Source organism: Protomyctophum bolini (genome assembly GCF_963924005.1).
Source record: "Protomyctophum bolini genome assembly, chromosome: 11".
NCBI classification, from domain to species: Eukaryota; Metazoa; Chordata; class Actinopteri; order Myctophiformes; family Myctophidae; genus Protomyctophum; species Protomyctophum bolini.
Genome location: NC_137872.1, coordinates 17,609,463 through 17,670,331, shown reverse-complemented (window position 1 = coordinate 17,670,331; position 60,869 = coordinate 17,609,463). Strand labels below are relative to the sequence as shown.

At 44.3% G+C, this 60,869-nt stretch overlaps 1 protein-coding gene across 1 annotated transcript; it reads left to right on the top strand.

The window, feature by feature from the left end:
* Positions 1 to 8,568: 8,568 nt before the first annotated feature.
* Positions 8,569 to 44,534, top strand: LOC308324148 (paralemmin-1-like). Its single transcript, XM_080776100.1, has 8 exons — positions 8,569 to 8,717; positions 30,423 to 30,476; positions 33,383 to 33,463; positions 37,639 to 37,769; positions 38,749 to 38,881; positions 40,154 to 40,184; positions 40,823 to 40,891; positions 42,612 to 44,534. The coding sequence occupies exons 2-8, from the start codon at positions 30,432 to 30,434 to the stop codon at positions 43,415 to 43,417; spliced, it is 1,296 nt and encodes a 431-aa protein (XP_080632226.1). The 5' UTR covers positions 8,569 to 8,717; positions 30,423 to 30,431; the 3' UTR covers positions 43,418 to 44,534.
* Positions 44,535 to 60,869: the final 16,335 nt, after the last annotated feature.

The window sequence follows — 60,869 nt, the reverse complement described above, 5'->3', positions numbered from 1 at the left end:
GTGCGTAAACGCGCGCGCGTGTATCTCTCTCTCTCTCTCTCTCTCTCTCTCTCTCTCTCTCTCTCTCTCTCTCTCTCTCTCTCTCTCTCTCTCTCTCTCTCTCTCGGTGGGAGTGCGTGTCAGATTGAGAGCTCATTTGTATTCAAAGCTTGATTCCCCCACTCTCCCTCCCTCCGAGTCTCTCTTTCTCTCTCTCTCTGTAGGCCTACATCCAACCTTCCTCTCTTTCTCTGTCTAACCTCTGTCTCTCTCTCTCGATCTCTCTCCATCCCCTCAGATTTGTTGTGTGTTCCCCTCCCCTCCTCTGTGTTTGTGCAGACAGAGGGAGAGAGAGAGAGGTAGAGGACACAGTCGAGAGGAGGAGGGGGCTACCTCAGAGGAGATGAAGGGGAGGGGGCATGTGTGAGAAGAAAGGTCTCTGCGTGTGTCTGTACTATATTTGTGGGGACCAAAACAGATTTTTCTGGTCACCAAGAGGGAACTATAGTCACTTTTATGTTTTTATAATTTAAACCCTAGTGATTGGGCCCTCCAAGGGTCTATTATTGGCCACCTCCTTCATTCCCCTCTACACCAAATTTCTTTGCCAAACATTGCCGATCTGCAATACTTATATTTTTGCAGAATGTCCGCCTTATGCTGCATTCACATGGAATCAGGCAAGCGGTATAGACCAAGACGGCAAACAGCCAAACCTACTGGACGGCACGGAACGGTAAAAAGATTTATATATTTTAACATTGATGTCTACCGTTTACCGTTTACCGTCCTGCTCCCGTCCACTAAAATGACTTCCGGTTTGCCGTCTACCGCTTGCCTGATTCCATGTGAATGCAGCATTATGCCCTTCTGTAGTGGGGTAACGTTAGGGTATCAATTGCATTTAGGGCTTATGTTTAGAGTTGGGCGTGGACAGGGCCGGTTCTAGGCATAGGCGAACTATAGGCGGTCGCCTAGGGCCTCAACCACTGAGGGGGCCTCGTCACAGGGAGAAGATTCTTTTTTTTCATGTATCCCTTACATGGGCTACTGGCCACATGTGGCCCCCACCTAGCTTCTTAATTTTGATCTCAAAGTGCACCAGATTGAAGCATTTTCATGGCAAATTTACAATTTTTATCCGGCGTGGCAAAGCAGGAGGGGGGGGGGGGGGGGGCTCTGTATAATATGTTGCCTAGGGCCTCAAAAGGCCTAGAACCGGCACTGATGGTCGGGGGGGTAGGACCAAGGGATTTGGGATTTGTTTATAAACATTTTGGTATTTGTTTATAAACATTTGTGATTTGTTTATAAACATTTGTGATTTATTTATAAACCTTTTGGGATTTGTTTATAAACATTTGGGATTTGTTTACAAACATTTGGGATTTGTTTATAAACATTTGGGATTTGTAAGTCTCATGGGGGGGGGTAGGACCACTACCAGTTGACCTGTAGTAAGTCTCATGGTCGGGGGGGTAGGACCAAGGGATTTGGGATTTGTTTATAAACATTTTGGTATTTGTTTATAAACATTTGTGATTTGTTTATAAACATTTGTGATTTGTTTATAAACATTTTGGGATTTGTTTATAAACATTTGGGATTTGTTTACAAACATTTGGGATTTGTTTATAAACATTTGGGATTTGTAAGTCTCATGGGGGGGATAGGACCACTACCAGTTGACCTGTAGTAAGTCTCATGGTCGGGGGGGTAGGACCAAGGGATTTGGGATTTGTTTATAAACATTTTGGGATTTGTTTATAAACATTTTGGTATTTGTTTATAAACATTTGGGATTTGTTTATAAACATTTGGGATTTGTTTATAAACATTTGGGATTTGTTTATAAACATATGTGGCCCCCACCTAGCTTCTTAATTTTGATCTCAAAGTGCACCAGATTGAAGCATTTTCATGGCAAATTTACATTTTTTATCCGGCGTGGCAAAGCAGGAGGGGGGGGGGCTCTGTATAATATGTTGCCTAGGGCCTCAAAAGGCCTAGAACCGGCACTGGGCGTGGATGTGATAGTTTAGGGTTAGGTTTAGGGTTAGCGGGGCCCGTTTGGCACTTGCCTACTTGAACGATGCGAGTTGGAAATGCATGCCCCAGCACCCAGTTATTATGTCTGTGTCCCTTTTATGCTCATATATGGAGTTCTTGTCAGGCATGCCCAAATATGAAATCTATGCATGTCAGAACAATCATTGTGATGCCAGAACAGGCCAGCATATACAGTACAGATGGAGATATAGCCTATAGGGTGATCAGGTCCAGAGCCCGGGCAGATGCTTTTGTGCTAGTTCTGGACAACGGGCTATCCGACGGACTCGACACCGGGCACTGTGGTGGTGTGGAACGCATGCATGGAATTTGAAGAGTTTCGTGGATTACAGACGTACGTTTATAGATAGATGATAGTAATCGTAGGGGATTCATTCATTCTAGGTTATATAAATGTCTTGATGAATTGAATTCAGAGAACCCCTCTCAGGGCTTTTTATGTAATCCTTTTAGCATTATTCTATAACTGTATCATATTATACAAATGCGTTTTTTACACGCGCACACCCGGTTCAGAACCACAAGAAAAACTGCATGCGTCGTCGGTGCAAACTAATTACCCCGCCTGCACTTACTGGTCGTCCTACGTCACTCACTTGCCCTGGTCCTCACACCAGCGCTATGTTTGCATCTCCAAGCTAAAATCCCTTCTCTTCTCCCGTACCGTGACATCTATCAGTCTGCCACCATCATTCGTGATGCCATTCTACAACTGTGACATGCGTGTAAACTTCCCCTTCGCTTTATCTTCGCCAAAACAACCCACACCCCCACTAAAGTCACCGCTCTCTGTGTTACCCCCATGTCATTCTCCTTCTGCTCCAGCTCCTACACAACAAAAAGTGCCTATACAAGTGTGTGTGTGTGTGTGTGTGTGTGTGTGTGTGTGTGCTTTTTCCACCACTGCTCTCTCCCAAGGTGCCATTCTCCCACCGCCACCCCTCTGACAGACAGCCAGAGAGGCAAAGGAGGGGAGAGAACTGGAGAAGAAGAGGCAGGTGTCAAGGATATGCGGGATGAGAAGAAAAGGAGAGGACATGGGTTTTGTTTTAGAGCATGTGTGTGCTGCCTGCTTCTCTGAATGACTTGGACAGCTGCAGTTCCCTCAGCAGTCTGGAGGAAGTATGTTTTTTGTATATTTTGATATATTTAAACATACGTAATTCATTTTAAACTTGTGTACAAATATATCCAAATGAACCTTTATGATTCAATTTGGTCCCATTTGTATTCTCTCAGATTTTCAATGAGCACTGCCACAAACTGAGGATGTTTACCGTATAGCCGCCTAGGGAGAGCCCAGAGGTTTTGAATGAATGAAGAGAGAAGAGATCAAATCAGTGGTTGACGCAACTGCCTGGCCAGCCAGAAGGAGTCTCCACCTTACCAAGCCCTGCATTAATATAGCATTACCTCAGGGAGGTCGCTATAGCCACGCTCATTTACATACAGCCAGAGGCCCTTCTATACAGTATCTGACCTACATGTGATGTTTTAAATACACCTACAGTACACCACGGTGGCACAGCAGGGTGTCAACTTTATGTATGACTGTTATGCAACCTTACACTTACACCCATCAAATGCGCTCTCCCTTAATAATTAATTGACTACAGCTGGACTTTAAAATGGAAAGCACACTGTACTCATTGTTAATTTAACTCCAAAATGGACAATTACGGGCTGTTTAGTTATGGTTGAGGATTTTACTGTGTACTAGGGTGGTTGCGTTGGTAGATGTTGGTCACCAAGTCAGGGCTGTGAATTTAGTTGCAAATAAGGTAAATGATAGCCCTTGGTGAGGACAGAGAAGCCTATTGGCATGTGTAACAAGTTAAAGAGGGTGCTTCACTTTAACTTGTTACACATGCCACCCTTTTGTCCAAAGGGAATTTTTGTCATCAAACAAAAATCATCACAAATTCAATGGTTCACCATCAACAACAGTATAGCAAAACAGAGAGGCCGTATATGCATTAGCAATACACATGACATAATGTACTAGCACACAGGCATTGACCATAATAATATGGAGGTCTTAACGAAGCCCTTTTTCCAATTTAACTAATTATAAATTAATAGTGAATTTATTAGTGAATTAAAAATGCGAAAATGCACCCAGGGCCACAAGGAGGGGGGGGGGGGGCAATATCTCAATACTAGGGATGTCCCGATCACGTTTTTTGGCTCCGGATCCGATTCCAATCATTTGAAAATGAAGTGATTTCCGATCACCCGATCCGATCGGCACTGAGTGTCAACCACGCCGGAGCCAGGCCAGGCGGCTCCTACAGCCCTCAGTGGGATTGTCACAGTGGAGGAGATGAGATACGAGCCTGGCATCGTGGAAATGAGAAATCTGCCCCTTATTAGGCCGTTACGATTTACAGCACGTTGGATGTACCCCGTTCCCCTGGGTCTACTCCGCTCTGCGCCGAGCTACCCTGCCCCACTGCATCTCTACCTCTCTCTCTCTCCCTCTCTCTCTCCATCCCCCTCTTTCTGACCTGCTGGCCCAAAGACCCCCCCTCCACATACCACTCCTCCCCCCAACTAGCTCTCTGACTGATGTGTAGAGAGAACTGAGGGAGAAGGAAGGGCAAGGTAAAGGAGGAGGGGAGGGGAGGGGAGGGGAAGGAAAGAAAGAAAGAAAGAAAGAAAGGTGGGGAGAAGGTGCAGCACAAATTATTGTAAATTTGTTACCACGGAAACGCAGTTTCAAAAAGCTCAGTACAGTATACAAAAGCTCACATGCACACACAATGACTCAATGGGATGTATATGGTGTGTGTGTGTGTGTGTGTGTGTGTGTGTGTGTGTGTGTGTGTGTGTGTGTGTGTGTGTGTGCTTGTATCTATGTCTACCTACGTACGTATATACCTATCTATCTATCTATAATGTGTGTGTGTGTGTGTGTGTGTGTGTGTGTATATATATATATTACACACACACACACACATACACACACACACAACTTACGTATGTCTGTTGGCAGATGGATGTACAGTATAGTGTTTGTGTGTACGCCACGTTACTGCATGTGTACTGCATGTATCCATGCGTGAACAGCACTCCAGCATGCTTAAGAAAGACATCTGGATGTTTATTCTTTACCTTTTTGCAGCATGCCGTTACACGACTCATTTCAATTATTCAACGGATCGATTTTGTGGCAGTTTGACGTTCCGGCGGGGTGGTCATGCGAGAGAGGCTCGGGCCCGATGTGATGAGCCCACATTATTGAACCGAGAGCTGCCAGCGCACATCCACTCATGACCATTTAAATGCAGTATAAGTGAGAGTGGGAGACACCCTCTTTCCTTAACAACGCGCACCATCTCATCCATGAACAAAATCCTGCCGAGGCAAAGCCCCCCACCTCCCCCTTCCTATAGGGAAAATGGAGCACAAGTGCATGCTGCACCGCCCCCATCATATAAAATATATACGTTGACCTTTATGCATACATGAATTAACAGTCACACACACACACACACACACACCACACAAAATACCTCCTCTTTGAACCCCCCCACCACACATACACACACACCACACATCCCCCAATCTCCCGACACGCAAAACACAAAAAATGCATGCCGTACACCCATATCATATCCTATCATACCCAATCCCCACCCCCCTCCACAGTACACATACACACACACACACACACACACACACACACACACACACACACACACACACACAGACACACACACGTCCCATGGCCCAACATGCACACACACACAGACTGGGTCTCCTGGATCATTATGCCAGGAGCTCCAGCTGTGGTCTATAGGGGCCAGCTCATTAATCAGCGCTTCAACAAAGGACTACATTCCTGCACTATACCACGTTCCTTTGTCTGCATTGCCCACGGAGCCTGCCTTGATTCTGCCTGCTAAAGACAACACAAAGCTATGATGTATGGCTATATGTGACTCAAAAGCAGTGAAAGAACATCAACAGAAATGTATCCTGTTTTAAATCTGAAATATCTGTGAATGTAAGGTAAGAGTTGCCCTCTTTGAAACAAAAGGTTCCTGGTTCGATCCCTGGCTTCATGTCGAAGTGTCCTTGAGCAAGACACTGAACCCCTAACTGCTCCTACTGAGCAGGTTGGTGCCTTGCATGGTTTCCTCCACCGTCACTGTGTATGAATGTGTGAAAGTGAAATGCAATGTAAAGTGCTTTGTAGTCACTGTATATGCATGCAGTCCAGAGTCCATAGCCTAGTATACACTCTGCAAGTGACACCAAACAAGAGTCAAAGGCCAAAGGCCTACTAGAGGCCCTTAGAGTAGCCCTTAGGTAGTGCTCTGCCTTACACCTAACCTAAAGTGGTTTAAACCAAACCACATTGCCATCTTGAACCTAAACATTAGGGTAGTAATTATTGTCAGAAGTGAAGGGCGCTCTTATCATCGTACATCATTATACATCATCTCATTCCGGCCAATCACAATTTGCGTCATGTCATTATGACATGACTTAAAATTCTCGATTCATTGTCAATGGGAATGTTTGTGTAGGACAAAGTTTGCGCACACACACCAAAAGCTATAGTTATACAGCATGCATAAATGTTTGTGTTAGGAATTTTGTCATCATGATGTAAAATGTCTATTTGCTCAGACACTATGACGTAAAATTCTCCATTCATTGTCAATGGGAATTTAATGTTTGTGTATAGGACAAAGTTTGTGGACAGACACTAAAAGCTGGATATAGGAGAGGCTAGCGCCCCTCAAAAATCCATAGACTTTGCTGCCACATGACGTCACAAGTGGGTGCCTATGTTCTTTTTTTTTGTCCATAGACTTGGCTGGTTATGGGGGCGCATGAATTAGACAAACATTAAAACTCCATAGACCTGGATGCCACATGATGTCATGTCTGAAAGCCAGCAGACGCCCCTCAAAAATATATGTAACAGAGAAGCGCTACATGAATAGTGATGTCCAGGGTAACATGCAATGCGAGGGTTTAGAGTTGTTTTCCTATATTAAGCACATGGTATAGAATAGATCCACGTGGTCTCACGCAGGCTGTACTATTTTGTCCCAGGTATGCGCCAAGGAATTCCTCTCCGCGGGGCAATAACATGCCATCACCATAACAGCATGCAGGCCGCAGCTCCGCAAATGTCAAAGGGGTGGGGCGGGGGAGAGGGCGGGGGTCTACAGCAGGTGCTATCCCCTTTTCACGGTGATTGGAAAATAAATTCCATCTCATGTGATTTGATTTCACGATCGGTGCGGGTTGGCTATTATCTCCCCCCCCCCTGCAGGCCACTATACAGAATCCAGTGGAGTGGTCCCTTGCTCATGTACTCATGGGGTCTGGGAGAGGGAGCCCCTCAGGCGTTGAGACAAATGATGCATGTTATTGTGAACACAGCAGATGGGGGTCCTCCTGAGGAGGCAGAGGATGAGGATGTATAGTAGAAGCCGTAGTAATGAGATGTAAATAGAAGCGACTCAGATCTTCCGAGGAGGTTGGAGGGGAGACGCTGCATAGATAACCTGAGTGACAGGTAGATAACCTGAGTGACAGGTAGATAACCTGAGTGACAGGTAGATAACCTGAGTGACAGGTAGATAACCTGAGTGACAGGTAGATAACCTGAGTGACAGGTAGCAAACCTGCGTGGAAATGGATGACATTTGTCAAATGAGCAGTGGTGCTGGTGCTGCTGCCTCACACAGAGATGGTTATTACAAACATAAGGGGCTCCATGTGGGTGGAATCATGGACCTGGCTAGCACAATGACAGGGTCATGGGTTGGAACAATGATTTATACTATAGGCAAAGGCAATCAATCACTATCTGTGACTACTTCTAGTAATTGGGTTAGTCCAAATGTCATCAAACTTGTCTTGTTATTTGATCTACCTGCCCTGCAACCCAAGGGGACCAGACTGATGTGGAAACCAATGACAGAGGCCTACAGTATATATCATATTATGCATATAGCTGTGGACTGACTGGGCTCTCCTGCCAAACTACTTTCCGTTATTTTAACTAGCCTACATGACATGTAGTAGGCCTAGTCCTATATGCAAATTCTGGACTTGTGGCTTATATAGCCTTTTAAATACGCCTTTTAGGCCAATCTTTAAACCAACGGTCACATTAACTATTTTAACCTGGCGTATCTATTTTGGGCATGTCAGGCTAAAAAAAGAAAAACAGAAAAGAAAACTCAATGCATCGACCTAGATCGGCTATTTACTCGCCTAGGACGATTATGAAACAGTGCGAACTGCGATGTGATTTGTAGCCTATTATTTATGGAAGGGATGGCGGGGACAGGGACACATGTGGACTGTGGGCATCTATAGGCTTTCAGCGCAGCGCAGAGTTCTGCTCTGGTCCTCCTAACTTCCACAACTCGTGTGGTCACTCCCACTCCCACTACGGAATGTGAACTTGGGCAATGTTGTCCCCCCCCCCCCCCCAACCTCCCACCCACCCACACACACACACACACACATACGGTCACACAAGCAGTGGAGCCAAGCGGGACATAACGTTACTAAATGTAGAGAAAACTGAATGTGACAGCAAACTTGTTCTTGCAGCCTCGCTCATTTGGCGAAGGCGAACGCCAATTAGTGCGCGCTGTGGAGTTTGCGGTTTCTGCGTCTTGAAGTTGTGAAAGGTAAGGGGCACGATGCATTATGAATGTATTCTCGCCCGAAAACTACTTTTCTTTACTGCACACGGTCGGGGACAGCCAGGGTGCAAATGCCCCACGTTCGGTCGTGCTGCAGTCCGGAGTCACACCTCCGCGACACCGGGGTACGGTCCGGGACGCAACTGGTCTGCGTGCATGATTCAATGAGTCGATATATTGAACTGAATATTGTAACTCTTATCTCCAGTAAGGCCATGCCAATTGCTTTATTCGTGTGATTGGAAGTCGTGCTTGTATTACTGCTTTTAACCCGACACTGTCGACACGTTATGTGTGGCGTTTTTAAAATAAAATACCAGCTTATAGTATAGCCAGGAGTGAAGTATAAACAAGGCGTTAGGATTTATAAGTCGTTTTTAGAATCCTCCTCCTCAGGAGCTTCTCAAGCCTAATAGCCTACATCCCAATTAACTTTTGTTAAGGGTTAAGGCTTATGATAGCCTATAGGCCTATATCTGATAGGCCTACTCTTTGTGCATCCAAAAGTAATGGGCAAAATGTTATTATAGGCCTAAAGCAGGACATACTTAGGCCTACATGATCCCTTTTCTTTTCTTTTCTAACAACAACAAAGTCAGATAATTCAGTGTTTATTACCCAGTTCACTGCAGATATCCTATTGGCTACTATACAGGCAATCTAGGGCAGTGGTTCCCAAACCTTTTCATGTCAAGGACCCCCAAATTGATACTATTTGGAAAATATATGGCAGGGACCGGGACCCCCATAAGACAAGATTTTGATAGCTCTAGCAGTGATTCGCAACCCGTTTAATTTCAAGGACCCCCAGTTTGACCTGCATTAGGCTACAGACCCCCATTTAATGGCATTTCTATCTCTGGGACCACAATTTATATTGTACAAATATTAAAATCAATGTTAATTTAACTCTGTATTTGTATGTACACTGTATTTGTACACTCTCAGAGTTACAGTCCCATAAGGGTCCATTTGGTTCCAAAGTAAACAGACCCCCTGGAACTCTCTCAAGGACCCCTGGGGGTCCCCGGACCCCACTTTGGGAACCACCGATCTAGGGTTTACCTCAAACAAATTGCAACAGAGAAACTCAACTTTTTTTTGTTTCATAAATATGTCAATAATAACATATCAAAAGTCCTAAGAAATTAGAGTAGGGAAACACAAAATAGGTTTCCCACATTGACACCCATGTTATACAGTGGTCTAAACATGTTAAACATGTTTTCTTGTCTAATTGCCACACGAAAGGTTAATTTCTCTCCACAATCAACCAGACACTGTGGTGGATGGTTTTAATTTTGCTACAAAGCAAACTTTTTAGTTTTGCTAGTAAATAAGTTTGTCTCATTAGTTTAAGTCTGTTTGTGTGTCTCTCATACACTATAAACAATATAGTCTATACAGGCTTATAGGCTATCAGCTGTTCTGTTCACACACACACATGTAGGCGCGTGTGCGCGAGTGCACGTGCGTGACGTGCCATGGTACCGAATAATAGATGATAGAATGTGGCTGGTGTTGCTGAAACCTCAGTAAACAACCTGCCATTCATGGGGTTGATTCAAGACTATGCATCATCCTACTGTAGTAGTAGTAGTAGTGGGCAGCTCATCAACAAGCAGCCCTGGTCAATGAGAGAAGATACAGAACTCTAAAGCGGCCCAAAACTGTCACATGGTGACAAATGGCCCTGGGACATTTCTGTCCGCCGGCCAAAAGCACAAGGATCCAATTTAGTCCCGCGTTTGCTGTTATTAAGTGTCGTGGCTGCATTCCAGCTACTGCCACAAACACCACCACTTTCAGCAGCGCTTATATCACCACCACAGTTACTACCATAGATGCCATGTCTGCTTATTATAAACGACTTTGCAGGCTTAGTGTTTCAGTTTCTGTATAGTCGCTTGTAAATATTGGTAGCTGTGTGTTGCTGTGTAGTTTGGTCTTGCTTCTGAAGTGTAGTACCTTATTTGGGCTTGGTTCCTAATGTCATTTAAACCAGTGGTTCTCAAACATTTTCAAAGGACCCCCCAAATGAATATGTATTTGTCTACCGACCATCTAAAAGTATTTTCTGCCAGGGACCCCCATACCAGATTTGTTGTTAAAATGTCTACCAGCTTGTAGATCTAGAATGTTTGTAGATCGGCTATTTTCAAATTGCCAATGTTTATGAAGATCCCATGTGGCCTACAGTATATACGGTAGTCACTTCTTTTGGGCTTGTGTCACTTCTGTTGGTCTAAGCACCCTTTATCTCTGCGGTCTGGCTGTTCCCATGCAACTCTATTCTCCAACGATAAAGCACTAATGTCTTCTGTTGAGTTTTAACTGTCTGCTGGGTGATAATCTAACCGTCTGTTGAGTGTTAATCTAACTGTCTGTTGAGTGTTAATCGAGAGTGCACAAATATGTGTCCATGTGGGACGAGAGAGAGAGTTATAGGGACAGGCAGGGAGGCAAAGCATTTCAAAATGTCTGTGACTCCAGTCCTACATGCCTCTGGCTTTGCCGACTCAAGTTTGCGCCCAACTATTAATTTTAGCGTTAAAGAAGACTTTTAACTGGATTGCATATTTCATTAATCTAAAAGCATTCAGCTTCAGTTGAGAATGGATGAGCCAGGACTTGGCAGTCGATTGCAGAGCTTTCATCTGGCACACCCGCAGGCTGTAGGCTACAAAAGCAGAGATTTTGGCAAAAGAATGGTTATTGGATCAATTTGGGGCCAAGTTTAGAATCCAATAGAGTGAAAAGGAACTTGCAGACTTCTCAGAACTAACAATGTAATGTAGAGGTCCAACACTCTGTTCTATATACGACAATAAAAGTCAAATAAAATGGATGTTGTATGGGTGGGTGACTGACACCATGGCCTTTGGACAGCTGGGCAGTCCTGCATAGCTAATAAAACACCCTGTTGTCAGTCCGAACACTACATGCAGTTTACAGTAATTATGTTGAGGGGATTATGAGGATATTTAAACTGTGTAATATACTGAGCTAAATAATATTTGTGAGGACGTGACTGTGTTAATTAATAACCAACCTTCAGTGAATATATCGGTGAAACAGGATTTCCAAAATACAGCTGATTTGGCAGTGTTTGCCTGTGTAATGGATTAGCCATGCCTGAAGCTCATGGTCCTAATATCTCCCCTGCCTGGCCAAGAGGGTGATTCCCTCTCTCCTATATATATGTTTGGGAGACCCACGGTTTAAACCTCGGGTGTTACAACGGTGCCATATTGTTGACCCGGATCGGGTGTCATTGGGGTAGTCTTGGGGGGCATTATTACATCTGCATAATCCATAGTTCACAACGATACCACTGCACTCTAACCATACGTCATCATGCTCAAAATGCATCTGTCATTTATTTATACAGAACATACAATATAGACAGCATATGCATACGATATAGGACACTTTGGGCCAAACCCTGCTGTACACACGGATGTTTACAGCAGTGGGTCTGGAGACCCCCAGGGGTCCTTGAGGGGATTCCACGGGTTCTGTCCCCAGACAAATTATTGACAGTCAGGAACCAAATGGACCCTGTCTTCGATTCTATAACTCAGAGAGCTACACATTATGCTAATTATCTGGGGAGTGGGGACCCCCCTAAAATAATTTGGGTAGCGACCACCAGTGGTCCTCGGTTCAGTCCCGGCTCTTCCAGGCTTTGTGTCCCTGTGTGTGTGTGTGTGTGTGTGTGTGTGTGTGTGTGTGTGCGTGTGCGTGTGCATGCGTGTGTATGTGTGCGTACATGGTGCACTGCTCTGAATAGAACACTTGACATCCGTAGTAATACTGTATAATAACTAGTTTTTCTGTTTTTATGAATTATGACTAAAATGTGTGATTAAAACTACATGGTATTTCATTCAAAAATACTATAAACTAAATAAAGATTTGCTGTCAAAATCAACACCACGCTGTATGCATGAGAGAGAAGGAGTGGAGGGAAGGGTGTAATATCATGCGCACAGTCTGCCAATGTTACGAGCCTCTAGATGGGCGCCAGAGGCCCTCAATAAGACACCCACATGCTGAGGTAAAGGGCCTCATTACGGAGAGCCTCACCGGGTGAGTGTCGGGCAGCGCTGGACGAAAGTACATTTACTCAAAGTACTGCATACTGAAGTGCTTCTCAAACATTTTCATCATGGTCTCATATGAAAATGCTTTGTGCCAGGGGACACGCCCAGAAGAGACATTTTGTGTTCAAAAATCTTTCAGTTCACAGAATTGTTCTGAAGTTTTCAAAAAATAGCAGATGTACAAGCTCACAACGCGTTGCATCATGGTGAATCGTGAGCCTGTATATCTGCTATGTTTGATTAGCCAATAAAATATGGATGAAGAAGGGGTCCTAATGAGTGTGATGCTGTATTGACACATTTTGCTGGTACCCCCCTGGAACCAAGGACCCCTGGGGGGTCCCCACTTTCACACTTTCAGAACTACTGCTGTACTCTTTGAGGTCAGAAATGGCACCCATCCCTAGTAGGCAGTGCTGGTATTACTACTTTTACTTTAAACAAATGGGAGAACTTCCCCCACCCCACCACTGGTGTTGTAGGAAGGGAGGCAGGAAGAAGAGGAGGGGAGGGGAGGTGGAGGCAGGAGGAAGAGGAGGGGTGGTGGAGGAGGAGGCAGGAGGAGAGAGAGAGAGAGAGAGAGAGAGAGAGAGAGATGAAGGGACATGACTCGTTTGGACTGCATCTGGAGTGAATCTTGAAGTGCCGTCCCGCTGTGCAAGGCTTTTCCGCGGCCCTGGTTCAAAGCATAGCTATCACACAGAGGAGAGGAGCTATCTCACAGGCATTGCAAGAATGCACGAATGCACATAATAAAAGCCTGACAGAGATATAGGTATGGCTCATATGTACTGTATCTGCAATTATTTGACTTTTTTGGATGACGGAAATGAGTATTTCTACATTGCACTATTGATACGTTTACGTAAAGAAATCTATTTATTTTTCCTACCACTGCTGAATGGCTGATGCCCTTTGTGTCCGGCAAAGATATTTCTTTTGAACACCAGACAGCTCAACTCGGTGGAACATGAGAGATGGGGGAAAGCTACTTGAGCAAGTTTGATTCACCATTTGTGTGTCGCGTGTGCCTCGGGCTGCCGCGGCCTCCGACAGCTGTTCTATGATACTGCAGGAATTCACTTGCTCTGCAAAATAGGCTATATATGCGGCCTGTGGATAATGCCTTTTAATTTGTAGATTGTATGGTTTTAACACAAAACCCTGTCCTCCAAATACACAGTACAATCCTCAATGTTAACTCAGAGAGTGTACGAATGGTGGAGCCATAAATGTCCAAATGTCCATTCCATTTGTACTCTGACCTGTACAATCTGTGTTATTTGCACAAAACAAACACGTACTTCTCTATGACCTCTTTTCAATCAAGCCCAGTTCGATTCCTGCATTACTTTTTTAATGCTTCAAAGACTGGCTGCCTAATAAAGAAATTGCATTAGACTCAGAGTGCAAAGACCTACAGTATGGCGGCCAGCGGGTCCATTTGTACACCTTACACACACATAGGGTTGTGGTTGTTTTTCCCTGCAATTTAATATTGTTGTTTGTGGTATGACTTCCACACAGAATGAATGCACAGCGATTTTCATAATGGTTTATTTTGTTAAGTTTGATTTGCTTTAAGTTTCCGATTTGCTCGGACTCAGTAAGGCGGTGCTTCTCAAAGTGGGGTCCGGGGAGCCCCAAGGGGTCCTTGGGGGGTACCAGGCAGGCGGTCTTTGCTTCTGGGGGTCCCTGGCACAACATATTTGGGGAGATAGGGACATGACAAGACAGCAAGTTTGAGAAGCTCTGTAGCGGTAATTTTATAAATAGATCTGATTTGTTTCATTCCAGGCTGTCGAATTAAAATCCTCCTGTTCACAACTTGGAGGCAAGGGATCAGGCATCGCCTCAATTATCACCTCCTTCCTCTCTCTGCACCTCTCCTCTCCCCACACCACCCTTCCTCTCCTCTCGGCTGTTGACGTGTTAGTTCCTGGTTGGTGGAAGCAGATTCTCTCTCTCTCTCTCTCTCTCTCTCTCTCTCTCTCTCTCTCTCTCGGTTGGATTTGCAGCTAATGGGGCCTTTGATATCCCCATTTCTGTTATTATTATTTTCTTATCAAATTGAACCTTGGGTTTGTACATCTTTCTGCGACTCCGCCTCCTTCCTTCACTCCGCTGTCCTGTTCCTTCTCTGTCTCACTAGAAAGGCTTGTGTCTGTCAGCAGGCTTCATGGTGACAGAGCAACATAATACAACGTATATTGGTGCCTGCAGGACACAATGAGCTGGTGAATCAGCTCTATGTCATGATGGACAGACACCATTAAACACATAACACCCCCCCCCCCCCCTAGCGTCATCACAGACAAAGGAATGATATGACCATGCTACCTAACCTCTCTCAGACACTCCCCTCTCTCAATCTCTCCCTCGCTCGAGTCCCTCCCTACCCCGCCCCCCTCTCAATTTTTACGTAGGAAAGGGAAGATAATGTAACATTTGTCTGGGAAACCATTTTGACCAAATGTATACCCACTTCCCATTACCACAGTGGACATGTCCCTGGTGACATGTCCACTGTGGGTTACGCTTCATTGCATCTACCCATTCATGTTTTAACACTGCAAAATCCTCATTTTTAATTGACGGTCCTCTCATGAGTTAAATGAACACAGAGAATTTGAATGAACTTGCATCCAAGTGCACGTGAATCCAGCCTAAGGAACAGACCGATATTTAAAGAAACCGTGCATAATATGCCATCTTTCTTTTCCTTTTTTTAATTACAGAATTTTGAAAACGCCAGTAAACTGAGAATATAGTGCTGAGCATCCTGTGCTGTGCTGTGCTGCTGCGTTCACTACCATTCATTGTCAATGGAAGCCAGCGGCATGAAGATGCAAAGATGCAGACTTCAGTCTGTCTGTCTGTCTGCCTGCATGCCTGTCAACATTGAGTCAACATTATGTTAAAGCCCTGGTTGGAGTTCACCACACATCATCCAGTGAAATGCTCTGGCACACTTACCCACTGACAGCAGTGCACTGAATGCCTACTGTATTTCATTACAGTCCTAACTGTTGGAACCCACAAATTACCCTGGGCGCCGTTCCACTGGCCATGAAATTAGCCTTTTTATTTCATAGTCAATGAAGTCTCTCTCCCTCTCCGAAAAGGTTTCACTTTGGGTCGCCACAAATTAGATGTTTGGCTCTAGCTTTGGCTGATGAAGTCACACATTTAAAACGACTCCCGATGGCGATCCAGAATAGCCTTGTAAATCCTGTTTTTTAAAGTGCGTCCTGGGAAGGATTTCATTGTTATTCGGTGCACCTGTCCACCCTGGCTTCAGCCAGTGAGCACATGGAGACGTTGAATAATAATAATAATATCTCAAACTTTTATATGCCTAGCGCTTTTCTGAGTATCCAAAGACACTTCACATGGGGGAGTGGAGGAAGCAACAAAAATGTAGGCTATTATTTAAAACTTTACAAATTGACGTTAAGTTTAAAAACGTGTTAGCTATAAGGAAAGCAATATTGAAGAGGTGGGTTTTGAGGGTGGTTTTGAAGGTTTGGCAGGTGGGGGCATCTCAGGCGTTTTAGGGAGTGCATTCCACAGGGTCGGGGCAGCAAAGGCAAAAGCTCTGGGACGTGGAGGAGGTTTGCATCACCAGACCTGAGGGAGCGGGAGGGGACATGATATTTGAGGAGATGGCAGAGGTCGGGGGGAGCCAGGTTGTTTAGTGCTTTGTAGGTGCTTAGTAGTGAAGCCTTGCTCTGTGGCACACCGTATATAATCCTTAAATACACCATGATTTTATCTGCAGTATGAGCACTGTTGCCATGTCCACTTAGATTACAAGCCACTTTGGGCTTCTTTTTTCTGTAAAGTTGCTTGTACATATTGAATGCATTTTTTGTGAAATGTAGTTACTTATTTAGCTTGCATGCTGCCAAATGTTTCAAGTATTATTTAAACCAGTCGTTTTCAAATATTTTCATGCCAAGCTTGCTGTGAGCGTGTAGATTTTAGAGGTTTAGAGTGCTCATCTGGCCTTGTCCCTTCTTTTGGGCTTGTTTTCCTAGACCTGTTGCTCGTTTCTCTCACACAATCATCTGGCAACACTGAGTATGAGAGCTCTCCCCCCTGTGCAGAGCTCATGACTGACCCACCCCAATGACGTACGTTTCTTCCCCAGTCAAGAAAGAGAGGCGAAGAAACAGATGTTGCAGCTGATGGGAGACCTAAAATACAAGGTGTCATTTAGCGATTATAATTTACTGCAGGATGTCATGCTAAATTCATTCTGATTATACACACACCGGTGTGTCGCGCACCGAAAATAACAGGTCTCGCAAAGTGTTGCATTGCAACATGTTGAGAGCTCGTTAGGATCTGCTATTTTCAGCTCGCCAAACCAGGGTGCAACAAAGTAAACCAGCTTTGATGACAATAAGTGGGAATGTTTAATCTCGTTGTGTTTGATGCTGTAGCTGTCAATTACTGTACATACTACTATCTGTGTGTGTGTGTGTGTGTGTGTGTGTGTGTGTGTGTGTGTGTGTGTGTGTAGTTGTGTGCCAATAATCAAGGTATTGATTTAAAGTGACATCGGCCTGCCTTTCCTCAAAGTCACATCATGGGCTCACGCAGCATGAGAAAGAAAAGGTTAGGTGAACAACAGGTGGTCTGGTGCACTGTGATTGTCACCTTATGGAACACCAGACAACCATGTTAAAGTGTCTCAAGTGGGACAGAGAGTTAATTAGGTGTTAATTGGCTGGTAAGGTCCAGGTCCCGGGAAAGGGGGACATTTCAGATGGGAAGGGTGGAAAAGCCCAAAGGATGTTTTATTTGTATTTTTAGTTACTTTATTTTAGTTACCTTCACTTGGTTCTAAACTTGTTTCTAATGGTTATTTCAATCTGTTCCTTCCTCCTCTACCAAGGCATCATGGGAGGAGAATGGAAGAGCTTAGTGAGAGGGAGCCACCGCAGCGTATAACAAATACTCCCGTTTATGTTTTTGGCACGGTGTTGCTGTGGCTGTGGGCAATGGCTGTGTGTGTGTGTGTGTGTGTGTGTGTGTGTGTGTGCCTAGTTATCATAGAAGAGAGTATATCTTATCTCCATGATTCAACCTTTTGTGTTTTGCTGTAAATGAACGCCCTAGTTGATCACACTGCAACGATGTCACACAAAGTATCAAAAGTAGCAGATCCACAAGCGTTTCAATCTGCTACTTATGATGCTTTTGAACTTGAATCATGAAAAGCAACGGTTTCGGACGAGACGAGATATGACAATCAGTGGAAGTCGAACCCTTTCAGAGATAATTTGTGTGACGCTGTTGCGAGGATCTATAGGGCAACGAACAAAAAAGAAACACAAAAAGTTAGAACATATATGTACGATATAGTACAAGGGGTTAAAAGCAGTGCGCAGTTGTCCGCACTAAAACACAACTTGACATACATGGTCTCAACGGTGTGTCGGAGTGTTGACCAGTCCACTGGGTCCAGTAGCGTGTGGACTCGTACCAAAAACTACTGTACAGTACATAGCTCTCTGGGCGGAGGAGGGAGGGAGAACTTAATGTGTGTGTGGCCTGTAACAGGTGTCGGGTTAAGTTAGGGGGGCGGAAAACAGCTGATTGAGAGGTGTAAAGGTCAGAAAGCTTAAAGTGGAGACCAGATTCACCTACTGAGCCTCTGACACGCACACACACATGCACACACACACACACACACACACACACACACAGAGGGGGATCAGCAGAGTGCGGTCAACCGATTGTGTGTGGACACTAACTTTAGTCAACTCGGGCAGTCATGGAAGAAGTACTCTTGATTATTTTCTTCTGTCTATCAACATGCCAACACGCCAACTCCTAAATCTTAATGCCAAATCCTAGCCCTAGCCCCCGACCTGAATAGTGTAAACTTAACCCTAGAAATATTCTGTAAACTTAAAACAGCCGTTTCTCTTGTGAGGACCAAGACAATGCAAATAAAAAGCACATGAACCCGTGGACTTTCGCCCTCTGCCGAGATTGACGTCAGACTTCGGTGCTCTACTGGCTCAGTGGCAAACGATGTTTTTATGAGCAGCTTGTAAATGAAAAAGCACATTCGTTTGATCACCGGGTCACTTGTAATTGAATGGGAAATGGCAGCACTCTGGTCTTTGCGGCATTTTGCGACGAATATTGTAAATACTTTGGACACGTTTGACAGGAACTATTGATTGTGATTGTTACTAGATCAGATCTGGAGCATCGGCTGCCTTCCTGCTGAGGCAGAGACTGACTGTGATCTGCAATGCTGCACAGCCGGATCCTTCCATCTGCACAGCCTCGCATATCGTTGCTGTCGGCCAGAAACCGCTCATCTCCATATTCTAACCTTTTGTGTTTTTTCGTAATTGCAAATTGCAGACAGGTGCTCTTTTATGGTGGTTTTAAAGGAGGGTAGGGACTCGGGAGCATGTATGTAGTTGTATTTTATTTTAACCTTTAACCAGGCAGTATGGCCTGGCAAGAGGCTTGTGTAAACGTGACATTAGCCTACATTAAGAATGACTACATGCATTCACTTGCGGTCTTGCTACAGTGTACACATAATTGCTTCTGCCTTCTTGTGCAATGTGCATGCAACCAAGTGTATACTCTACAGTACATCTGTCCATTGGGAGCAGCATGCCTCTTTGAGCTTTTAGAGACTATACTGCAACAAGACCACGGCCATGACCCATGATCTTGATGAGTGCATCTATTAACCATTTAGCCACTCATTATCGTTGTGCAGCTATTGGGCCAAGGTTCGTTTGCCACGCTAAGCACGATGGCACAGCAGAGGATGCATGCTGAGCACATGAACATGGACGCGGGATGATGAACATTAGTCATTGTATGTTAAGTGCAAATGAAATCAGTGGTTCTCAAACGTGTTTTGTGCCAACGGACCCCCAACTTCATATAGAAGAGAACACTTTCAAGATTTTTATGTATAAATCTGCAGTGGTTGGAGGTTGGTCTCCCTACTCGACTAGGACACCTACTGGTTGTCAAGTAGTACTGCATGAAGCTCATAAGCACAGTCCATCCCCTTGCCAGAGTGGTAGAAATGTAGGCCTACAATTTTCCACTAATAAAATATTGTACTTTTACTGTACTTTTTTATTATAAAAATGTACTAGTTACTTTGTACATTTTGATTACCCTATTGGCCTGATTATAAGACTATGTTTCTTTCCAATGAAGATATCCTAAAAAGACTATTTGACATTCAACCCTTTCTCCACAAATCATTTTATCGTCTTATAATCAGAGTCATCGTATTCGGCACAATATGGTATAATCACAAAACTAGATGGCAAATGTGAGTACTTCTTCCACCACTGGTACAGTAGATACACTCATGATCTCTTGGCCCAGGAATGGAAGGAATGACTTACTGTATGTAATGTATAGCAGGTGTTCTGAGTTATGCAGTGGTCGATGCTAGCATACAGTACATCAAGCTCTCCAGGAATTTGCCAAGATGTGAGAATGTATTGCACATTCAACATTCCCAGTACACAACCATCATTTCCCAGGGAGAAAAGGCCCCTCGCAGCCTGCAGTGTCTGCTATTTCACACAAATCATTGCATTTCACTGCAATAAATTGTCCTATATAATGAGATCAATCCACGCGGAATCATTCCATATTCAGCAGTGGTGGAAAGTAATTAAGTACATTTAGTACTGTCCTTAAATATAATTTTGAGGTATTTGTACTGTACTTGAGTATTTTCCAATTTCCAATACTTCTACTCCAATAAAATGCTTGTAGATCTGCTATTTTCAAAAGATTTTTATACATTTGAAAACATAAAATGGGACATTCTGTCCCATAGTACTTTACATTTGGTACTTTAAGTATGCCAAATACGTTTGTTGAATTCCAAAGTTTTACTTGTAACAGAGTAGTTCTATAATGCAGTATTGATAATTTTACTTAACTTTTACTTAACGTAAAAAAAAATAGTATCGTTTTTCCACTACTGATGTTCTGCCTCATGCTGCATAGAACAGAAAATGCCAAACATTCAGTATCATGTTTGGTCACAATATTTACAGTAAAACCTTGACATTACTGATCAATGCATTGATTAAAGGCCTGTCAATACATAATCCGTCAAATTATTTGAGATAATCACAATTATTTTGTCATAATCAATGTCCATGTTGAAAAATGTATGAAAAGTGCAAATGTGCAAAAAAGCTTGCAATGTGTCACTTTGTGACGTGTTATAGTTACTTATCCTACATGCCCTGTGCAATTTTTGATTGAGAAGCCTAAAAGGCAAACAGAAATGTAATTTGTATTCATAAGTTCCAAATATGCAAAAAAGAAACACAATTAAACCCATTAATCTCAATTATCTGTGTGACGGTTAATGGTCAACATCAAGTGTGTTGACAGCCCTACTCGGGCCATCTCTGCAGTGGACCTCCACTCAGACAGACTGTTGTCTCACTGACTGGACAGACAGACAGACAGACAGACAGACTGTTGTCTCACTGACTGGACAGACTGTTGTCTCACTGACTGGACAGACTGTTGTCTCACTGACTGGACAGACTGTTGTCTCACTGACTGGACAGACAGACTGTTGTCTCACTGACTGGACAGACTGTTGTCTCACTGACTGGACAGACTGTTGTCTCACTGACTGGACAGACTGTTGTCTCACTGACTGGACAGACAGACAGACTGTTGTCTCACCGACTGGACAGACTGTTGTCTCACCGACTGGACAGACTGTTGTCTCACCGACTGGACAGACAGACAGACAGACAGACAGACAGACAGACAGACAGACAGACAGACAGACAGTTGTCTCACTGACTGGACAGACTGTTGTCTCACTGACTGGACAGACTGTTGTCTCACTGACTGGACAGACAGACAGACAGACAGACAGACAGACAGACTGTTGTCTCACTGACTGGACAGACTGTTGTCTCACTGACTGGACAGACTTTTGTCTCACTGACTGGACAGACTGTTGTCTCACTGACTGGACAGACTGTTGTCTCGCTGACTGGACAGCGAGAGAGAGGCTCACTTCTGCCCTCGGCGCAAACCCTGACCAGAAGTGAAGCGTGCAGCGGAGTGCATGCACTGATGCACATCACGGAGCGAATGTGAGAGAGAGAGAGAGAGAGAGAGAGAGAGAGAGTGGCGAGTGGAAACAGAAAGTTATCTGGTCTGCATTTTGCAGCCAAGGCGTGTGGAGGCTAACCATTTAAGCCTGATTTATTATAGTTCGTTATACAACAGTATTGCGAGGTGAAAATAGCTGATCGACAATCTCAGCGCTCCACCTCGCCATGCGTTGTGTGATCGTAGATCAGAGTTCGTAGATCGTATAATGCAATGAGGGGTCAGGTGTCCAGGAGCCAGGTGTCCTTGAATAGGAATCAACACAAATCTTCTCTTCTGGGGGTCCCTCCCTGGCACAAACTATTATCAGGGGGGGAGAGGGTTGGTTCGGCTCTGCGGCCAAATATACATATCAATTCGTAAGTCGTCGACACCAAAATGTTTGATAAGCACTTCCATAATAGACGCCCTCTGCTGCTACTCAACATATCAGACTGTCTCATATCATCCACTGTCTCCTCCGCCTGCGTGTCGTCAATGTTACATCAGTCCAACTAGTCATACAGTGTCTGTTATCCTTTAACTAACTCCCACACGTACCATCCATCGTTGAGTGTGCACGACTGTGCGCGTGCATGATATCTGAGCTTCTATCCGAAGTAAGAGAGGGGGGCTGCGAGCATAAAAGGCTGGGAACCTCTGCTCTAATTAGCAACGAGGGCTAGAGAGAGAGAGAGAGAGAGAGAGAGAGAGAGAGCGCCACTCAGAGCAAAGAAACCAACAGAGCAAACACCGCCCGTCTGCAGCCGTCCTGTCAGTGCACATTTTGACGCTGATTCGAGCCAACGATAAGAGGCGAGGCCCGTTGACATCAGGCAACACGCAACGCCCCTGCAATCGCTGGCCCGAGACGTCATGTCTGCCCGAAATAAACCCCAGTGGACCCCTAGGAGGGAGACACTGAAGGGTGGAGGGGGAGAGAAATGCAGGCTGGATGTTAAGACAGAGAGCAATGCCGCTGCTAGGGTCCTGACGAGCTGCTAGGGTCCTGACCAAAATCAGAAAAAATCTTGCCATTAATAGCTAAGAACAGCTAAGGCATTGCCTGGGCTTCAGTAGTGCTGTGCTTTGTTTTTTGTTGCATCAAAGGTGGGAGTATTTTGTATTCTCTTTTATCTTCTGTATTTTCCATTCCATTTTATCGACATTCAAATTCCCAGCTCTCTTTAAAGTGCACTGTTGCACATTTTCGTTTTGTGTTCATTGTGTAAAGCATTTTTGGTTGCCCTTGTGAAAAGTTAAAAGATGAAGTTGCATTGCCTTTATGCAAAGGCAGCTGTAATATGTGTATGTTTGCTATATAGTAGACCCATCCACTTAAACCCTGCAGCATCGACCAGCTCACAATGCCTTGTAATCTTGTCTATCGGCTATTTTCAGAGAAAGCTTTCCCCACAATAACAGAACAGAAAATACACTAGTATAGAGCCCTGAGGGACTCCTTTCAACCATTTGTGTGTGTGTATGTGTTGCGTGCACACACGTGCATGTGTGGGTGTCTAGTCATGCCAAAGAAAGGCCACACACTGCTGTCCAGGCTCTCCACCAAACATTTGATGTGCACACACACACACACACACACACACACACACACACACACACACACACACACACACACACACACACACACACACACACACACACACACACACACACACACACACACACACACACACACACACACACACACACACACACACACACACACACACACACACACACACACACACACACACACACACACACACACACACACACACACACACACACACACACGTACGTTCTCCTCCCACTCTGCCACCTCAACATCCACTGTTGCTTATTGAGAAAACATATTTTGGAAGTCAGTGTGTGCCTGTGGCTTTCCAAAGAGAAATGCTTCAAATTCCACATGATGTTTGCTGTTTTAACTCTCTCTTATACTTATACAACACACTGAACCTCCAAAATGTACGCACACACACACACACACAGAATGTGACAGATGATAGTGTTGGGAGAGATGAGTCTCTTGCTCTTCTTGAAGAGAGAGCACCATGCCTTGAATATCTCCCGTTGCTGGCAGGGCTTATAGCGCTCCTGTCTCCCCTCAGTGTTCCCATAGCGCTCCTGTCTCCCCTCAGTGTTCCCATAGCGCTCCTGTCTCCCCTCAGTGTTCCCATTCTGAAACCCCCTCCTTGGATCCTACACTCAGTGTTTTCATCTGGAGCTCTGATTCACTCGTCCTAACGCTGCCTCTGGCTGCAGGAGTGAGCGAGGAGGAATGTCTAAAAACAAACGTAAATGCGACTCTTCCTGAACTGGTTGGCATCCTTCCAGACTGGCTGACCCTATACATACACTGTACTGTACAGTAAAAAATCCACTGTGGGGTGCTTGCATTAGCATGTGGGGTGATTGGCATTAGGACCTGAGGCCAATTCTACGAATGCCTTAATTTTTTCGTAGTTACTGAACTTTGTAGGTTCTCACACTTTTTCAAAGATACTGTAGCAGATGTACAAGCTCACAGTGCGGGTACACACACACACACACACACACACACACAGAGAGGCAGGCAGAAACATGTGGCATTGATGTACGTGCGTGTGGCGTGCGTGTGCGGTGCCTCCCAGCGCAGCCCCTCTGGGAGCTGTGCTGGGAGCAGGTCCACATAGCTGGGATTCCAAACCGAGTGCGATGGATTCCAGTAGGCCCCCCGAAACACTGGAGCCAGGGTCTGCGGTTCCCTGTGTGTGTGTGTGTGTGTGTGTGTGTGTGTGTGTGTGTGTGTGTGTGTACTGCATGTACTGTACACACACACACACACACAAAGGGGGGGTGGGGGGGTCAAACATCTGCTTCTTGGCTTCATGGACATACAGTATAACCAAAAAACTGCCAAATAATCCTTTCCTTCGTATGGCGATTTGAGTCGCAGTGTGCAGACTGCAGACAGACTAGGGTACAAGTAGCAAGCACACTGCATCAACATTAGGGTGGCCGTAACAACAGACTGGCTTCCATTAGGTCTGTCTGTGCATTGTCACTGAGGATACTCATACGTACATTGATGTGCTTTTCTTTTACATTTTGTGCTGTATAAACTGAACTGACAATGACCAGCAATTTCTCCCCCTGTCTCCGTCTGTCTTTGCCTGTGCCTCCGTCTCTGTCCATATATCTCTCTCTTTCTCTCTCTTGCTCACTGGCACGCGCGCACACACACACACACACACACACACACACACACACACACACGCCTCCCAGCACTGGTTGGGGCCGGAACAGTGAGCCGTGTGTTAAAAGGATGAGACATGAGGATAAAAGGCCACTTCCTGCCCCCGAGGAGAACATTAGACACACCACCCGTCCTGCCACTGATATACTGTAGGTCTGCCTGACTAGGCTACCTCTCTCTCTCTCTCTCTCTCTCTCTCCGTTTCTCCGTCTCTTCTCCCTCTGTGTCTCTCTCTATCTCCCTCATTATCATATCGTTGCAGCACTGTACTGTATATTCAGCTTTCTTACAGAGTAAAACATGTACAGTATGTGTTTTTGATATTTTGGGTGGAATTATTTTCTTATATCTTAAATATTTGTCATTATGTGGCCAAGAAGTGGAGCTCTCTCTCCACCTCTTGACCGCAGGGAGATCTGCGCCCGTCCTCTCTGGGTGGACCGTCCTCTCTGGGTGGACCTCTCTGGGTGGACATGACTGTCTAAGCTGGTCTGTGCCCGTCCTCTCTGGGTGGACATGACTGTCTAAGCTGGTCTGTGCCCACTGATTACGAACATGGTTAAGGTTTTGTTCTTGATTGATTGATAATTGTATTCACACACAGTATGTAAAATGGGTACCTTTCAACAAATGGTCAATACAAAAACTGCTACGAGGATAAAACCAACAAAAGCAGTAAGACTTGTTTACATCAGGGTCCTCCATTTTCAATTCATCACATCTGCACAATGCTCCTCATAATCTGAGCCAGAGAATCACAATGAGCTGGATTGGAGACTGCACACGCACACACACCCACACCCACACCCACACACACACACACACACACACACACACACTTTGGCAGCCTTTGTGGCTTCTGTTATCCAGACAAAGGCACATCCTGGATGGTTTGTCCTTGAACTTGAGCTTGTCCTCATGTGTCCCAAGTGACAACACTCACTAATGACTGTGCAGAGTGTCATGTTAGTGGAGCAGCCCACCGCTCCCCTGCCCCCCCGGACCCCCTACCACATCCCATTAACATCAAATTCACAAACACTGATTTCAAGACATCTAGTTATACAGGACTCACCACACGTGCAAATTTACATTCAGATAGTAGAATATGCATAGTAAAGAATAGAATAGACAAAACTAAAGGTGGTGTAAGTGATTTACAAGTGAAATATCATTGTTGAGTGTTAGTTCAGTAACAGGGGTCTCCCTATCTCCCCAGCTCTTTAGTAAAGAGAAAATACATTTTCAGGTTGGGTTGGGATAACAATCCACTCAGGAGAGAGAAGTAATTTTTCGATAAACGATAAACAGGGAACGGCTCTAATGACTGTCATAGCGCCACCTGACCACCAGAGGACGACTAAGATCACCCCTGCACTCCTGTACTACTTCAGCAAAGCAACAATTGAATTATGGTAGCTACTAAAAACTGTGTTTGATCAGGAAACTCAGTCTTGGAATTGTTGTTGACGTTGTTGATGTTATGGTTGTGAGAATGCTGAAATACCGGTAGTCAAGTTTGTGGTTTTCTTCATAAAGTAGAGTTTTGTGTTCCTTTGCTTAAATGTGCATATGTACTAAAGACGTCACCGCGGTATCCAGGTGTAAAGAACATACCGGTACATGTTAAACATATCTCTGTTGGGTGGAAACCTCGTGCATTATGTCCAAAACTGTTCAAATTCAAAAGTAGCAAGCTTGCGGATCTGCTTTTGATGCTTTTTTGTGACACTCGGCTGCAGTATGGTCAAGTTGGGCGTTAATTTATATAAATATGTTTTAAAGTTAGAATATGGAGATAAGAGGAATCTGCCCGACAGCGACGGTATAGTGTATGTTTGCACTTCAGCTAGTTGGCAGAATCCTGCACCATAGGGGTGACATGGCTACGTTACACTAAAGAGTTAATGGCAATTAACACAGTTAATTACTGTAGCACAGCTGAGACTGCAACCAGGCCATGGACTCATATGGAGCAGCTTGAGCTTGCCCAGTAGGAGGAGGACTAGGCCTACATACTTCTTCTTTGCATATGACTTTTTAAGCACATTTCTAAAATGTCAAGGTTTTTGAGAATAGCGAAAATAGCGGTCCTACAAGCTCTAGGCTACAATGCGCCACACCATGCTGTATACAGCTTGCAGATCTGCTATTTGTACTATTGGTTGTGCGGTTTAGTTCACGGCCCTAACCCTCATCTAAAAAGGTTTTGTGGTAGGGTCCACCAGAAGAGAGGATTTGGGTTAAATTTGCAACATTTTGGACTGGACTTTTTTGTTTTTGTCTAAGCTTAGTTATTATTATTATTATTATTATTATTTTATATTGTTTTAAAGGGAAAGAATGATGACGATAATAGTGGGGGGAGGGATGGGGTGAGGGAGAAAAAATGGTAAGTTCAAACTGTTTCTACCAATAAACATCTTCTATTTTTGAATAGCCAGCATATAAATATGGATAATGGGGTTAAAATTATTGTGATGCTGTATTAACACACTTTGTCGAGGATCCCTGGGGGTCCCCGGTCCCCATTTTGAGAACCACTGGCATAGTCTACATCGGCCATATGCGATATAGACCATACCACTTGGACAGCCTAACGAGATAGCTAATTAAACGATAAAAAATTGCACCATTGATTAAATACGCCAGGATTTCTTTCTTCGAAAAAAGCAAAAATAGGAGATCTAAAAATGTACTTGTACTTGTGTACTTTGCGAGCTTATGTATTTACTTATTTATTATTTTGTTATTCATTACTATTTTGTTAAATCAGGGCTTAAGTGGGTCACCTTAACAGGTCACTCTTAACATAACAGAATGTGCTTCAGTGCTCAGGGTACAGTACTGTACGTACTGTATGTTAAATGCCTCAGTACCACGAAGACTGTGTCTAACTTCAGCGTTACATGCAGAGTCTTATCTACACTGGAGGGCAGAGCTTTGCTGACCTCACGTCATGGGAACCAGATCGGAGCTTTTTCTTATAGCTAAAGAAGCGTACAAATTGTGTAGAGATAGTGGTTGGAGTTTTAAGGCCTATTATTGATGGGTGCGTTTTGTCAATGCAAGATATTTTATAATTATATATATCTTTTCATTCGTAAACATTCTGGCTGTTGAATTGCACAGGCTTTCATCGAATAAAACGCACTCTCAATTATGAGCTATGAGCTTGTCGATCGGCCATTTACTCTTATTTCTATATGTGATATATGTCATATTTTACAATTTGGCTATAGTGTTTACTTTGTTGATTACTTTTGACAAGGTAATGGCCTGGATAACCTACAGAGTACACTTTACTGCACGTTGGTTTGTATACTGTGAGAAAATATAGCCTAAAATAATTTGAGCTTGTACTGTAGATCGGCAATTTTTGCTACTTTTTTATTACACTGTAGTATGATGAAGTAGGGCATTCATTTACGAAATATACAGTAGTGACAGCTTGCACACTGCCACCTTAATATTTCTGCAATGAAACAAGATTTCGTCATGGTTTCAAATAATAAGTTGTCTAAGCCTATATTACATTAGCGTAATATTATTAATGCATTATTATATATGAAAACTATTGACTAGCACAATGAAATGGCCATGGGCCTAGGGGGTCAACCAGTGAGTCAGCGGAATGATCAGGGAATGATGACCTAGCCTGTAAGACGTTCCAAAGCCTGTAAGACGTTCCAAAAACTGGAAGTGGGCGTGATCCTGTTATGTTCACCAACAGTGGTGTGGAAAAGTGAAGCACTTCTACCTTGGCAAATAAGTTTAGGGATAAGGGTTAAGGGGTGGCGCAAGATATAGCCCTATTTCTACATTGTGGTACTGAATACTGATACTTTTACTCAAGTAAAGAAAAGTGAGTACTTCTTCCACCACTGTACTCTCTCTTGCCCACATCACGCATGCCATCTTGGCAAGGCGTCTTGGCACAGCGTTGTTGGCAAGCCCTCAGATGTTTGATGCATGACTTCGGGTGCATGTGAGCTCTTTAGTATCTCTGTAGTAACTAAGCCACAGCGTCTCTCTATCACTCCTCCCGCGAGTGCTTCTACTGCTCTGTCAATCAATAATAACTCTCCAAGGCCAGCCTCCAGGGGCCTGTGTGTGTACAGTTTGTATCTCTGTGGGAGGAAATCTTGGCTCTGTGGTGCAGCCGTTTGCAGGCAGCCTGTTTCCTTGCTGCCTCTGTCGTGTATACGCGTGTGTGCGTGACACTGCGTGTGTGTGTGTGTGTGAGAGAGAGAGAGAGAGAGAGAGAGAGAGAGAGAGAGAGAGGTGGGTGGTGTTTTGACGTCTAGGTAGGACACAGTATGCAACAGAGTGCAACAACTTGAAAGCATATGACACACTCCCTCTCTCTCTTCTACCCTGTTGAGTCACTGCTTATGTGATGTATAGACGCTTAGAGCACTGTTCCCGACCCAAACAATCATGGGTCTGGACTTGGGACCCATTTTTATGGGTCACGATGATCAAATGATGCCATAAATAATAACAAGTTAGTGAAAACAGCAGATCTAGAAGCTCACAACTTAGGGCAGTCAGCATACTGAAACTAGAGAGGGAGATACACAGACAACAGTGTGTGTAGATTGTGTCTGCTGAGATTGAAACTGAAAACACATTCAATTATAACCGTGAAATATGCACATTCCATCAGAAGGATAGCAGGTTAGTAATATAGCCTACAGAGCATAGTGGTTTGAACAATACAAGCATTTTTGTATAATTGTAACAGAACTGTGTGAAAAATGATCACGTTAATAGTTGGTTTTATACCTGCAGCCTATTTTAGTGGAGATGTAACACTCAATGTATTGACCAAACATATACACTGCTGAGGGATCAAGAGGGTAACTATGCCCCCCCTGTTCATTCATTTATGATTTATCCCTTAAGTGTCTGGTCAGACTGAATGCATTCTGCATTTACATGCATTTCCTATTGGGAAATATACTATGTTTGACACTGAATTCATGTTCGATAGTATTGCTTGCTAATTGTTAATCACATTAACACTTGTGTCCCTCTTTTTGGCAAGAAAAAAAGGGGATGAAAATAGCAGATCTATAAGCTCACAACGCTATCAGTCATACAATGAAGTATACAGTATAGTGCTCAAAGTGGTACAAAACAATGCTTAAATGTGCATTTACTTACATTATCAAACTATATTCTCTTTGTTTACAGACTGTCACCATGGACGATGTGGAGAAATACCACCAGAGACTACAGGCCATAGAGGTGAGTCCTTTCTTCAACTTCTCCACCTTATGGTTAGGTTAATGCAGCACCTTTTTTGTAATGAATAAAATTACTGTTTTCCAATCTGTATGGTAGAGTATTATGTTTATACAAGTCTTCTACTGAGACATTTAGATGTTTTTAGGTGAGACATGACCTTTGACATGATCCCGTTTCTGGTTTGACCCCATGCATGGTCAAGATTGAATTCATCCCCTGGACCAGCAGGCCGGCTGTATTAGCTCATTGGCAAAAATGTAAGGTTTTGTTTATTCATACTGTACTCACACATGGCAGTTTAGAAAACTGTGTGAATACAGTCTCCTAGAATAAAAAGAGTGGATTTAAACACAACCTAAACATAAATTTGGCGTCTTTGTCACTTTTGAATGCACATTGCTTTTTCGAGCTCTCTTGAACTTTTACCCAAGTTCGTCATCTGCCCCCCTAACACGCCATCAAGAGATTTACGTCAGAGTTTAGTTTTAGTTTTGTCTTCCTGGGCCCATCACCAGTGAGCTGTGAGAAGACAAGTAGCTAGTAGGGAGTGACCGGCGACCGCCCCCACGTTGTGGGAATTGAAAAAGCGACTGTATCAGAACCTGAACCGTGTCTAGTTATTATAAGTGCCTGGACGGTTAGCTCAACCGTCTGGTCAACTAGGCTGCCAAACCAGCCAGACACTCCCCATCTCTCTCCCCCTTTCCTGTCTATCTACTGTTAACCATCAATAAAAGGCATAAAAATCCCAAAAACAAATCTTGAAAAGAAAAGTTGCTTGCAAATCAATTGGACCTTTCTCAGTGTTCCTACATTTCCCATGATGCATGATGCATTATTACCGGTACATCAACCTACAAACAAAGACTGGTTTGGTAATGGTTGTAGTTTTTTACAATCACAGATTTGACCCCAGTGAGATCTCCAGGGTAAGGTTTATATTACAACTTCAACAGACACACAGGAGACTGTTCCGTTATTGTTGTGATTGGTACTGGTGGGGAAAGTACCTCAATCAGATCTACAAGCTCGTAGATCACTTATTTTCAAATAGGGTAAATAGCCATAGTATAGCCGATAGGGATAATAATACTACATACACCACTGGAGACTGGAACATGAGCCCTAATAGGCAGGGTTGGATGGCTCTGTTTTCATATAAAAAAAATACAATTGCAATGTGATGTGTTATGAGCTTGTAGATCAGCTATTTCTGAAATAAAATGGTAAAAGTGTTTAATAGGTCTTGGATCCTGCCTGTAGGTAATATTGGAAGTCATGATAGGTTCTCGTTAAAGGTCCCCATGCTCTATCTGTGTCTACTGTCTACCTACAGCAATGGTTCCCAAACGGAGGCTCCCCAAAAGATTGTTGTGGGGTCCCCAAGACTCCCCATATGAGATTAGCTTAATGTGCAACATCGTTTTCTGACTAAACTGTGAACAAACCAACATACTGTACAGCATACACTGTAGGTGTATACAGGTTATCTGCATTATTTACTATTTAACTAACAATATATCTGTGGAACCGAGGCAAACTAAATGTAATGGCTTCAATTCCAAGTGCTTGTCAGGGTGGGGGTCCCCAGATCAAATATGATTTTAATTTGTTTTATTTTTTGGGGGGGAGGGAGGGGGGGTGTGTGTGTGTGTGTGTGGGGGGCACTGAAAGGTTTTGGAACCCTTGACCTACAGTAGCGGCGACCTATCTGTTACTGTATATTTTATCAACCCTGTGCGTCTGTTTCCTGTCTCTCTATCTCACCGCTTTTCACTGAGAGGAAGTCCTTGACTTGAGGGACCAGTGACTGCCGAGGGGTGTTAACCAAATAGTTCTATTTAGAAGTGGGTGGAACCCGTCCTCCCACAGCTGTTCTGAGCTCATCTTGAAAACACTCGGCGTAGTCCGATGCAGTAACAGTTGGCCCACACAGCATCGGATCTCCTGTTGAGCTGAGTGACGTCGGACCCAACCGCTCCAATACTTTTAAAATAAAAACTAATTTTAAATATACAATCCAAAGCTCCACAAAGTTTGTGCTGTTGAAAGGTGTCTTATACGGAAAGGACTTTCCCGAGGGGTAAGTAGTGATATTGATGTGAAAGAGGTGAACATAGATCATGTGAAGTCAATCTATATTTGAGTAGAGTACAAGAGATACAAGATATGTTGTTATACAGTAGGAACAGTACATGTAGGCCACTGTATATTGTGTTGAGGAATGTTGTGTGAATTCAATAAGCTACTCTGCATCTCTCTCTGTAAATTATGTCAAAAAGGTTCTGCGGTGTAATGTCAAGTCAGAGAGATAAGCGGCCGCGGCGGGAGTGATTTGCTCACATGATAAACAGAGAACAGCCTGTGCCTTTCATGCATAGACTTTAAATGTGGGCTGCATGAAACGGATCAGGCAGATCCCAGAACGTAACGGTGATTAATGATTGAAATGCATAAAGTCACAAGTGTTACAGCGTGACTGAAGCCAAGGAGACAAGGGAGGATTTGACTGCGTGCGGGGGGGGGGGGGGGGGGGGGGGGGGTACAGTAAAGATAAAGTGGTGACAGTTTATCCCCTCCAAGATACCACTGCTGCGCTCTGACTGAACCTTCAACCCATTAAGACCCGATGCAGATTCTACAAATGTCTTCTAAATCCTTAGTTTTCTGTTTAGTTTCTATGTCAGTGGTTCTCACACTTTTTCATGCCAAATTATATGTAAACTGTATGCATGCAAACGGCCTCGTCTGACTTCAAAATGGACAGTTAATCGAACGACATTGTGAAAGACACAAAAGTGAAACCTTCTTTGGTTTCTCGGTTTCAAAACGCCTGCCTTCTTTAGTTCTGTTTGTTTCCCCGTCTCTCATTTCAAAGTTTTGTCCGTCCGTCTCTCACCATATAGGAGCGCCGTCGGCAGCTGGAAGAAGAGGAGAGACAGAAGAGAGAGGCTGAAGACGAAAGGTTGAAGTTGGCCCAGGAGAAGGTCTGTATTCTGTCCACACCACGGGTCAAAACCGTGTGTATTCTGTCCACACCACGGGTCAAAACCGTCTGTATTCTGTCCACACCACGGGTCAAAACCGTCTGTATTCTGTCCACACCACGGGTCAAAACCATAATTAGAAATCACAATGACTTCATTACTGCCTAATCGCTATTTATTTGAGATAATGGCAATAATTTCCATGCTGAGAAAGGTTTGTGCATTTTGAAACGTTAAAAAAACCTCTGTGGAAATAGCAGATCTACAAGCTCTAGATCGGCTATTTTCACTCATTTGTAGAGTAAAACTTTATGTCATACATTTCTTTCTGCCGGCTATAAGTTTTAGTCATACGTATCTGCCCCTGTGTAACTTTTTTCCCCACAAAGCCACACTGTCAATAATTTGTATGGTGATTGGCATGTCATAATGGTGACAGCCCTAGCAACTATGTGTGTTGTTGTATAGGATAGTGTCATAATGGTGACAGCCCTAGCAACTATGTGTGTTGTTGTATAGGATAGTGTCATAATGGTGACAGCCCTAGCAACTATGTGTGTTGTTGTATAGGATAGTGTCATAATGGTGACAGCCCTAGCAACTACCGGTATGTGTGTTGTTGTATAGGATAGTGTCATAATGGTGACAGCCCTAGCAACTATGTGTGTTGTTGTATAGGATAGTGTCATAATGGTGACAGCCCTAGCAACTATGTGTGTTGTTGTATAGGATAGTGTCATAATGGTGACAGCCCTAGCAACTATGTGTGTTGTTGTATAGGATAGTGTAGGTGCCAGAGGACAGTTTCCACTAACAGATGTAATGAAAAATAGATATCTGCACTTTCGGTTCCTCTGAGGCAGGAAACCAGAGCAACGTTTAACCTTCTCATCATTATAACAGATACACATGTATCATTAATCATGAAATAGTTTAGGGGGGGGGGGCCGACAGGCTTGTTCTGTTGTAATTGGTTAGAGAGGGGTGAGGGGTGGAGTCAGCTATAGGTACTCTGGGCAGCGCCAGTTCGCCAGTTCGCATCCCCGGACTGGCACGTTAAAAATTACCACCACTGAAGTGCCCTTGAGCAAGGCATTGAACCCTACCATGAAATGTTCTATGAGCAGGGTGTGGCTGTAAACAAGTCCTTGGCTTAGTCCACTTCCCTGGGTAAACAAAGAACGTTGCTTTGCTTTCTAAGTGGTTAGAGAGGGGTGAGGGGTGGAGTAGGCTATAGCTACTCTGTTCTAATTGGTTAGAGAGGGGTGAGGGGTGGAGTCAGCTATAGCTACTCTGTTCTAATTGGTTAGAGAGGGGTGAGGGGTGGAGTTAGCTATAGCTACTCTGTTCTAAAACTCAGAAAACTCTTAGGCCCTTATTTATCAACGTGGTGTACACCAAGATCACACACCAAATGGGTTTCCCGCCCAAAATGGGTTCAGTGGTTCCCAAATAGTGGGTTGGGATATTTAGAACATTTCAAAAGATTAAAAATAATAATAATAATTGTATACATTTTAAAACAAACACAAATAATAATTAAGAAGTAGTGAAAATAGCTGATAAGCTCGCGATGCGTTGTGCGTAAACGTCTAAATCTCTCTTTTGGGTCTCGAACCTGAGAAGTTTTGGAACCGGGTTAAATAACCTGGGTGGAGTCGCTGAGCCTTTTAACTCCATTTACTGCGATAGGTCTCTGTCTAGTGTTTACAGCTCAGCCCAGCTGTTCTCAATTACTGCATCCAGCCTGTTGTGTTCGTCAGTGATTAGAAATGTGTTACTTCACTCATTCCATGGTGCAGCCATAGAGTATAAAGAAGGATAGAGACTGAACTGGCACGAAGCCCCCCCCCGCCCCCCCGCTATTCATGTCAGTGGAAGTTGCTCAGTGGCGGTTTGAAGCACCCGGAAGAACCGTCTCAGAACGATGCGGAAGTGCAACCGAGCGCTCAATGTTAAAGCCCAGCTGCACAGGGTTTCCCGGTCATGAATCCACAGGTCTGGCTGTAGTCCCTCCTCTTACCACTAGGGCCCAGTGCTTCAACGTTGAAGAGCCTCACTGGGGCCTTGGGTGCAGCCAAGCCAAGCAGTTTTTAGACATACAAGGTTTCCACCCGACAGAGACGATCATGTGACACACCGGTTGGAGAGATGGAGATATGGGGGTGCAGCGAGAGATATGCCAAGAAGAAGGACAGATAGAAAAGAAAAGTTTTTCATACAGTCCAGTGGCTCAGCATTCTCTGTGGTCCCTTAAATGCCCCATTACCCTTTCTAGTCCTGTCCGGGGGGCACACACACTACCCTGAGACTACAGTACAAACAACCATCCATCTAGAAACCAAGCAGGCATTATATTTCCACAGTCCGTCGCCCACGCAAATGATGCGTAACACTACTATAAGCCTGAGGCATTTTATTCACCGTCAGGCTTTGTGCCAAATCACTCACCTGAATGTCACCTCTGCTCTAATATTCTGATTAGTCACAGATTGGCTCTCTGTGGAGAGAGAAGGGGGCGCCTGTACCTGGAAAACTGGCGTGTCAAGGATCACGCTAGTGGCGGGGCAGTGACACACGCACACACCGCAGAGTGTCTTGCCGCCTACTAATTGAATATTAGCGTCCAGTACAACCACAGTCTTCTACTGTTGGTCACTGGGAGCTGACCAGTACAACCACAGTCTTCTACTGTTGGTCACTGGGAGCTGACCAGTACAACCAGTCTTCTACTGTTGGTCACTGGGAGCTGACCAGTACAACCACAGTCTTCTATACTGTTGGTCACTGGGAGCTGACCAGTACAACCACAGTCTTCTACTGTTGGTCACTGGGAGCTGACCAGTACAACCACAGTCTTCTATACTGTTGGTCACTGGGAGCTGACCAGTACAACCACAGTCTTCTACTGTTGGTCACTGGGAGCTGACCAGTATAACCACAGTCTTCTACTGTTGGTCACTGGGAGCTGACCAGTACAACCACAGTCTTCTACTGTTGGTCACTGGGAGCTGACCAGTACCACTGGCTGACCAGTACTACCACAGTCCATATTGTTGAACATCTTCACTTTTTACAAGTTGCTTTACAACAGTCTTCCCCCATCAATCCCAGGCTCGTCCCGTTACCACGGAATTGCATCACCCTTGTGAGCCGTGCTTTGAAAAACGTCTGCAAATAGAGCCCATGGGCTCAGCTCACGCTGTGTCCTTGCAACGTGCATACATGACATATCGTCTCTGTCATCAAAGGTAGAAAATCCACAAGCTCTTTGATGCTTTTGTGTGATGCCGTATTGTAATGAAGTAGGGGATAATTTTACGGGGAAAAAAACGTTATTATAATATTGGGATAAGAGGTTTCTGTCCGACTGCGACAATATCAAAGGTCCACTCTCCATGGAGGACTCCGAGGCTAGGTGACACCTTGTCACTGTCACCCTCAGACAGCAGGCAGACACACATGGCTCTGTCTGAAGGAACACTATCCATAGAGACAGGAGGACTCATGCGTGAGGGGGAAACAAAAATAGCAGATCTACAAGCTCAAAATGCATCACAGAGCTGCACGTTTTTAGCTTGTATATCTGCTATTTATTTATTGGAATCCTGAAAAGTAAAATAAATAAATATACTAACACAGATCCTAGACCTAGGGGTGGGTGATATGGTTATAAATATCGAATCGTGACATATATTTTGTGATACAGAATGCACATTCTATGATTTGCAGTTCTATACCTTAATTTATACTTTTGTAGAATGACCGTTTCGTTAGCCAAAATATTTTGGTCAAAATGTTCTGTTACTCATTTTTCTTTTAGTTTCTGTTCAAAAACATAAAGACATAATAACATGATAATATCATGTATGGTGATATCGCTTGAAAAAATATTGATATTGATATATATGATATTATATTTTTCCATATCGCCCACACTTACTTTTTTTTGATCCGATGTTCAAGATTAAATGTATCATCTGAGCATGCAGACTCAATTAGCTCAATGGTAAAACATTTCAGCACAGGAAACCACAGGAAACCACGTTTAGTTCAGCAAACACGTTTAGCAAACACGTTTAGTTCAAGAAGATAATCCCCCCCCCCTCTCTCTCTCTCCCTCTCTCTCTCTCACACACACACACACACACACACACACACACACACACACACAGAGGAAATGCTTGAGGGAACAGTGGTTAAGTGAGCCTCCTCCACCTCCTGTCCCCACGTCTGCAGAGGCCGAGGGGCCCGAGACCCCTGAGGGGCCAGAGACCCCTGATCCTCTACTACAGGACACACCACAGTGAGCTTTCACCCCACTACTCCTCATCACATTTATAAAACCTATCCTTGGGAGGGTCCCCAGAAGAATTACTTATAGCATCACTTTAACCATATTTAACCCATGCTGACCTGAGATCAGATTAAAAAAATGTCTTCTACATCCTGACAGTTTTCTGAAAAAGCTGTTTCTATGTCAGTCATTCTTCAATTTTTCAAAAATAGCAGACCTACAAGCTCGTAGCGCACCACTCGGTGGCGCGCTATGAGCTTGTAGATCTGCCATTTTTCAATAGCTAAAGCATTACATAATGCTAACACCAAAAGGGGTTCCCGCCCCAAAATGTTTTAACCATATTTTTAACTACAGTATGAGCTTGTAGATCTGTTATTATAAATCTTTGCTTCTGGGCCTGGGGTCCCTGGAACAAAATGTTTTGAGAGGGGTGTCGGCGGCCAAATAGGTATCATTTTGACGGTCCTTGACATGAACCACTCTTGTAAATAGCAGCGCAGACAAAAGAGAAATGTTCAGGTGTGATACTGGGTACAGAGTGTCTCTTCTCTACACACTGAACTCTGTGGAAAGTATTCCAGGACGCACGCTGGGCGCTGAAAAGACCAACCATCATTTGATGCCGTATGCTATATTCGCCGCGCGCACGCTTACATAATCCTCACAGCTTGGGAAGAAACTTAAATACTTCACCGCACGGCGGCGTGGCTTGCTGACAAGATCAGCTCTTGTCGGCAAGCAACGTGGTCACCAGGCTTTAGACCCAGATCTATGGTTCAACGTGGTCACCAGGCTTTAGACCCAGATCTATGGTTCAACGTGGTCACCAGGCTTTAGACCCAGATCTATGGTTCGTTGTTCAATGTTATAGATTTCTGCAACTTATGGTACCATGTCATGTGTCCCCTTTCTCACTCTCGTGTGTATATTTGTGTGTGTGTCTGTGTGTGTATGTGCGCATGCTACTGTATGTACCGTACATCAGAGAGGCAAGCGAGCGCCAGCAGACGTCCAAGGAGCGAGCGGAGACAGCAGATGTCAGAGAACACGAGAGCACAGCCCCTCCCCCTCCCGACGAGAACACACATCCATTCAGCTGCACACACAACCACTATCAGGTACCGACACACACACACACACACACACACACACACACACACACACACACACACACACACACACACACACACACACACACACACACACACACACACACACACACACACACACACACACACACACACACACACACACACACACACACACACACACACACACACACACACACACACACACACACACACACTCTGGTGCAATACAAACAGCTCTCTGGGACTCATCTGGGTGTTTCTCACACCGTACCTCAAGCACACGCACGCTATCACACATGCATGTGTGCACAGGCTACCATGCACATATCGCTATTGTCGTCTAATTACCATATTCAAAATTTTGGCGTGTTTTTCCCCCCATAAATTAACGCCCTACTTGACCTGCACTACAGAGTCACACAAAAGCATCAAAAGTACCAGATCTACAAGCTTTAAACACGGTGTGAAGCGATGCATTTTGATCTTGTAGATCTGCAACTTGTGCTACAATTTGAATTTGAATCCTGAACAGCAACAGTTTTGGACATAACATGTGCTCAGCCACATGCAGCCACACACACACGCATGCACCTGTGTGTGTGTGTGTGTGTGTGTGTGTGTGTGTGTGTGTGTGTGTGTGTGTGTGTGTGTGTGTGTCTATTTCCAATAGAGAAGACTGGTCCACCTTTAGCAGCCTTTGGCAGTGAGAAGCTAACCTCATGTGAGCAAAGCTTTACTGTAACTATGCAGTGAACTACATTAAGCCCATGGTACACGCCACTTGAACTCTCACATTCACCAAACGCTCCTCTCACTGTACACAGCCCATATTTAGCTCACACTTTGACTGACTCGCAGTGGCGAGATTGGAATGGCTAATGGGTAAAATGAAGGACCCGTGAGCCGTGAGTTTGCTGATGGTGTCTGAAATATTTATGGCAGGTCGTGAAGCAGGGCAGGGTTCTGCATAGTAGGGGGGGGGGGGCACGGCAGTGTGTGTGTGTGTGTGGGGGGGGGGGGGGGTCGAGAAGTACTCTCAAAATCAAGTACCAATACCACAGGTCACGGTGGCACAGTGCTGTCGTGCTATGTCCGGCTGGGGAAACTCTCCCCTGTCAGGTGAAAAGAAGCAGCTTGGACTCGTCATGCATAGACAGAAGCATGAGGTCAGCCCCCCCCCCCCCCCCCCCCCCCAGGTTGGCAGAGGAAGTGTAGCGCCTTAAGGTCGCAGAGTGGCTAACCGTGCTACGTTTCTGACTTTGGCGAGCACCTAAAATTGTCTCTCCTCCCCACCCGTAGGCCGGCGTTGACGAGGACCTCCTGAGACAAGGTAAGACGGAGTCAAAGTCAGCCGTGGCTGTGTATGTGTTATTGTGTTTACTAATTTTGGTTGGCCTCGTCATCGTCAGTGTGTCTTATGAGGAACGTAACGTTTTAGCGTTCTAATGTTTGCAAACGATACCGTGCTTCACGGTAACTGAGGCTTCGTCTGTGGGATAGTATGCTGAAAACATAGTGTACAGAATGAGAGACCCGGCTGGGGGAGAGCGCTCTAACATAACTGGCATGGCATAACAGGCATTCTGCATGCAATGTGTGTGTGTGCAGCACTGAGTGTTGAATGCTGCTGTGCACTCACTGGTCCACTAGCATTGTATACTGGGATAAATGTACACAGTAAATTGTTGCACTACTTTAACGTCACTCCCGGAGTTACAGACCCTTAACGGGGGTCTATTCATCTTCCATTTTTGGTGTCCGTTTTTTATGGGTCCATTTCCACACTCTTGGAGATACACTAATAAGTCAAGCTCACAACGTCTGCTACAGCGAAAGCTTTCCCCACAATAACAGAAAACAGAAAATACACCAGTATAGAGCCCTGCGGGACTCCACTCCACCGTATGGGGTTCACGTGGTTAAAGTTTAGGCGTGTACGCTTACATCTCTCACTCTTTTCCTCTCCAGTGATTGCCGCAGCTGAAGAAGACCCAACAGAGAGGATGTACCACGAGAGCAGGCAGGATGGCCGATCAGGTAAGCCAGCAGAAAACACATCATAGTAGCCGAGACAATATTCTCAGGTGGTGATGTATGCTTTATGTAACATGATATCATGGGTAGATGACACATGTACAATAACACTCAGGTTAGTGGTATGGTAGATCAGCACAGGGCAGAAATCAGTTATACTCTAGCTGCCTCAAGGACAAATTGAACCATAACAAGATATTTACATGTAACTTAAACTAGGCCCTTACAGCTACCAAATATCACAATGTATTATATTGTATTTATCATAAGTGATGGTAAAATATAGCGGTTAGATAAGCAACCATATAATTTCTTCCCCAACACCTTCTCTGGAAGACCGCTCTGCGGCAATAAGTGGACCATTAACTGGCATAGCCCTGTTATTTCACGTTCAATATAAGACCAGCGTATTGCCATTATCATTGACCCATGGAGAGGGTGTGCTTAGATTTTTGACAATCACATTAAGCATCTAGGCATTTAGCAGATGTTCTTATCCAGAGCGACTTATAAGTGCAAAATCAGAGTAATCAAAATCACCATGAACCATAGTAAACCAAAGGATTGGTAAATAGTCTGGTGTGCAAAGACAACATCGTAATACTTCAAAGGAACTATACCAGAAAAACACCAAACCTAGCATCTGTCTCCAAGCAACATTCTGTCTAAATAGTAAATAACATTAGTAACATTTGTATAGTCAAGCGAAACACATCTAAATAACAAATACAGTGGGAACAAGTAACCAACATGTCGTCTCTGTTACAAAACTGTTACTTTTTAGGATTCAAATTAGAAAAGTAGCAGATGGACAAGCTGGATATATGCTATATGCTGTATCTGTATAGCATGAGAAATGAGCATCTATCAAAACATGAGGGATACGAGGAGAAGGCAGTGCTAGGGGGTGAGGGTGAGGTGGCGTCAGAGTCAGAAAATGGGGAGTGAGTCTGCAGTCCTTCCTGACTGCATATTATTAGTTTTGTACTTTTGTCTGGCCTCATTAACCTTCAAACGTTTTTTTTTTAATGCCCCATTCCTCCTTGGTCGTTCTACCTTCAGTGTACGAGTTAACGATGAAGTGGGAGTGAAGCACGCCCAGCGCTGTTATATTTAGACCACTTTGATATTTCTGTCCCGTTAATTTTTCATGTCCATCGGAGGACTTAAGCGATAGACTTAGTAGCGGCAGAAAGGGAAAAACATTGAAAGAATGTGTTTGAAGGCATAGGAAGAGGGAAGTACATGTGTCCACTCAGCCTGTGTGTAGCTTCGCCAAGCATCTTAGCCATCACACACACTGACAGGTCTAAGAGAACACCGTTCTCGCATTAACTTTCATAGGGTTTTGACTTTTATTCATGGCTTTAATACAAGGTTCAAGCTCGTAGAACTACACGCTTGAAGATTGGATATTTTGGCAGAAGTTTTTCCCGCCACATATAAACGCGGTAAATGAGGTCTTATCCTGGACAATGAATGACTTTACATCTATCAGAGAGACAATTGTATTATTGATGTACATTTTTGCCTCGAGAGATTGTGTCCTCACATTTAGCTCTCTAATTTAAGAATACGAGTTGTGGCCTCGGCTTGAAAATGTATGAAAGCCAACTAAGACCCATAATCTCCTGAAGGGTTTTTGCAATAATAACCCCAGTGTTGCACGGCGACACAGTGTTCATTGAGCCTCCTCTTCATCTCTGTTCCTCTTGCGTTGCAGTGCTGGGCATGGTGGCGGTCCAGGTCGAGAGGGACCCCAAGACGGGAGTCACCGTGGTGCGCTCTGTGGCGCCGGTGGCGGTCGAGCCCGGCGCCGGCGACATGACCGTGCCGGTGTTCGACGACGGCCGGAAGAGCGTCCACGCCGTCGGGGGGGCGGGGCTCCTACCCTCGGCCGAGGAGCTGGGCCAGATCCTCAGCGCCGTGGACGGCGTGGGAATGAGGGTCCTGCTGGACGACGTCACCGTCACGCCGCCGCCACGACGGGAAGTCGCCAAGGAAAACAGAGGCCGCTTGGACAGCGCCGGGGCCGATGGAGGCGACGAGGAGGAGGACGAGGAGGAACGGGAAGACGGCGGCGGCGTGGCAGTGGTCGTGAGAGAAATGGTGGGAACAACGGACGACGCGGAGTACACCGGGGCGGAGTTCCGCATGGAGGACGGGCCCGTCACGCTCACGTTCATGGGCTACGCTGACGGCCAAGAGGAAGAGGAGGAGGAGGAGGGGGGTGCCAGGCCGGGCCAGGGGGACGCGCTCACCGTGGAGCGGGTCATCATCACCGACGACGGCGAGGAGAAGGTTTTGGGGCCCGTCGGCCGCTCCGAGCCGGGACTCCAGTCCAACGGCGAGGGCCTGAAGGACCCGTCCGCCCACGAAGGAGTGTTTCAGGACATCCCTCTGAACGCACTGAAAGCCCCGGTGGAGGAGGAGGGAGGGAAGGGCCCGCAGGACGCCGGCCAGAAGGAGGACGAGGGGCAAGGAGCTGCTCCCAAACGCAAGGCCTGTCAGTGCTGCTCCGTCATGTGAGCAACACACAGGGAGAGAGAGACAGAGAGAGAGAGAGAAAAGAGAGAGAGAGAGAGAAAAGAGAGACTTTTTTTTGTTTTTATTTCCAATATCTATCCTCATCATGACTTCCATTTCGTACTTTATGCTGCAATGATGCCTTGGTTTGAATGAAGGGCTAAATCAACATAATTAGTGACACACAGAACAGGCTCCAGGGGACTATGTCGGTACAATGATGTGGAGTTGAGTGGTTGGTGTTACGAGGGCCTAGCTGGCCAAGCCTGAGGGCTTGGATAGAATGTTACTCAAGCTGTCTTGTTATTGTCGGTTCATTCTAGTGTACCATTGTGCCTTTGTAACCCTTTCATCTTACCGTGCCAAAGGAAAAGACCACTATTGTATTTTTTTTACAGCTCCTTTACAGCTATGAACTCAAAATAGCTATAAAAGGGTCTTCCACAAACCACTTCTGCCCCCCGGTGGACGTAGTGAGGAATTACAACAACATCAGCCACTGCCAGGAAGGATGCCAAGAACCTAATTTCTAAGTCCTCTTCGGTTTCCTCTAACCTGGGACTTGAATTACACAGCCAAAGAGACGTTTTAGCAGCATCTCCAAATGTGGGGAAGAAAAGCCAAATATGTTCATTAGAGCAAGTATATATTTGGGAGCACAATTGGATTTTTTTTAATACTAGGTCTTGGTTCAAATAAGCTTCTAATATGATATGACAATCTGTCAAGCTATGAGTTCAGTTCATAGTGCTGCAGTTCATTTTATTCAGTGCAAATTAATGCACTGAAAAGCACAATTATTTTTACAGTAGAGGAGGATGAAAAGCACACATTTTCAGCCCACATAATGTGGCATTCTTTACTGTTACATTAACAAATGTTAACTCTTAGACTCAGAGACTTAGACTGACTGAGAGGGGGCGACAATCAATAAGGTAACAATAGTAATTAAATAACTCTATGAACATGGGGCATGTACGTAAGCAAGCATAAGTTGGCGTCTATCTCATTCAGTGTGTAAATGAACCTAATACTGTAAAGTGAAGGCTAATGTTTATTCAATGTATCGATTGAATGTATGTTGTATGATCATAAATCTAAGTGTATTTGAGACATTTAATTCCTTCATGTCTTTATTCATGTCATGAATCCAAACGTTCAAAGTGGGCTCCGGGGACCCCCAGGGGTCCTTGCGGGGGGTTCCAGGGAGTCCCCACAAAACGAGTTAAAATTCATTTTAATCACTTTATCCATTTATACGTTGGCTATTCAAAATAGCAGATCTACAAGCTCACAGTGCACTACTGCGTACCACACTGTGAGCTTGTAATGCTATTTAAAAAAAATATTGAAATAGCTTGGGAAATGTTTAATACTTTTGATACTTTAACATAAATCTTCTTATGGAGGTCCCTGGTTAAACCTTTTCAGATGGGGGTCAAATACATTTGGGGGCCCTTGACATCAAAATGTTTGACAACCACTGGCATAGACAGTGCAAACATATTGTTCTGTTTTACACATCCAGGGTCAAATGATTCTGAATGCTCTGGAATCAGCAGCAATTAGCACTCGCCGCTTTGTGCTTTTTCTTTGTCCTCACAGACGTGTAATTCCAAAATCAAACAGATGTTAATTTATCCATTTGTAACTCTGAGAATGTGAAAACCCTTATGGGCCCATCTGGGTTACATTGTGCACTTTAAACTAACACTATTGTAGAGGTGGGATAGGCTACTACTTTATCTCTCTGCACAGGCCATGCAGCTCCACAATGTCAGTCCAGTCAAATCATCATAATACCATTGAGACAGCTGCAAAGTCAAGCGCCCATTCAGAAGTGTCCACTACTAAATAACCTTGTATGCTTTTGTAAAAAAAAAGAGCCTCGGTTCTAATGGATCCAATTATTAGAGTATAATAGTCACAAGCTATTCAATATGTTTCTAAAGCCACATGCGGTCTGCATGTGGCTTTAAAGATATTTAACCAATTTTAGGCATGTCATTATGATCTATTCTTGGTGAAAATGTAAAAAGAAAGAAAGTAAGTAAACTTTGTGATACATTGTGAGCTTGTAGCTAGTCATGCTTGTAGCTAGTCATGCAATGCAATAAAGTATAAAATAGGGCATTCATTTATAGGGGGGGGGGGGGGTATATATCTGATGACAAAAGTCAATTCCAATATGGCCGTGGCTCAGCTGTCCAGGCACCTTGGCTGGTAATCCAGTCAGACAGTGTGCCGCGGGTTCGACTCCCGATCCCGACGTCCTTCACTGCATGTCACCCCCCCCCCCCCCCCCCCCCCCATCTCTCCCCATTTCCTGTCAGCCTACCGTCTGTCCCTGTCCCTCCATAAAAAGTATAAAATAAAGGCGAAAGTGGGAAAAAAAGTCAATTCCAATAATGGATTGAATCTATTATAATGTATCATAGACGATGTAGTAAATTAGGTTAGTGTTAATTGTGTGCCTAAGATGATTATTCCTCAACAGCACTGGCGTTGCGTGGCGTGACACATTCCAGTCACATGGAATAAAGCAAAAATAAAATCTCAAGACTGAAAATGTAATGATGATGTTTTAGGCCGACCAGCTAAAGAAATCATGACATTTCTCTCATGTTTCTGGAAGATGATTCTAAATTTCTATTGCTAATTTGATCACTTCAAATACTCTTTCATCTTAAATTAACTAATGGCCGAAAATAGCAGATCTACAAGCTCGCAACACTGCGATCTGCTATTTTCGGTGCGCAGCATGCTTTCACAGAAAGACTTCAATGGAATCCAAATGACTGAAATCAGTCGTGGTGACTGAGAACTTTAATCCATGCAGTCATAATAAGCTACAGTAGGTACCTGTGGAGAGGGACTTACATGGTCATATGAGGCCAGGTGACTGAGCTGGGCATCTACTGTATACACTCATATCATGACCGAGGCGTCAACATCACCACACAGGATACGTGTGTCCCAAACCAGGTGGGTCTCTTTTCATTCTAACCAACCAGTGGTGGAAAGTAACTATATTTACTTGAGTAGTCATTTTGAGGAACTTTGCATTTCCAAATTTCCTATAGCCTACTTTTATTTCGACAGTACATCTCAGAGACAAATATTGAAGTTTTACTCCACTACAATTATTTGAAATTTTTGGTTGATAGCTACTTTTTGTGGATTTTGTTTATTATTATTACAAAACATACAACCATAGCCCTATTTAAACATTGGCCATTTGAAAATAGCGGATCTACAAGCTCACAATGCGCCACGATGTGATCTGCGCGTTGTGATCTTGTACGTCTGCTATTTTTAAAGGATTTTTTAGATTAACATACTTTTACTTGTTACAGAGAGTAGTGTATATATTGCAGTATTGATACTTTTACTTAAGTACTTTTGGTATCACTTTGTACATTGACCTATATCAGTGTCAATATCTCAGTTGGGAGCTGCAACTGTCAATTATATACTGTATATCTGTTAGTGATTATTCTATTGATAACCTTTTTTGATTCATTGAAAAATCAAGGAGCACTTTTTGGATTTGGTCTGACATTTTCATCAACAAATCAATGCAAAAATAATTGTAGATAAAATTCAAAACTCAATTATTCTGATTAAACACTATTACGGTATAGACCATGATAGTGTGTATCATTGATTAAATGCACCTCAACTCTGAGTTCTGTATCACGCTCCCACTGTACCAGCTGGTGGTTTGATTTTTATATTGTACGTTTTTGTTAATAACCTTCAAAACCATTCATAATGTAAAATCATGAATGAAATCATGCGACAGGGACAAAAGTAAGTCAAGGTTTCCCCACAATAACGTTTGTATCTGGATTCCATAGTGTAGGTGCATGTACCGTACTGCAATGACCACTTTGGTGAACTTTTGAATAATTATGAATGGGATTTAGGGTAATCTAGAATTAGTAGTCAGATATTAAATAGCACTACCACACTGTAGAAATACTCTGCCTACTATATAGTACAAATCCTGATATTAGCCTCCATACATAGTTACAGTACAGTATTATGTAAAAGTACTCATGCACAATGGTCCATTTCACAATTTTGGATTGTACTTATTAATGTGCTAATTAATGTTGCAGCCAGTAACAGTGGGGCTGGTTTGAATTACTTTATGTGCTCATTTTACATCATAATTTGTCAGTGAGTCTTAATAATCAAATTTGCAAAGCAACTACGACTAGTAACAAAAGCTGTCAAATACTCGTAGTGGAGTAAAAAGTAGCCTACATTATTTGCCTCTGACATTCAGTGAGATTCAGTGAAAGGTTGGACGGAGTTCAAAGTAAGCTCATTAACACCGTTAATGAGCTCATTAATAGCTCGTTAATAGCCTGGCTGTAAACCCATGAAGTGAATGTCAATATACAGTAGACACATCAATCTATACTGGAAGTCTGAGGATATATCAAATGAATTCTCTCACAGGGCACAGTATGCATATTTATATTGTTATTAGTAATAGTAATAGCAGCACCTATGTATAATAGTAGTAGTAGTAGTAGTAGTAGTAGTAGTAGTGGGGGTGTTAGTAATATATTTACCCTGAGTATAGCAAGGCCCTGCATGCTTCCCTTCCCACTGACACAGTTAAGGGCTTGATATACGACGTGGCAGCAGCACACACACACACACACACACACACACACACACACACACACACACACACACACACACACACACACACACACACACATTGTGAGCTTGTAGGTTGGCTATTTTCGGTGCGTGCCACTGGCCTGCATGAATCTGGCTTTACTCACATTCACACAGGGGAGCTGCCCAGTACTGCACTCTGTCACTGACAAAGACACACCTCTGGAACCCAGTCTAAGCTTTCCAAATGTTATTTTCAATAATGATATAAAAGAAAATGAGTTGATCTCACAAGGGATACGGATTGGTGGGCATTAGACACATGGGGGCAGACTGCATGCTGAGATGTACAGTACAGCCTGCTAGGCTGCAGGCCATAATGGCTCAGACCATATTATTTTCTGAGCCCGAGTAGACAAGTGGACAGAAAGCTTATTAGTCTTTCCCACGGTCAGCAGAATAGCGAGTAGGTCACGCAGTGTTGGAGAGAAGTCACAGAAACTATTTAGCCCTCCAGGCGGTTGCGGATAAACACCATGCACGGCCAATCCAATTTCAAGACTTCCTAAATGGATTTCCAGTCGTTTCAAGGCTTTGTGAGAGTTTGACAGGCTACAGGAAGGAATTATGTGAAGTCCCCCATGTCATCCTCATCACAAATATACTCAAAATATTTTATCAGTGTTTTGATTCATAGAGAATCATTTAATGATGCTCTATGAATCAAGACAGCATAAGACAAAATAAACAGTTTGTAAACTGTGCATAGACAATGTTGCACTCTAGTCATCTGGCTCACAAGCAGCCTTGTTAATCTGACAAGATCAGTAAACTACATATGATTATGAAGCGCAATTCTATTTTTTACAGGATAGTTTGTCTAAGAATTTTGACCAAATGCCAGCATCCTTCATCAACACTGCTGATCCTGTTTTCAGGTGCGGCGACGGAGTCTGTGTTCTCTTCAGCGAAACAGAAGAGGACAACCCTCTGAGCGTGTAAGCAGCCTGTCATCATGTCACAGTCGTCCTGGGACGACTGTGGTCTCTGGATGAGGGCAGACTTGAACCCTGGCCCGGACAACGCCCAACAGAAACGGGATGACGACGTCGTGTTGGGCTCCGGGGAAAGGCCCTCCACCCCCACTGTGATCACACACTACTGTGGTGTCATAGACGACGATGACGTCTTCATGCCTCCCCCACCTCCATTTTCCTCTTCATTCCTGACAGAGGACAATGACGTATTTGCGATGCCTGCTCCACCTCTAACGTCCTGTGTCACCTCGGCACTGTCGAGAGAGGAAGACGACGCCTTTGTGCCGCCCCCGCCGCCATTGCCCTGCACTGCCTCGTCACTGCCAACAGATGGCGATGACATCTTCATGCCTCCTCCGTCTTCGGCGTCCTGTGCCGCCTTCTCGCTGCAAACAGAGGGAGATGTGGAGGCCGCTAATCCTTCTGTGGCCATTGTTGCAAAAGGAACTCAAGCGGGTCTAGATGAACCGTGTGGCAAGAGGCAGTTGACAAAAGCGCAGAATAAGGCTGACAAAGTGACGGAGAGAGCAGAGTGTATCGTACCTCCATCTGAAGACGAAGTGAACTGGACATTGAAGGATGTTGACATTCTGACGGAGACAGGTCTGACAGAAGTCTGGAGTCTGGAGAACAGTAGCGGTAGGACAGAAGTAGTAGACCTGGGATCCAAAAAAGATGAGGATATGGTAGCAACAAACAAAGAACAAAAATCCACATGGGAATACTGCGACAGTGACGTGGAGAAGGACACACCTCTGTCACAGACACCTTCAAGCATGGATGCAAGTCCCACAAAAGGCATCTGTTGTGACATGCTACAGGCAAAAGGAGAGATAAGAAGAAAAACTAAATCCACAGGAGAATGTCAGGTCATTAGTTTTCTTTCTGAGGATACCGACTCAACACAACCTAAACCAGAGTGTGATGACAGGAATGCTGTGGCTATAACCACCCGGACATCGCTCCATGGAAGAGATAAAACAGGTGGGCTCAAGAACAACAAAACCAAAATGAACACAGCGCCCACTGGGGAAATGAGCGATGGTAAGGTCAACATCGGCAGCAGAGAACTAAACTATGACATGGCTGAGGAGCAGTGGTTGAGACAAGATGGTGACCTCCCAACTCTCATCTCCAGAGGTTCGTCCTCTGTAGAATTGAACTGGACTGTCGCTACCAGCATCCTCCAGGGGGAGCAGCTGCTGCAACGCCTCCTGCTGGTGCAACAGAGGCAGGACGAAGGTCAGGTATGGCCGCAGGGGGTTGACACAGAGGCGGCCAAACGGGCAGCAGGAGACGGGAGAGTGGAGCGAGGCATGTTCCGGGTTGAGGGAACGGATGGCAGGCATGTGACAACTGAAGATGAAGACCCGGGGCAGGAGCGAGGGGAGACAAGACGTCTGGAGAACCAAGATGGAGAAGAAGCCGAACATAAAAGATGTGAGATGCGCTCCGCTACAAAGTCCACCCCACCCGCCCACCAAAGAGTCCTCAGCGTAGAGGTGGACATCTCCAATGACAATCAGAGCGATGGCAGAGTACCTGCTGACTTCTGTCCCATTAAAACACAGGAAATACCGCTACCTCAAATCCACCAGTTTACGAGCTCAGAGACGTCCACAGAGAGGGGGCTCTGTCAAGACACTGAGGGGAAGCAGGACCCTCAGAGAGCCAGGGTGATGCTGTTTGAGGCGTTTCTGCAAAGCAACACGGAGAGGCTGTGCAGGCACAGGACCAGACACCCCGCGGGGTCCAAGGATCGCACGCATCCGTCCATCTTGACGCGTAGACACAGCCTCCAGATGGTCTCCTTGAAGAGAAACTTGGTTTCCCGGAGCCAGTCCTTCAGGCTGCAGAGGCACAAGTCCTCCGAGAGGGAGAGCATCCCCGAAATACAGACATGCAAGAGGCCAGTGGGGGGCACAGCGCGGGACAGCACACGCCTCTCCCCCTACCCACAACAACAGGACAGAAGCATGGACTCTCTGAACCTCAGCGCCTCCACCAAGGGAGACACAGAGGAGAGGGACATGAAACGGGAGCTCGCCATCCCCAGAGAGAACCCGTTCTTCAAGCTACGCCCGGCCCTGGCTCTGCAGCCCGATGTGGAGAGAGACATCCGGGAGAGCAGGGAGCGAGAGGTGGAACTCCGCAAGCAGAGGTGCACTCTGTATGGAGAGATGGGGAGACACCGCTCAGAGGAGGAAGACCGCCTGCTTACCACATCCACCCTCAGAGTGGCAGGTTAGTCCATGGGGCAGTTTATGTGCTTCTTCTGAATGTTTGAACATTTACTGTATGTGGTTCTCAACCTGACCTCCAGGGATCCCCACAGGATTTTTTTGGGGATGTGGAGGGGGGCTCCCTAGGCCTAGATTACAGAAAAGTGACCATTTAAGGACTTTTAAAACCTTTTTAATGCCTTAAAAATGTCATTAAAAAAGACCATTACTGCATCAAACGTAATTGTTGCGTTGTTGCAATCGTTGTTGCAATCCACAAGTTCACATTGTTGCCTCACAATGTGAACTTGTGGATTGGCTATTCTCACAATATTTATCTGTGGAACAGCACACATGCGGACCTTCATAGACAATATGATGTATTACTAATGCTTTGTATTATACTACACTCAAGGAGTGGGGAATCCGTTGAGCCATTTCAAAGGGAAGATTTGCTTTCCGACCATCGTGCCATCATATCACATTATAAGCCATTCTAATCAAGCAAAGTTAGAGCCCTCTTCATTACAGAGCAGACAGGCCTGCCGTCCTGTGCTCAGGCTGAGCGTATTAAATTAATGAACGCCTCTGGGGATTAGTATCACACAGACCGAAGAGTCTGATCAACCACTTCATAGCGCTGGTCCTGTCAGCAACACTTTAGGGCCACATCACTCCAACTGGCAGCAGACGCCAGCGGAACGGGTGACACGGGTGGCATCACGTAACCATGGCTACCACATGTGCTCTTCTAGGGAGCGTTGCTTGGTTCATGTGAACATGTACAGTATGTATGCTTTCAGATGGTCTACTCTAGATCAGTGATTCTCTCTTTTTTTTTACATTTATTTCAAGCATGTTATGCATTATTAGGCCATGGACCCTCATTTGAAAATCTCAAACTAAACTGCAAAATGTTCAGTGTTCTCTGAGAGAGTACAGGTTACAGAACAATACGTTTTCGGGAAATCACAAGTGCTACAGGCCAGGGTTTAAAAAACAAAAAGGCACACAAATAACAAAAGCAGGGCAAAAACAACAAAAAACTAAAGCATTCAGCACCAAGAGCCTAAGAAAAGACCTAAGAAAAAGATTGTCCAATAAGTGTCCATTGGGGTCCTAAGTATCAATCATTTAGCCACAGGGACCCCCTGAAACCCCACAGGGACCCCCTGAAACCCCCACTAAAGTACAGTATAGCCAGAGCCCACGTTGAGAACCAGTGGTCTCTAGGTCTCTCTGGAAAGAAGTCAGGACTGTGTGTGCGTGGTGTACTTCTGCATACACTTGTACAGTAGCCTATACATCTTCTTATCGATGGCACACCCTGCGGGGGAAATGGGGTACTGCAACAATTTTACTCTAGAGTGGTTCTCAAACTTTTCAGGCTGTGCCCCTGAAGTTATCATACTAGAACTGGTGGCCGCCCCACCCTGACAAGCACTTGGAATTGTGTGAGTTGAGGCATTAGATCAGCTAGTTTCAAAATGTTTGCATTTTTCTTCATATAAATGACAATTTGGCCAATGTTTGACCAGTTTTTATTTTATTTGTATTTATAGGCTAGTTTTTAAAAGTGGGCCTACTTCAATTGTCTCTCCACTGTCATCTAGGGACCCCTGAAAATCCAGTGGGGACCCCCTGGGGTCTTTACCCACAGGTTGAGAACCGCTGCTCAAGAGCCTGTGTCATTATAGCATCTGATTAGCCTATCCAACCAGTGTAGGGTAGGCAGGCCGTAGTGTCATACAGACGTATGAGGCATGTCTTGGGAAACAGGCTCAACTGGACCTCGATGACTCATTTTTGTGAGGCTAAATAAGTAATGAGGCACGGTGCCATGTATTAAACACCAGATACTTATGACTAAAAACTATATTGAGAGAAAGCTCTTGCCATGAATACACGGCAAGAGCATCACGTATATGCACACTGCAGCACAACAATTAACACCATGACCGGTATTTAGCAGAATTTCTGAATTCTGAGAATGAAGTGGTTCCAATGTCAAAGTTCAACGTTTGCGGTGAGACAAAGCGGCCAACCAAGAACCAGAAGCTTGCTGCGGTCTGAACTCTGAACTCTAGACATGGACTAGGCGTTCACACAAAGGTGCACAGCCATTTAGCAGAAAAACCCTACGAGGAAGCTGTTGACGTGAATTTGGCTAAGGATTAGATTAGAGACACTTGAGTATGCTTTAAGGAGTAAATTCTTAAAGCACAAATGAAATAAACAAGCAACAAACTTGGCTTGTCATTACAACACCGCATTCTGTATAGTCAATACTGTATATAGTGTATACTGTATATTGAGCAAAGCTCAATGCCTTGTGTTCTGTACACAGTAAAATCCTCTGTGTGAGTGTGTAAACGATCAGAGTTACATTACTGTGTCGTTTCATGTGTGGCAGTTGTCTGAACTAAGCATCCTCTGCTGTCATTTCCAGCAGACGCCAGGCTTCGGTCCAAGGGGAAACTGTCCCGGGTCTGGCCTCCACCCTCCAACACGGACCAGCTGAGTTCTGGACAAACACAGGTAGAGTAGCCTACCGGTACTATCGGTTGCTGTAAATGACTACCGAATTGCTTCCTCTCCATCATGTCTGAATGTTATTATTATAAACAAAATTGTGTTGCTCATATAATAAAGACATTCAGACAGAGCCAATGAAGTTGTCAGAATATATTGTAAAGATATGGCATTGTTGCTGTTGTGCTTGATTGTGACCTTTGAACATTTAACCTAAAAGTGAATCATCTCAATGATCAGCAAGTTTAATGAAAATCCGCCAACCCACACACTTTCAAGTCAGAGCTTCACCATGAGTGATACCTTGACATTTGACCATTTAATTTCACCTAAACATTAGGTCTTCTGGGCAGCATACTGAGTTTCATGACAATCCGCCAATCCGTTAGTTACAGACAGTGTATTTTGGACAGCTGGTGCCAAATTTAACATGACGTTCAATAAAAAAAAGCATCATAAACAGACAAAGTCTGGAAGTTCATTGAAATTCAGGCAAGGATCCAAACCCGTCTGTGTCGGGTGAAACCTCAAACCTCATTATGTCCAAAACTGTTACTTTTCAGGAGTCAAATTCAAAAAGTAGCTCTGCACCACTTGTTTTGAAATTCATTTAGATCTGCTACTTTTGCTACTTTTGTGTGATGCTGTAGTATGATCAAGTAGGGCGTTAATGTACTATATGAAAAAACACAAAAAGCTAAAAGGAGATGGGAGGTTTCTGCCTCAGCGACGATTCAACTGTGTGACTCTATAACCCCAGCACCCCTTGTATCTGTGTTCAACTGTGTGACTCTATAACCCCAGCACCCCTTGTATCTGTGTTCATTCAACTGTGTGACTTTAACTCCACTGCTCTGCCTGTCTTATCTCTGCAGGAAGCAAAGGTTCCTAAACCAGGGCTGCACAAGGCTGCTCTGTGGCGACGCTGGGAGGCTGGCATCATCAATGGGGAGCAGGAGACCAAATGACAATATCAGCATCTGTGTTGGGCAATATAATGTCCATTCAGACAGGAGTGACATCAAAATATGTAATATAAAAATGTGGCAAGACAGAATTAATCAAGAACGGAACTTTTGTCTATGCAGTCTACCTATATTATAGAAACATTGAATAAAAGCTAAATGCCTGAGGACAGTGGCACCCTCTACTGGTACTGTGCAATGTCCTTATTTTCACACCATGTCAAACACTACACACTTTGTTATTGGCCTAAAAATGTGTCCAAATGAGAAGCCTAACAAATGAACACATTAAAAGCACTTTAGCAGAACTTTCCTCGGGCGACCTCCTAGTCCTATCACCTTCACTAGAGCAGTATAGTTCTCAGAGTGGGGTCCAGGGACCTCCTAGTCCTATCACCTTCACTAGAGCAGTGTAGTTCTCAGAGTGGGGTCCAGGGACCTCCTAGTCCGATCACCTTCACTAGAGCAGTATAGCTCTCAGAGTGGGGTCCAGGGACCTCCTAGTCCTATCACCTTCACTAGAGCAGTGTAGTTCTCAGAGTGGGGTCCAGGGACCTCCTAGTCCTATCACCTTCACTAGAGCAGTGTAGTTCTCAGAGTGGGGTCCAGGGACCTCCTAGTCCTATCACCTTCACTAGAGCAGTGTAGTTCTCAGAGTGGGGTCCAGGGGGTCCGCGGCCCAACACATTTCTGCGGTCCTTGACATTTAAAAGGTTTGAGAAACACTGCACTACTAGAAAGAGAAAGAGAGAGGGTTCAGATGTAATCGGGAGGCCAGTCGGGCCACAGTCAGAAACACACACACAGCTTAGTTAGTACCATCTGTCAGCCCCATTGAGTCTGCCAACATGAGGGAGCACTATCTGTCTGCCCTGCTAACCCAGTGCTAATTGGCTGTGTTTCTCACCAGCACGCCGCTGACAGCGACGAGGTCTGGGATCATTTACACATTACCTCTAATGGTCTCCCTCTATACATCTAAACAGTGGTAGGGAAACATACTCTATACTTTGTTGTAGATATACTCTAGTACAGGGGATTTCAACTGATTTTGACCCAGGGACCACTATCCTCACTATAAGAGCAACCTGGGGACCACCACTATTGTGTCAGGTGCATGGGTCCATCATAGACCCACCTGACACAATAGTGGTGGGGGTACATGCACCATGCCATGGGTTAAGATTTTATCACAGGCTATATTCATGAGCAAGAAAGAAAGAAAGAAAGAAAGAAAGAAAGAAAGAGAGAAAGAAAGAGAGAAAGAAAGAAAGAAAGAAAAGGCCTATAGAGACATTCTTTGCCACAATGCCAGTCATGAACCAATACAGCCACCCTGTCACAACAACTCACAACAAACCTCAGCAACCACAGCACACATGGCATATATATGTTTATCAGTCTTCAATTGAAAATTTACATTTGGAATTGATGGCTGTTGTGTCAAAGCCCAAAACCTCTAGCTGAAACCAAAAGGAAATAGCAAATGTATTCATAGGATTATTGAAGTGATCAAGACTGAGCCACATACACATACTGTTCCATGTTACAACTCACATCTTCAACGGCAGATACAACACAACAAACTGTAGATTCATCAGCATTCAATTCCAGAGCCACAAACAGTGTTTCATTGCCACCCAGTCATTTCGTCCCAAAATGACAGTAATACTACACCAGCTTCAATCAGACTAGTATACACACAGCATAACAACACAAGCAGCAGCTTAGAAGCAAAAAAACAAAGTTCCCACCTTGAGCCATGACTTCATCAGTTGTGTAAGCAATGCCAGGGTCAAATGGATAGAGATAGAGCCTCTCTGTAGTTCATGATGAGCCCTCCAACAGCGTCTCCAGTCATCTCCATCCTCCATACATCCGGCTACCTGGCCAGTACTTTCCTCCCAGTATCAACGGCACCGACCAGCTTCATTCTCCTGGCTGCCATCTTCACACTTAGCATTGGCTGTTTCGTACTGCACATTGCATTCTGGTGTAGTGCAGTGGTCAGGGATTTAGGGTCCAGCATTCACCGCATGTCACAGGAGAATGTACTCCGGGCTGAGAAGAAGCTGAGCTTGGGGTTCTGGGGTCGTCACCCTGGCTCGTGTAGCTGTGGAGCAGGTTGAGAGAGACACCATAAGCTTTGTGTATAAGCAAGTAAGTAAAAGAAAGAATGTGAGCTGACCAAGAGCCACATAACTGTACAATGTACCATGTCACAACTCACTAGCAACAGCAGACAAATACATTTTAGGAAGGAAGCTGTGGGATATGCCATAAATTAAGAAATAGAAATCTAGATGTGCAATTTTTGTAACACTTGTTTAGAGTTTAGAGTTTAAATGGACAGGTATCAGTCAAAAGGGAGACATCGAAGAGGAAGGATGGATGGGGAAGGATCAACATATGGATTGTCAGAAAAGGTTCTGACATATATCCATATACTAATATTGATGACATCAGGGATCTCCATACTGTATATGGGCTTAATTGCAACAGCAGGTCGCATTTACTATGAAATGATCCCTGATTTACTATAATCCCTGATGATGTCATAGTGATGCCACGAGACCTGGGCACAATATATGGGGGCTTTCCCTATACAACCATATGTAAAGTATGGTTGTGGGGATCGCGGGGATTGTGAGTGACGTGGCGTGACCATATATGGGCTTAACTGCGACAGCAGGTCTTATTTACTATAACATCAGGGATGGATGTCACGTGATGTCACAATGACCTGGCACCATATATGGGGGGATTGGGGGCTGATGTCACGATGACCTGGGGGCTTGCCTGGAGTGTTTGACAGGGTTCGTGAGTTGAGTCTCGTGACAAAAACGCAATTAAGGTTTCATAGTTAACTGCATCCTTCGGTCGCAATAAATGTATAGGACCCATGAACACACTTCAAGCAACTTTGTTTGTTAATCTCACACACACACACACACACACACACACACACACGTTAAACGTAGATAACTCACCTGCAGAATAAAAACAAATCTATCGACCAAGTAGTTTGTTATGAAAATGAACTAACAACCCAGACTACTATAATTTGTTGATTTCACTCTTTTTACTACCAACCCTAACATGAGGAACTTGTGTTTGTCTGTTCGTTTGCAGCAGGTGTGTGTGAAGGGGGAGGGGGCGTGGCTACTGGAGGATTTGTGATTGAAGCCTGCTGTGTCTACTTTCTAGGGCAGTGGTTTTCAACCCTTTTCATGTCAAGGTCCATTATATTCAGGGCACCCTGAAGAAGGCAACCTGCTTGCCGAAACGTTGGTTTATTAAAAAGTTGATAGCATCGTGACTAGGAGCTGTGCGGCCTCTTTTCTCAAGTCATAGGAGAGATAACAGGCACACGTTGATCAAAATAACTATTCTTCTACAACCGCTAGAGGGGACTGCGAATAGAAGTGCAGTACCGGCAAACCGCTTTTGGTATAAACATCCTTTCAGTTCAAGGCTGTTCAATCTAGTACAAGTACAATCTAAAAGAATGGTTACTCGACAACCAAACCTGTGACCATGTATAGTCTAGTCACTAGTGCATGTTGACAGCGATATACTATATTATTACTTGAATCCTGTATTATTTGAAAGCAATATACTGCACAGGTTACTTTAGCTATGAATCCATATCACCTTAAAACGCTGCTAATTATATAGCACTTTACACCTTCAATCAATCAACAAATCCACTTTAATGAGATAGAAAATAGACATAGGTGTTCAATTATAATTTATAAATGATATAAATAGTCATCTTTATTAAATTAAACGTGGACTTGTAGATATAGAACGTAGTTATCTAATATAAAAGACATCATCAAAACCTCATATTCAAGACCCTCCATCAGACAGTATTAGTTTGGAAAGTTAAAGCTGCAATGCTATCATTTACCAGAAGGGGACAGCATTTACTTTGTAAACAAGGACATATGGACTAGGCTCAAAATAAGCATATCAGAACTGTTTCTAGAGACACTCCTTTGTTCAATGAATTTAAAAATATATCATCCACTGTTGACTGTCTGTCAGCAGTAGTCTACTAGAAGTCAACTACTATACTGTTGACTGTCTGTCAGCAGTAGTGTACTATAGAAGTCAACTACTACTGTTCACTGTCTGTCAGCAGTAGTGTACTAGAAGTCAACTACTACTGTTCACTGTCTGTCAGCAGTAGTGTACTAGAAGTCAACTACTACTCACCTATTACCATTAGAGTCAGATGCTCTTTGACCCTGCCTACATTTCTCTTAGAAAACTCCACCTTGTTCTAGTTCCATTGAGATTGAAAATAAATAACGGATTAGAATGACCTTGTATTGGAGCTGCTATATAGATCACGTTAACGTTTAGCAGCTTCTGTTTATCCAACATCCTCCCGTGTCATATACACACTCCTCCCGATCCTTTCAATACATCGGTGTCTTCGAGGGGGGGTGGGGGGTCCTCGCTTGCTACTCCAGCGAGTTTTTTTACTTTGTTATGGAGACTTGTCCTACCTTAATTTTCAAGTCGCCGGCTCAGAGACGGTGTAGTAGTTCAGACGCACATTAAGGGTCCATTATTGTTTGCACACAGCGTTGTTTATAAAACAACAACGATCAGCTTCGCTGTGTGTATGTGTGTCATGTGTGTGTGTAAATAAATCAGTGTAAATGTAAGAGTTCAATATAACGTAAACAAAACTATTCTCTTCTTATTTCTTCTTTCTATTGTGTTGTGGACTTGTTTATAATTATCTGGTCAAAAAACTGTTTGCTGCCGTCCTCACTCATACGCGTGTGCGTGTCCAAACATTTTCCCAACTGTCACACCCTCTCTCTCTTCCTTATCAAGAGGTTCCATCCTGCTGTGTAAGCTGTGGGCCTGTGGCAACTATTTCATAGCCCAAACAGCGGGGGGCAGCAACGAGTGTCCAAGCAAATCAATAAATAAGATAGAAATAACTAAATTGGCTCTAACACCTTGAATGAAGCTAAAAGATATTAAAAAATAGTTTTTTTAATATATTTGCTTTGAAATTTAAATGCTTTGTAGCTTATTCTTATGCTCATTATTCTTTTCTCCTTTCTTTTGATTATAGTCCTTTTGCAAAGCTCCTAGAAACTTGCTCCAAAGGAAGCATAAATAAAGAGGATCAACAACGGATGACAAGCACTTACGTAATTCACATAACTCAGCCGAGGATGAGTCACTCGCGTCTCCTGAACCCCCTGCGTAGCGACACACGTTGTATCCAAACTAAACCGCCAAGCAGGAAACAACAAGTATTGCATCAGAATCATTTAACCGCAATATGTGCTGATCTTACATCAAATGTTTGGCTCGCATGGAAACGGTTCCCCTTTGACCTGGCTGTCTCATCAAGAACAATATTCTTTTGAAAAGGCTTTTGAGCAGTGGTGTAAAGTACCTCATTTGATGCCAATACTTTTGTACTTTTTACTAAAGTAAATTCTGAACACCAGCCTTTTACTTGGAATGGAGTATTTGTGTTATTGATACTTTTACTCAAGTAACTTTTACTCAAGTAAGAAATCCCACCCGTGTGAAGTGAGGAGCGCTCTTATCATTATACATCTTCATACATCACCACATTCCGTCCTCACTTTTCTGTCCTCACTTTTTATCCTCACATACTTTGCTCAGCAAATCATTGCTATGGGGTGCTCAGCCAATCAAATCATTGCTATGGCCTATGGGGTACACACAAACATACAAGGCTGTACTTCTTCCACCACTGCTTTTGAGTCAGTATACAGCGCTGGTGAATGCAGAAGTGGATCATTTGATACGGTCCTTTCTAAGAAACATGCTGGAGAAGGCTTTCTCTGAACAAGCTGGGTCCCTTGGGTGGTTTGTGGGGGGTAGGAGGGGCTGGGGTGGTGGGGTAAGACAATTTGAAACAGAAACAGTATGCTTGTTCAGTGTGGATTTGTCAGAGCCATGTAATAATGTTCCAAGATTTCCTGGAAACCCCAAGTAGATTTTCATAGCCTCATTCAGCCCCAATGTTTGGCAAAGTTCAACCATGCACAACCCC

What these genes read in the sequence shown, in the direction of transcription:
- LOC308324148 (XM_080776100.1), top strand. Translation starts at nt 30,432, where the DNA reads ATGGACGATGTGGAGAAATACCACCAGAGACTACAGGCCATAGAG. An exon ending in AGAGACTACAGGCCATAGAG is followed by an intron (nt 30,477 to 33,382) that starts GTGAGTCCTTTC and finishes CTCACCATATAG; the next exon opens with GAGCGCCGTCGGCAGCTGGA. An exon ending in CAGGCAGGATGGCCGATCAG is followed by an intron (nt 40,892 to 42,611) that starts GTAAGCCAGCAG and finishes CTTGCGTTGCAG; the next exon opens with TGCTGGGCATGGTGGCGGTC.